The sequence below is a fragment of the Salvia hispanica genome, chromosome 6, assembly GCF_023119035.1.
Source record: "Salvia hispanica cultivar TCC Black 2014 chromosome 6, UniMelb_Shisp_WGS_1.0, whole genome shotgun sequence".
NCBI classification, from domain to species: Eukaryota; Viridiplantae; Streptophyta; class Magnoliopsida; order Lamiales; family Lamiaceae; genus Salvia; species Salvia hispanica.
Window position 1 is genome coordinate 21353807 of NC_062970.1, and position 63205 is coordinate 21417011.

The 63205-nt window shown below is 36.0% G+C and overlaps 2 protein-coding genes and 1 long non-coding RNA gene across 3 annotated transcripts; 2 read left to right on the forward strand and 1 right to left on the reverse strand.

Moving 5' to 3' along the window:
• Nucleotides 1-4035: 4035 nt before the first annotated feature.
• On the forward strand, nucleotides 4036-5734 carry LOC125193654. The gene is made up of 3 exons (XR_007171606.1): nucleotides 4036-4219; nucleotides 4630-4685; nucleotides 5503-5734. It is a non-coding gene; the product is annotated as an uncharacterized LOC125193654 (long non-coding RNA).
• Nucleotides 5735-25524: 19790 nt separating this feature from the next.
• LOC125193649 (mitogen-activated protein kinase 9-like) lies at nucleotides 25525-29930 on the forward strand. Its single transcript, XM_048091485.1, has 11 exons — nucleotides 25525-25970; nucleotides 26376-26784; nucleotides 26847-26974; nucleotides 27067-27126; nucleotides 27410-27559; nucleotides 27730-27885; nucleotides 27970-28107; nucleotides 28203-28279; nucleotides 28454-28555; nucleotides 29328-29541; nucleotides 29623-29930. Exons 1-11 carry the CDS (start codon nucleotides 25743-25745, stop codon nucleotides 29692-29694), a joined length of 1734 nt encoding a protein of 577 aa, XP_047947442.1. The 5' UTR covers nucleotides 25525-25742; the 3' UTR covers nucleotides 29695-29930.
• Nucleotides 29931-32862: 2932 nt separating this feature from the next.
• LOC125194913 (cytochrome P450 724B1-like) lies at nucleotides 32863-39974 on the reverse strand. The gene is made up of 9 exons (XM_048093127.1): nucleotides 39932-39974; nucleotides 35024-35523; nucleotides 34785-34937; nucleotides 33870-34106; nucleotides 33592-33669; nucleotides 33435-33513; nucleotides 33254-33360; nucleotides 33051-33169; nucleotides 32863-32953 (listed from the first exon to the last, which is right to left on the reverse strand). The coding sequence occupies exons 1-9, from the start codon at nucleotides 39972-39974 to the stop codon at nucleotides 32863-32865; spliced, it is 1407 nt and encodes a 468-aa protein (XP_047949084.1).
• Nucleotides 39975-63205: the final 23231 nt, after the last annotated feature.

Here is a 63205-nt window from a genome sequence, read left to right on the forward strand (position 1 = left end):
AATAATAGAAGTACCTTTTCTTGCAAAAACAAACGGTAGAAACAAGTAGAATCTTGATTCTTCAATGAATTCTTGAATTGCAGCTTCAATTCTTCTCCAAAAGATGAAGAATTAATGGAGAAAGTAGAAGAAAAATTTGAGAGAGTGGGAGAGAGAAGAGATCGAAATTTTGGGATGTGGGGGGCGTGATTTAGTGATGCTAGGGTTAGGTTTCTCACATGTATTTATAGAGTGCCAACATAATATCCAATAATTAAATAAATCAAGATTTGGAAGATTTGGAGAGATTTGATAGTTGAATCTGGCGTGATTTACAAGGATAAAAATAGGGGATTTCGAATTCTAGGCTATTAAATTAGCCTATGATTTAATTTGAATATTTCACGGAGCAAGAATAAAAATAATAAAATCCCCCAATAATAGCCAAAAGTGGCGTGTGATATCAAATTCCTACAAGGAATTTAATATAAATCCTAATTTAATTAGGATATGGTAAGATCTTCTTAGATTTGGCAAGATATGCTAGGATATTTGAATTTATTTATGGAAGAGAATAAACAAGGGATCAAATAAAATAATAAAAATAATCCCTTCTCCCATAATAAGGGAATTTCAAAAATCCCTCTAGACCAATCATAGGTTTCGAAATTTTCATCAATTAAATAGGAATAATCGGACTTTGGATTTAATTTGGATAATTATCCCAAGCAATAATTAAATCCAAGAAAAATAGGATTTCTTTCCAATAAATAGGAGGGTCGAAAATTCCACATGATTAAATAATGCTCCTATTAAATTCTCACTCATCCCTTAGGAAAATAATTCACCACAAATATTATTTCCTCCCACATCAAAATATCCACATATTCGATTTCCACCTCCACTTCACATTTTCCAACGACTTTGACCATTCCACGGCCACGTCATATTTTCCACCAAATTGACTATTCAATAGCCACGTCACATATTCAACATGTTTGACTATTCAACTCAAACTCGACTCCATATCGCAATTAGGTCACAAGAATATTGCAATTTATCACTTATCAATTAATTCCACATATCATAGCATTAAAAATGCAAAAATTTCCACGTCACAAAAATTAGGGTTCGAAAAAGCGGGGCGTTACAAGAACGCAAATAATTCATGCTCAAAGAAAGTAAATCCTAAACATGATTTCTACGGTTTAGAGTTACCGATTTGATTCTCCAAAGAATCGACGATTGCTTGCGCCTTCTCCACGATGATCTTCAATACTAGACCACGGATCTTCTCTCTGGTTCCCGAACTGTATCTCGATATCAGGGTGGGCTGATTTTATCAAAATACTAGGACTCGAATAAAGAAGACAGAAGAAATCCTTCTGAGAAAAGGAGTAGAATTCGAAATCTCCTTCAGCTGGGGAGTTTCGAAATTTTCGAAAATTTTGAGAAAAACAAAATTGTGATCATTATGTCTCCTTTATTCTCCTATTTATCTGGTCCCACGGGGGACCAGAGCCAGAATTGACCCCCCCCCCCCATAACCAAGTAATTTTAAATTTCAGTTTTTTTTTATGTCTTTTTATGTTTTAGTTCTTTTTACAAAGCATGCCCGTTTTTATGTGTCTTTGAATATTTGTGTTATCTTTTTATACATATGTGTTAGCTATCTTCTCCCACTTAGCCCGATGCTCGGTCTAAGTGTGAGAAGTTTGTTTTTTTTATATAGCATGCTTTGGTGTCTATTTAATTGTGTATCTTCTCCCACTTAGCCCGATTCTCGGTCTAAATGTGAGAAGTTTGTTTTTATATAATATGTGTTTTGTGAGTCTGTTAAGTGTCGCACTAACTTAGCCCTGTTTTCCACTTCACCAAAAAAATGCTTGGGGACAAGCATGGTGAAGTGGGAGGGGGGAGGGAGTTAGTGCAAGTTAGTGTCAAGTATATGTGTCTGTTTACTAGGTCTAGGAGTTAGTAGTAGTCGTTTAGTAGGAAATTTTGTGTTCTGTGTTTATGCATAACTGGTAAATAGAAAGCAAAAGCCCCTTAGTGAGAGTAATTGAAGAGAGAATGCATGTCAACTTTGATGCCCTTTTCCTTAATAAATCAAAATCGGTTTGGATAAAGTAAGGACGATAGAATATGCCTTGACTGATCTAGTTGTGAAGCCCTCCATAAAAGTGAGTTATAAGCCTTAAACACTTCATACTAACACAAAATGAGAGGGCTGCCACTTGATGCTTAGGGAGAGAACTTAGAAGAAGAAAATTTTTGGTGATAGAAGTAACCTCTCGGGCCTAGGGAAAGGGTACTGGAGGTATAAGCTGGACGAAGTCCAGGGTATAAAAAGGAGGAATAAACGGGACAAGGTCCAGATAAAAAAAAATGGAGGTATAAGCTGGACAAAGTCCAGGGAGGAATAAGCTGGACGAAGTCCAGAGAAGAAATGAGAAAAAAATTATAATTAGAGCTAAGACAGGGGAATTCTCTGACCCAAGGCATCAGTTGTATAGCACTATAAGAGCGAACGATCCTAACATCCCTGGTGAGGAATGAGTGATCTAGCTAATCCAACAGTTAGTGAAGTTAGAGGCTATCTTGACAAACTGATAAGCCGATTAGATAGAAGAAGGGAAGGGGAAGATTCGAAGACTCTAGATTCTTGGATTGACCTCAATCTTGTGGGGATAGCTGCTAGAAAATAAACCAGTTTATGCATTTATGTGTTTATGTGTGTTTTTATCTGTTTTCTTTGTCTAAGTCCTTTAGCGTCTTGGTCTAGTAATTTGAGTCTTTTTCTTTGTTAGTAGAGTCGGTTAAGGGGAAACCATGCATTGAAACTTGCCTTATTCCTTTTTCTTGTCTTTATACTTGAGGACAAGTATGGTTTAAGTGTGAGCAAGTCCTCATTATATTGAACCGTGAGATATTGTTGAAATAGTTGGACCATTGGCGTATAGGTTAATATTACCTCTAGAGTTGGCACAGATTCATAATATCTTCTACGTCAGTAGGATTCGGCTTTATCGATCTGATCAATCGCATGTTCTGAAAAATACTGATGTACAGAAGAAAGTTATATAGAAGAACCAGTCGATATAGTGATTCGTCAGATCAGACAACTGTGAAGAAAAAATAGTTCTGCTAGTTAAAGTTATTTGGCAGAATTAAGGAGTTGAAGAAGCGATTTGATAAACTGAGGAAAAAATTGAAAAAAGAATTATCCACATCTCATTATGGATTAGACATTTCATTGAGTACCTAAACTTAGAAAGAAATAAATTTTGTAGACAAAATTCTTAAAAAGGGGAAGAGTTGTGACATTCCTAACGCGAAACATGCATCAATTTGCATATTGATATATATTCATTTATTATTGCATATTTATAATGTTATTTAGTAATTACGTATGTGTGTGCATGGGTGTATCTAGTGCATGGAAAATATATACTCCATATATTTTGATAGTGATCCTAAAAGAGTATAAATAATAGTAGTAGCATAGTTTAAAGAAATATGTGTATTTGTTAGCAATATACGTGTCCACTATTAAAAGTGCCACTTATCTTATTAAACAAATGTCAAAGAATGGACTTTATATTATGCATGTATTTGGATAGATTAGAGTTGCATGTATTAAATAAATTGAATTATTTTAGTGTATGTATTTAACTAATTCGATAACTATATTTTGATTAACTATAAATGTATACGTATACTACATAAATATACATATATGATATGGTGGCTTAGAAATGAAAAGAAAGTTATATATATATATAGGGAAGCATTAGGGTCCTTTTGCCCCCTTTTGTGTCTATTTCCTTCATAATATCAACTATTTGATTAGAGATTTGGGCGGTCAAGATCAAGATTAAGAAACTGAACCCGTGTTGCATTATTAGTCATATTCTGTGCATTATGAGGGTATAATAGTAATCATATAATGGCTGAAAAACGTTTCAAAATGGAAGATCCGATAATTAAGCGGGATTTTCATAGACCTTCCATTTGCTCACTCTCTCTCTTACTCCATCCCATCACCCACGATCAAAACCTTTCTCCCTAATTTCAAACCGCCCCAAACCCTAGCCGCCGCTCAACAACGACAGAAACCACCGTGACCATCAATTCTCACCGTTAATAGCGCCTTCGATCGCCGATTCGGAATCTCAAACTTCAGGTTTTGGTGCGCGAGTGCCGTAGATCGACGATTCAGCTTCTATTTACAAAAACGGTATGCTTATAAAGTCCCGATTTTTACTTAGAAACACTCCTAAATGTCGATTTTTGTCAATTACCAGATCACATAGAAATCGATCCACAGTTTGTATTGTCGATTTAGTTATTATTTGAAATAATGCACAAAATATTTGTTCGATTTTTTGGAAAAAAGATGAAATTGAGAGCATTACATCTCCTATCTTTGAAGTATATAATTGGTTTATGAGTTATATTTGGTTTGTTGTTCGAATCTTGCGGCTGAAACCATACCGATTCCGTCGATTTTGCTGCAAATAACGAGTTTGAGTTCATTTTTTTTTTCGATGTTGTACGTTGTTATAGTTTTTGGTAGTTTTTGTGAGTTGAAGATTGGTTTTTTGGTCTATAATCTAATTTGTTTTTGGTTTTTGGTGTGTCTCGCAGATACGGGATGACGAAAAGAGGTCGACCATTCAAAACCCAACCAACGCAGAGCGAAGGTGATATTTCTGCTACATTATGCAATACTGATTTCACTCTTTCCCTTAGTTTAATGCATTATTTTATAGGATTTGTACATTATTGTCCATTTTATTCATTTTGTACTATGTGTCATCTCTGTTTAATTGTGGCTTGATTTATGTGTTTAGGTTCTTGCAATCTGACCCCATTGTTCTGTTTAATTGTTGCATTATTTGATTTGTTTTAAACATTATTAATGTATGAGTTAAACATTATATCTGATGCATTATTTAAGCTTGGGTGTATATTATCGTCCATTTAATTGCATTTGGAATCTGTTTCTTTTGAAAATTGTTTTTTTTGTATGTGGACAGGTTATTGCATTCATCACCCATTTTTTTGTTTAATTGTTGCATTATTGGGTTTGTCAAGGACATTATTGATGTATGTGGTAATGTTTAATTTCTTGTTTGTATGCATATCATAGATTCACATTATTAGTTTGATCTCATGCATTAATATATGCTCTATGTACATTATTTTAAGATCAACTTTGTACATTATACAGTTACCGTTATGCATTAACGCAATACATTGCTGACTTTTGTTGTACGAGTAGAGGCTGAATGTTTCTTTTCTAAATGTACATTAATGGGGTAATGTTATGCATTACTAGTACTTTCGTTGAATCATCCGCTTTGCTGAGATATAATACATGTACATCATTATGTTGATATTATGCATTGTTATCTGCAATATTAACATTATTGTGGGGAATGGTTTATATAATTATTTTATAGTTAATGTTGTGCATTAATGTGATACACTACTGATATTTTGACATCATCGAAGCAGCCAAGGCATATAGAGACGTACTTTGGCGAGAGGGAGAAAGATTGGGAGTACGGACTCAGCGCCAAAGGGACAAAGAGCTTGGAATGTTGCGAATAAAGTTTGCAACGGCTCTGCTTACTTCTCTACATAACTCCAAAGGTGCAACCAACCAAACGCAAGCCACCAGACATTGCATAGATAGGCTGTCAAAGTTCAGCTTCGAAAAATGGGTCGAGAATTATGGCTAGAGTGATCATCCGAATGGTGTTTGGAATTGCTATTTATTTTACTAAGAACTTGATGGGTTTTTTTTTTATAACTCATGTTGGAAGAGGGAATAGTCGATCAAGACTTCCTGAACTTGTTGCAAGCAGATAGATATTTTAGTACTACTGTATGATGTGAATAGCACCAAACTTAAACTGGATTTAAAGACCCGAATAATGTCACTGCACTGCTTAATAATGTATGTAAGTAACCAAATAATGTAAGTAATATGTTTAATAATGCACTTTAATGAAATACTAATGCGCGCATTCAGTTAAGTCCCTATAAACAATAATATACTAATTCCAGAATAATAATGGGTAGTAACATGTTAATAATGCATGGTTACTATATATAATGTACAGAGTGTTTCTAATTATGCCAATGTTTTTTAATAAGGTTGTAAAATAAGCTAAGTGCTTAAAATGTTTAATGTAACATTGTCGTAATAATAATGCACAATTAACAATAAAAAATGAACAATTATTACCCATAAATTGTTGACAGTGTTAAGACGATGACATCAAAAATAAGACTAAACCCAAATCGAAAACTAATAATGTTATTAGGTACAAAAATCATCAAGCTTTCCTCTTGCCCTTACGAAGCTCTTTCCTTCGCCATCTCTTTAAGCATTGGACAGTTTCTAGAGTCGTGATGGCCCAACTCATCGCACGTCTTACAACGTCTAAGAGGCCTGGTAGCCTTCTTTATAGTCTTTTCTCTCTTTGAAATCAGACGGCTCGCGGAGCTGCTAGCATGACCCTTGGTCTTGACCACATCCGGAGGATGGACCTTCACTACTTCATGCCTAGGCATTCCATAAAACTCTTCAATCATTCGCCTCCTTTCAGAGGCCGACGTTGTAGGAGTTCCAGCTTGAAGAGAATTACCAAGTTCTTCCACACCACCTACGAAAGCACGAAGCACATTACATATCAGAAATCGTCCATTATAGAGTCGATAATAACCATTACACAATGCTACATGTACATTATGGTTACAGATTTAAAAGTACTCCCTAACCCAGACGAAATTTAAACCCTAGAGGATTCAATGAAACTCGTTCACTTTGACGAGAAGATGTGGTACTTACTACTTACAACAACACCTAGCCCCCAAGGATTGCTAAACCCTTGGGGAATATATGAAACTTGTGCCGAACATACAAACACGAATAAACAAAAAACGATCATAAAACCTTATTGCAATTAACGAACACTCCAACCAAAGGGTTTTCAAGTTCTCTAATCAGTTTAATCTCAACATAAATTCTACTTAGATTACCTTCTTCCATTGTTGAAGAACACGAAAACGATAATATGGCAAGCACGATGCAGGTCTGCTTTAATAAAATAGAATTTGCACGAAAAATAAAAAACAAATGATAGTTTCGCCAGAAATTTTAGAGTAACAATTGACTTCAATGGAGAATGATGGGAGAATAATCGGTGAAAGAGAAGAAATATTTGTGTAATCATAGAATAAAACCGTTGAAATCTTTTTGGATGGAGAGAATCAAGCACTATCCATAACAGACGTGAAAGTGTATACCATAAAAGCCCTTTTCTACTTTTTAAATGAATTAAAACAATTAAATCAGGCCCTATTTTGGGCCATTAGATGTTGAAAATGGATGGCCAAGATTGAAAAGAAAAAAGAACAAAAGATGCAAAAAGGATGTGAATACATCCCTATATATATATATAGGGGTGCACTATGGTGCCCCCATAGATAGGATAACACCATACCACCAATATAGTCCGTTAGATCTCGTTTATGGACGCCTAGGATTAAGTTTCGTGAAAAAACACGGGTTTGCAGTCTACTATATTAGATATTGCAGTCTACATGTATTAGATATTCCAGTCGTGGTAAAATGCAATATTGTTGTGGTAAGACTGCAATATTCAATGAACAACACTGCAATCTGGTAACGTAAAATTAGAAATTTCCTATTTTACCCCTCCGTGTTTTTACACGTGGCAGCATGACAAGCACACGATTTTCAGATCCAATGGCCTAAAATGGTGGTATGGTGTTACAATAAAGAGGGTTGTCATCTTAATACATCCCTATATATATATATATGTGTGTGTGTGTGTGTGTGTATAGGGATGTACTAATATGCTAACTTATTTTAAAGTGCTACCGTACATCCAATCACATGCTGCCACGTAGAATGGAAAATGCAATATTGTATACAGAAAAATGCAATACACATTTGTAGAAGCTATAAATGAATTTCGGCAGATTGCATTTTTTGTTATATGCAGATTGCATTTTTTATTGTGAAGTTTTGCATTTTAGATATTGACTGTTTAATTTGCATTTTATATTATAGAATTTATATATGTGAAAATGCAAAACCTAACAATATAAAATGCAATTTATGTGAAAATGCAAAATTTAACAATATAAAATGCAATTTGACTATAACTAAAATCCAATCTACGGAATTGCATGTACACCTTGACAAATATGTATTGCATTTTTTTGTATACAATATTGCATTGTATGTGCCACGTGGCGGTATGTGATTGGATGTACGTTAGCACTCTAATTAAGGATGCGTCGTAGTGCTATATATATATATATATAATATACAACTTACATTATTAAATATTATATATATGTATTATGACAAACTTTTAATAGAATGTCAAAATACTACTTTGATTATGTGATACTATCAAGCTACACGTGTACTACCTAGACTACAGATCATCAACTCTAATCAAAGTTGGAACTATAAATATAAGAATTTGTGGGACAATTTGCAATATATTAAACTTTACTGCTAATAAACCACTCTATGCATTTATAAATGATTATATGTGAGTTATCTTCTAAAGCAGAAGTCGATGGAGCTTGAAATTATTGATCGAGATTCGAGAAGCAAGATCAAGTGCTCAAATAGATTTCTTATTCATGAATAGGTGTGTATAAATCACACTTTTAATTTTACATATTTTATGTGATTGATTGCTATGTATTAAATTGGAGTAAATATTTGAATTATATGACGTGAGACTAAAATGGTTATGTGTTATTTGATATTAATGTTGTATATGATGTGGATATATGATTTGTACAATGAATATGTTTATCTATAGTATTGGAGTTAATTGATGGAATATATGGATATGTAATTGGTGCAATAGATATGTTTGATGTATGGTGTTGGAATTATTCGAATCATGGGTTTAAAGAAGATATGTGACTGTCTTGCTCTGGATCTGATATACAATGGCAATGGACCTACGGGTCATATACAATGGCAAAAGACCTACGGATCACATACAATGATAATGGACCTACGGGTCAAAGAAAATATGCAAAGAGGGGCCTTCGTGGAAATGTCAAATCAAAGAGGGGCCTTCGTGGAAAGGTCAAATAATTAAAAGGGACCAGTAGGTCGTATACAATGGAAATCTCGGGCAGATACCAGGCTTGACCAGTCACAAAATAATAAACTAAACAGAGTGGCATATGCATATGTACATGAATTTTTTTTAAATATTTGTTGATTATTGTTATATATATTGGTTAAAGAATATGTTTGATTTTGGGATGTGGAATTAAAGGTAAGATTTAGATGCACTGAGTTGTGGCTCATATAAACCACTAATATATTCAGGAATAAGATATGAGTGAAGTATTTGGTTGAGGTGAGTCGTAGGAATTGCACATGTTATCAGAATCGGCGGCTAACGCGTTTTGGCAACCTTCTCCTCCTAATCATTTCTGCATGTAGATAAATGTATAATAATATAGAGTGGTGAGAGGGTCCTACTACTGTTTAGAATGTTTGAAATATGTACTTGATAAATAGTGGTTTTTGAAATTATATAATATGTGCGTTTTATGTACTAGAAGTGTGGTTATTTATTTTAAATTTTGAATTTATTTATAGTAATTGCATACGTCACATAGGGTTGGATGTGACACCAAGCTTTCAGCGATGAGAATCTTATCCATTTTCGTTTCCCGTCTACATAATTTAGGCATTCGAGTTTACTTTCTTTAAGGATCGCAGACAAATATTAAATGACATAATGAAGATTTGGCAAATAAACTTATTATAACATACTTATTCTCAATATATAATCACAAATAACCACAAAACAATAATGTATCTTGTAACTGATAAATCGAAAACAGGTACCCTCAAGAAGAGGTCAATACTCATTCATAGCTTTAACATTTTTACTGGTCACAACACCGACGAATAGTCTAGAGACCACAAAATGGCATGGCCGCCTAATGTTGCCTAAGCACGACCATCATATTTAGCATTATAGAATTTTATCTCTGCAACACACTCTCATGATAATGTTCATGTACTGATGACAAAATCAAGCTATCTCATAAATTCTGATTGAACCCTGAAACTCGTAGTTATTTAGGATTATTGTCCCCACAGAGTGGGTGGCGATAATATTAGGAACCACTTTCTAGTCCATTCTATTTATTGTGTGAGAAGTCCGCCCTTATGAACTTACTGTTTCGTAGGATTATTGTCCCCACAGAGTGGGTGGCGATAATATTAGAAACTAGCTTCACAACATTTGGCAGACCAACCGATGGAGACCGTATACAACGCACTTGTTGTATTCATCACTTAGATATTTTGTATGGTTTTTGCATAATTATCACATAAGCAAATAAAGCAGATAACCACTTAAAATAGATAAACACCAAATAAACAGATAAATCCATTTAATGCATGGCATTTAAACAAACATGATAATTATCGCAAATTATTTAATCTAGTCAAAGGGAGAATCAATTAAATAATTAAGTTTTATCTTGGATAATCATTATCCAATTACTATGGGATTTATCAAGATAGAGTTAAATATCTAAATCCATTTAGGATAATTCTAGATTTTATTTTGATAAAATCATATCCTACAATCCAAGATAACGTTGATCTAGGATTATCATTATTTAAATCGTACTAGGATATTACTAGATAGAAACAATTCCATCATAATCCATTAGATATAAAAAAAATCCTATTAACCAAGATTTATATCAATCTCAATTCTATTTAGAATGGACATCATGGATATATCAAACATTACTTAGGATTTCTTAGATAAATAAATTTATCTAAATCCAATTAAATAAGGATTTTCTTATATATTATCAATATCCTAATCTATCTAGGATATAAATCCAAAAGATAAGGATAACTTGGATTAATATTTACTTTTAATCCATCTAGGATTTGTCTTAATAGAATTAAATCTATTCAAATCCATAGGATAAAAATAAATTAATATTAATATTATTCCTAATCCATCTAGGATTTAATCTTGGAGTAAATCCATATAAATCCATAGAATTAGATAATATTATATTATCACTCATTCCCATCCATCTAGAACTCATATATGAATAAATTCATATAAATTCATAGGATAAGAATAAAATACTATATTATTACTCTCCATATCCATTTAATAGATAAATTCATATAAATTCATAGGATAGGAATAAAATAATATTTTTATTATCCAAATCCAACTAAGATTCATCTAGGATAAATCCACATAAATCTATAGGATATAGATAAAAACTTAGATTATGATTTTCCAAATATAACTAGGATTCATCTAGGAATAAAATCCATATAAATCCATTTAAATAAGGAAAGAATCTAATTAATCCATGATTTAATTCATAATTAAATCTCATATAATATATAAAATCCACAAGATATATTCAAATCTTAATTCTAAATTAATCTTGAATTATTTCCAAAATTAATCCCAAGAGTTAGGAAATCCTAATTTAATTTTGGAAAGTGAAGTCACGGGACGAGGCGTCGCGACGTCACGCATAGGGAAACCTTAATCTTACGTCGTCGTACTCCCACTGAAATGCAGCCGCTGCTGTCCGTCTGCTCGTGAGGACGCACCTGGCGCTGCGTCGTCTGAACATTGACAACGCTGCTGCGCCATCGCCCCCCGAGCCGGATCACCGCTGCTGCCCGTACCTCCACCGGCGTTGCGTTGTAGGATGCCGTCGCTGCTGTCGCAGCGTCGCCGCACCCACCGCTGCTGCAACGTTCGTCTCCGCGGTTGCAGATCGCCGCTGCTATCGGTCCAGCTGCGTCGCTGCTCTCGCTGCAGCCGCTGGATCACGTCAAGGGCTGCTGCAGTCAGCAGGCTCTCGAATAGCCACCAAAAGCCACCGCCGCCAAGTCAATTAAAATCTCGTTCCGTGTGTAATGCGACAACGGGATATAAATTGAATCTCATATGAATTTTGGGAATAAACAAACAATTCTCATATATGTGTAATGATTACTTATCAATGAATTGATTAATCTAAACACATATTCATGCATAAAACATCCGAAAAATCACGTAGCACATGCGTTATGTTCATACGTTATGTTCATCCATACGAAAAATAACAGCCACGGAACAAAGAAAAACATTCATTCAAGCAATTCACATAACATGAAATTAATCACATAATCAGAGCCAAAAATTGGCTTTGATACCAATTGTTGGGGTTTGGTGCCCCTTGCACAGCGGAAGACTTGTACAAAACAAATAAATCAGACACGGATCTATTTGACCGATTATGCGATTAATCAATTCACATGTTAAACAGATAATTGCATGCTAGAACGCATATAATTCATGCTTAAAGAATATTAATCCTAAAACATGATTTCTACAGTTTAGAGTTACCGATTTGATTCTTCAAAGAATCGTCGATTGCTCGCGCCTTCTTCACGATGATCTTCAATACTAGACCACGATCTTCTCTCTCGGTTCCCGAACTGTATCTCGATATTAGGGTGGGCTGATCTCACTGGGATACTAGGACTTAAATAAAGAAGACAGAAAAATTCCTCCCGGAGGAGAATAATAGAAAAAATCATTCCCTCTCTAATTTTGGGAGTGGCATGATTTTCAAGAAAATAATAATGTGTATTTTCTGTCTCCTTTATTCTCATATTTATATTAAGTTCCTTTTGGGCCCTGACAGGAATCTATGGATGGTTTTGGATATGGGCTCCCCAATTAGCTTTTTTACTAATTAAATTGAACCCCACAATTTAATACAAGCTTATATTGGAATATTACAAGCAGCCACTACAGAAGTAATATTGAACTCTCCCCATCCAAATCCGAAATTACAAGTAATCCGGGTTTCCACTTTGTTTATTATTTATTTTCCGCATTTAAGATATAAATGTCCATTAATCCTGATCTCGAGGGAAAGGGTGGTTGAAAATATAGCCTATTCTATGTGTTTAAGTTAACTATATGTTTTATGTGTTTGTGTCGTTGTTTGTTTTCTTTTCCTTTGCGTCAGAGTCTTGAGTCTAGTTAGGTAGAGTCGGTCAGGGGGAGTAACCAGGCTCGAATTCGACTTATTTCTTTTTGTTTGTCTTCACGCTTGAGGACAAGCATGTGGTAAGTGTGAGCAGTTTGATAAGTCGTATTCTAAGAGCCTTGGTTACTGGTCAGTATGTCGTGAAATGCATGTATTATCTGCAAAACAGTTGCTCAAGTGTGCAGGATTAAAGGATCCAAGTCAGTAGGAGACGATTCAGGTGACGCAAGTGAAAAGGGCGCTAGAAGGGTGCAATACTGACCAGGATGCATGCCAGAGAAAAGGCTCGAGATGGAGAAGAAGGATAGCTGGGATGATCACTAACAAGGGCATAAAAGTCAAAACTTGAAGGAAGTCTACCCTAAAAGCAAGGGCAAGCCTCCCTATAAAAGAAGCCACTTGGAGAGAGAGAAGGAGTTCGCCTTTAGAGTTGGTCCCGTAAGAGTTTGAAAAAAAACCACCACACTTAGTTAGAATTCTCTCTAGAAGATCAGTTCCTTCAGCATTGTCCAATCTCTCGTTCCTCGCCACAGCCATGGTCACTTGACGTCCAAAAGTCTGCCGGAGAAGTCATCGATCCACCGTTCCAGCCAGTTATCGTAGTAGTATAGCAGTATCATCGCCCAAAGTGGCCAAACAATCGTTACTTTGCTTTCTAGTTTAATCTTTACTTGTTTTCGTCGTTGGTTTTGTTGCAAACACTCATCGATGTTGCCTTTTGAAGTACTTTGTGAAGTTCCAACGTTTTAATTATGAAGTTTCTATTTCGTATGTCGCTTTGGTTCGAGTTTGCTTCATTCTGCATAGGAAAGTTAGATCTAGTTGTTGCTTTTAATTTTTAAGTGCTTTCTTACCTGGAGTTGTCGATTTGAAGTTGTAGTTATGTTTAGTCAAATTTTCGTGCATGAGTTTATGTTCTGCGCCGTTATCACCACCTTGCATGTCAGTCAGTAGAAGTAAAATTGCAGTTTCATCGTTTATTTTAAGTTTGAGCATTTTAATCAATGGATCTTGAGTTTGAGGTTATGAATCTGAGTTTAGTTATGGTGTTTGTGTTCATATGATTTTTGTCAATACTTGGTGAAGAAGAAAACGTCAAAATCAACTTTAGTTTGGACCACTTTTACTTTTAAGTTACTTTTGCTTTTGTTCCCTACTTTTCAGTTGTACTATCCAGACCTGTCAGAGAGCCACCAGCCACCAGATATACCTTGTTGTCTAATTTTCCTCTTTTAGTAACTGTCTACCTTCCATATGCCTCTGAGACACATTGTCCCCTATTTTCACGAACACCACCACATGCCTGTTATTTTCACGCCTATTAGTCAGTAGAGTACCACCTTTATTTCTTGCCTAGGTAAAATCTCAACCCAAGCGTGGTAGCTAACCAAAACACCCAGGAAAGTCACCGCAGTTATCAAAACGTGTCCATCCTCGTGGGATTCGACCCTTACCTTCATTATACTAGCCAGTAGAAGTGGGTTGAGGAAACTTGTTTGAAGCCAGGTCCCGGTTATCGTACCAACGACTCAGCTGGGTCGGGAATCTCTTCCTGATCAGTTGGATACACTCCAAATTACATACGAAAACCTTAGGGAAAGAACCAAAAGACCTTCAGGACATTATCAAATGAGACTCACCTCACGCACGATTCAACATAATAGCAATCCTAGCACCGCTAGATATTAATCATCACTACCCAATATATCAGGATTATTGGATTGCGAAAAACCCGCATTATTTGATAAGTCAAAGTAGTGCATAATCAATACCGTATGCCCAATGCTAACATATGTAAATTAAGAAATACTCCCTCCATCCACGAATAAGAGTCTCGTTTGTTCATTTTAGTTCGTCCACGAATAAGAGTCCCGGTTCATAATTACCGGGACGGAGGGAATAGTATTTATCAAGACCTAGTCTTTCAGTAGATAGCATAAAGACACGTCTTGCTTTTAGATCCGTTCAGTGCTATACCACACCAATGTCATCTTATTTCAGTAAGACTTAGAAATATGTGGACTGACATTGCAACATTTCACGATAGGTAGCCAAAGCCTATCTAGGTTGTGAAATTCTTCTTTCTCTTTTGCAAAGCATTGCATAGAACCGACTATAGTTACCTTAAAGTGGACGCCGCCCACAACCAGTCTACTAAGCAAAAGACTTAGGCTTTGTTTGCTTCTTATACATTTAAATGTTTATAAAACATCTTATAAATGCACAAGCAAACACAATATAATAATATACTGATTCTATTCGTGCGAAACTGCTCGAATAATACTGAATCGGGTTAAAAGTGGATTGTAGAGTTTTTCGTATACAAGCAAGATTCTATTCGCGCGAAACTGCTCGAAAACATGCTTTTCAGTATACCAAACCTAACACTTACTACCTAATTCTAGATTGTTGTTTAATAATTGCATCATTACATGTTACAAAAAATGTGGATAGACTCACTAAACGAATTTGACGTCAAGCAAATGTCAAAGCATTCCACACCTAGGACTACCTTTATAACTAATTTTAATGTCTTATTTAATAATTGCATATTACAAAAAATGTGACTACCTTACTAGCTAATACTCCCTCTGTCCCACGTTACTTGAATCATTTCTTTTTTGCACTCGTTTTAGAAAAATAATAATAAATAGTTAAAATGGAGAAAAAAAAAATAAGAGAGAGAATAATGTAGAGAAGAGTCTTAACTATATTATTTTTTTTTACTTTATTTTCTCTTCACTTTAATTATTTATTATTATTTTTTCAAAACGAGTGCAGAAAAGAAGTGACTCAAGTAACGTGGGACGGAGGGAGTATTACTTTGTTGTTTAATAAATGCATATTACAAAAAATGTGTATAGACTCACCAAAAGAATTTGTCATCAATCAAATGTCAAAGGATTCCACAAGTAAGACCACCTTAATACCTATTTTATTTTGTTGTTTAATAATTGTATATTACAAAAAATGTGTTTTAACTCGCCAAAGGAATTTGTCATCGAGCAAAAGAATTACCAAATACCATCAATAGGATCGTCAACATGATATAAATTTTATTTTCCTATTTGCTATTGAACCGCGTTAAATATACCATTCCAAATTTTAAAATTTGCATACCACAAAAAACTACGAACACGCAAAAATAGTATGTAGCTTTTCCTAAAATTATTACCGTGAGATTGTTTACAATTTCTAAATTTAGTTCATTAGATTACCATAGACAAATTAAGCAATAAACAAAAATTATTACTGTTGTAATGAGTACAATTTCTAAAAACGATAGTAATGAAAAAATTCGAATACACTATGCAGTGATCTATTGAGTTAATACAATTTTATGGCCATCTTCTAATAGATGAATTTCATCTATTGCTAAATATTTCTTTAGCAACTAAATAAATATTAGATAAGTCTCCTTTTTCGTAGCTTTTTCCTAAATTTTTTAATTAATAACGTTTTTCTTAATGAACCTATAAGATAAAATAACATGGTAAGTAGTTATTATTATGATTTAATTTGAATAAAAAAAATCTAGCAAATTTTTAAAATGTTAAAACACTAGTAGTAGTTTGTACATTTCTCGGGCGGCCCAACGGCTTGCTAGCAGGATTCCTCTGTTGCGCGGCCTTCATGTATTTTGCTTTCTTGGCCTCATTTTGGCCTTGGGTAGCCGCCTCCGACGCATCCTCGTCACCACTGGCGCATCCACAATTGGAGCAGAGGTAACAGGCTAAGCCGCAGCTCCACCACTTACCGGAGGAGTTAAACCTATTGGGATTACCGCAGCGGAAGACACGGAAAACAAACAGTTCCTTACAGATCTAAATTTTAGGTGATTATGTATTTGATTCCAATTTGATGCAATTAATCTAAATCTATAGAAAATCACATCAAAAACACACATTAACATGCTATTTGATGTAGATCTGATTGTTACCTTTATCACCATTGAAGGATTGACGTTGCTTGTTGAATCTCTCGACAATCTATGATTTCTCGACGATGAATCTTCCATTCTATTCCCACGTCCTTGATTATTCATCCGGGTGGGCGGATCTTGGAGAATCGATACTAGTGATATGAGATCTTGGGAGACCAATACAAAACTCGAAATTGTCTTGATCTAATCCTATGAATTAGGATAGAACAAGATCAAAAGCCAAAAACCCTAATCTCCCTATAGCAAGGCACGAAGATCTATGCAAGAGGGAGAGAGAGGCGCCATGTGAATGACCGCTAGGGTTAGAGAAAAATGTTTTGTATAGTGTGTGTGCTAGGGTTTCCACATCTCTTCACTATTTATAAGATGGACTTGTTGGGCTAGAATGGAGATACATGGAGTGATTACATGTTGGACTAGCCCATTAGACAATAAACTTATTAAATCAATTAACCCATGATTTAATATATTATCCAAATCACCAAATTACGAAGAACTTAGGTTCCATTTTATTTTATAATATTTCTCGCGTTTAAGATTATCTTAATACATTAATTTAATTATTTGTCTATTATGTGACATGAATTAAATTAATTCTACAAAGAGTTTTGGTAGTTTGAAACTGCTAGGGTTTTGGTGCCCCTTGCACAGCGGAAGACTTGTACAAAACAAATAAATCAGATATGGATCTATTTGACCAATTATGCGATTAATCAATTCACATGTTAAACAGATAATTGCATGCTAGAACGCAGATAATTCATGCTTAGAAAATATAAATCCTAAACATGATTTCTACGGTTTAGGGTTACCGATTTTGATTCTCCAAAGAATCGTTGATTGCTCGCGCCTTCTTCATGTGATGATCTTCAATACTAGACCACAGATCTTCTCTCTGGTTCCCGAACTGTATCTCGATATCAGGGTGGGCTGATCTTACCAAAATACTAGGACTCGAATAAAGAAGACAGAAGAAATCCTTCTCCAATTAGGAGAGAAATTCGAACTCCTCTAGGTAGAGGGAGACAAAAAATGTGAGTAATAATATTAAATGATTTATGTCTCGTTTATTCTCCTATTTATATTAAATTCCTTTTTGGGCCCAGATAAGGATCTATGGAAGGTTTTGGATATGGGCTCCCCCAATTAGCTTTTTACTAATTAAATTGAACCTACAATTTAATACAAGCTTATATTGGAATATTACGAGCAGCCACTACAAAAGTAATATTGAACTCTCCCCATCCAAATCCGAAATTACAAGTAATCTGGGTTTCCACTTTGTTTATTATTTATTTCTCGCGCTTAAGATATAAATGTCCATTAATTAATTAATGTCTGCTATAAACTTAATTAATTAACATCTTATTAATTCCAAGAGTGGACTTAGCAAGGAACATTTATTTATTATTCATAGAGTAATAAAACTCCAACTGACTAGTTTTCGAATAATAAAACCTTGTTTGAGCTCCTCTTGAGGACATTATCAAACGAGACTCACCTCGCGCACGTTTCAACATAATAGCAATCCTAGCACCGCTAGATATTAATCACCACTACCCAATATATCAGGATTATTGGGTTGCGAAAAACCCGCACCATTTGATAAGTCAAAGTAGTGCATAATCAATACCGTATGCTCAATGCTAACATATGTAGATTAAGAAACATTATTTTATCAAGACCTAGTCTCAGTAGATAGCATAAAGACACGTCTTGCTTTTAGATCCGTTCGGTGCTATACCACACCAATGTCATCTTATTTCAATAAGGCTTAGAAATATACGGACCGACATTGCAACCTTTCACGATAGGTAGCCAAAGCCTATCTAGGTTGTGAAATTCTTCTTTCTCTTTTGCAAAGCATTGCATAGAACCGACTATAGTTACCTTAAAGTGGACGCCGCCCACAACCAGTCTACTAAGCAAAAGACTTAGGCTTTGTTTGCTTCTTATACATTTAAATGTTTATAAAACATCTTATAAATGCACAAACAAACACAATGTAATAATAATAGTGATTCTATTCGTGCGAGACTGCTCGAATAATACTGAATTAGGTTAAAAGTGGATTGTAGAGTTTTTCGTATACAAGCAAGATTCTATTCGCGCGAAACTTGCTCGAAACATGCTTTTCAGTATACCAAACCTAACAGAAACTTCATTTGTTATTCATGGAATGAAAATCTTTTAGCAATTTTCTGAATAAAAAATTCATTCTTCAAACACCTCTTGGGGATTAATCATACCACACTGGACACGCGAATTCTATGAAATAATATTCTAATAATTTTCATGTTATTCAATTACTATCACCCAAGATATCATGATTGAGTTACGAAAAACTCTCACATATTGATAAGTCAAAGTGGTGTCTGATTAAATAAACAATACCACCCTATATCCGGTCAAGTCCCCTACTGGAGAACCCATGAGAAATCATCTGATTCTCCTACTTTAACCTTCTTAATAAGAAGCCATAGATTTGTTTATTTATATTTCTATAAATAAATCAATATATTATATTATTTATTCTCATAATTAAGTAAACAAGTGGACGCGGCGTTTCTTGTATACATGCACAAGCTAACCGTACAAAGGCATATACGCTTGAAGCATCTTTTAGTATACAAACCCCATCAAAACCTTCAACGACATCAATCGGCTTAGACGGCCTACCCTGCGGCCCCTTCCCCGGCCACTTCCCTTATCCACCACGTCAGCATTCTTTGCCTTAGGTGGATGGCCAGTACTGCTCTTAGGGTGGCGGCCATGACATGTTGATGGGAGGAAAGATGGGCGCGGAGGGGTGGACGGGGTCCGGCTTGGGCTTGGGGAAGGGGGGGGTGGCGCTTGGCGGAGGGGAGTGAGTAGGAGTGGTTGAGCATGAGGAGGTGACCGGGGGAGATGAGGCGGTGGAGGTGGTGAGTGAGCAAGGTGGGAGGTGGTCAGAGTAGTGAGTCTCGATGTACTTTGCTATGGCTTCCTTGCTGGACCCGTCTCTCTCCTTCAGCGCCGTGATCGCCGCCAAAATGATGGTATTATTAAAATTGTACAACCTCCATCCTTGAACTTGTCACATTTCATTTTCTACACTCATTTTGGAAAAATGATAATAAATAATTAAAGTGGAGTGAGGAGAAAATAAGATTAACAACAATTGAAATCCCAAATTGAACCTTTAATTGGATTAATGATAAATTTAAATGTACAATCATTCAAATGTATAAAATGAATTAAAAATTAGATAAAATTTAGTTAAACATCAAATTTCTTCGTCTAACAAACAACCACAATGATCAATCAATTTTAGCAAACTGGCATATTTATTCAACAAATCCATTTGCTGTTTTATAAACTCATTAAACTATAAACAATAAATACCAAGATGCCACATGCCCTTCAATCTTTATGTACTTTTCGAAAATATAACTAATTGTGTTCAATTTTCCGAATTATTCTTGAAAAATTGAAATAAGTTGAAACAAAATTTATCTCGGTAAGAGAATATTAGCTAGAAAAACACACGATATTGCACTAGAAAAACAGAGAGCATTGCACTCAATTTGCACCCAAAATAAATAGCATGTAAATTGAACAAAATTGCACTCAAATTGAACGATTCCACCACTAAGAATTTGTCGTCAAGCAAATGTCAAACGATTCCACAGCTAAGACCACCTTACTAGCTAATTTTATTTTGTTGTTTAATAATTGCATATTACAAAAAATGTGTATAGACTCACTAAACTAATTTTTCTTCAATCAAATGACAAAGGATTCCACAACTAAGACCACTTTTCTAGCTAATTTTAATTTGATGATTAATAATTGCATATTACAAAAAATGAGTATAGACTCACTAAACAATGTCGTCAAGCGAATGTCAAACGATTCCACAACTAAGACCACCTTACTGGCTAATTTTAATTTGTTGTTTAATAATTGCATATTACAAAAAGTGCGTATAGACTAACCAAACTAATTTGTCGCCAAACAAATGTTAAAGGATTCCACAATTAGGCCACCTTATTATGTATTTTAATTTGTTGTTTAATAATTGTATATTACAAAAAATGTGCTTAGACTCACCAAACGAATTTGTCGTCGAGCAAAAGAATTACCAAATACCATCAATAGGATTGTCAACATGATATGAATTTTATTTTCCTATTTGCTATTGAACCACGTTAAATGTACCATTCCACAACCTAGACCCCATTACTAATACCAAATTTTAATATTTGCATATTACAAAAACTACAAACACGCAAAATTAGTATGAACGTCTACCTAAAATTATTACCGTTGTAATGTTTACAATATCTAAATTTAGTTGATTAGATTACCATCGACAAATTAAGCAATGAACTAAAATTATTAACGTTGCAATGTTTACAATTTCTAAAAACGATAGTTATGATAAAATTCGAATACACCATACTGACCTACTGAGTTAATAAAATTCTACCATCTTCTAATAGATGAATTTCATCTATTGCTAAATATTTCCTTGGCAACCAAATAAATATTAATAAGTCTCATTTTTTAGCTTTTATCTAAACTAGTATAACACCCATGCGATGCACGACCTATTTTATTTTCTTCGTACTTATTTCATATTATAAAATAATTTTATGAAGTAATAAAAAAAATACAACTTGCTCTGGAAATTAGTTTTCATTGCACTAACCACATAACATTTTATCAATAATTTACATAAATCAAATAATATAATTAAATTCTTATAAATATTTGTATGAAGTAAATGTATATTTATTCAATAAAATTACACAATTTGTAAATTAAGATACAGAAACGTACATTTATCTTGTAATTTTTATTTTTAAAACTTACGTATCATGTATATTTTAATTATTAATATTATTCCAGTTAATCTTTTGTTAAAGTTTATAATATTTTATGCAATTTATTTGAGTTAGACCAATTAAATCAATTATTTCATAAATTAATACTAAAATAATTTAACATAATAACACAATTTTGTAATTTAAACAAATACATTCGTCTAGTCATATTTCTTTGTAATTTTGTATTCAAATTAATAAGTAATCATATAAACTCCTTAATTAAATAACTGGGCAACTAATTATAATTAAATAAAAAAAATCATTACTAATTAAGATTTATTAGAATTTATTCAGTTCGATGGTAGTGGATTTAATATGGGTAAATCAGGTTGGACTTTTTCTATGACTAAATAAGTACTAAGTAAATGCTTGGTTAATATGATTAAAATAACAATTTCAATTAATTTTATTTACTATAATAATTTTTAAATTAATTTTTATTTTTTAATTAATCATTCAATAAAATAAAATAAAATATTAAACCTAAGGTTTTTTAATTATTTAGAATCGGAAAATGATAAAAATAAAAAAAATGAAAAGAATAACGCAATTAATCTCATTAAACAATAATATCATTATTAACATTAATCACAAATCAATTTTATTAATTACGAAACAATCCTTATTAATTCTTTTAGCTTTCCATCACTGATCGTTTACTGACTATTTTTAGTATTATTGGAAATTAAAATTATTTATGTTACAAAACGGCTCATCAGTCTCCTTAATGAAAAATTAATACCAGTCAATAATTTTATTAATCAAGAATAATCAACAATCGACTATAAATCAACTCCGTTAGTCAAGAAATAATCAATCATAAAGCAAGAAATAAATAATTCAATAAATTCATTTAGATTCAAAAATATATCTGCATTTCTTTTTCTTAAATGCACAATCATTTAAATGTATAAAATGAATTAAAAGTTAGATAAAGTTTAGTTAAACATCAAATGGCTACATCTAACAAACAACCACAATCAACCACAATGTACAATCAATTTTAGCAAACTGACATATTTATTCAAACAAATTCATTTACCGTTTCATAGAATCAATAAACTATAAACAATAAATACCTAGCTGCCTTGTGCCCTTCAATCTTCATGTACTTTTCGAAAATATGACTAACTAATTATGTTCTATTTTCCCTATTATACTTGGAAAAATTCAAAGAAGTTATTAGAGAATTTTGGCTAGAAAAACACAAATTGCACTAAAATTGAACACTCATATTGCACTGATATTGCACTAAAAAAACAGAGAGCATTGCACTCAATTTGCACCCACAAATAAATAGAATGTAAATTGAACACAAATTGCAATCAAATTGAACACTCATATTACAAAAATTGCGTATAGACTCACTAAACGAATTTCTCGTCAAGCAAATGTCAAAAGATTCCACATCTAAGACCACCTTACTACTACCTAATGTTAATTTATTTGCATATTATAAAAAATGTGTATAGACTCACTAAAATAATTTATTGTCAATCAAATGTCAAACGATTCCACGACTAAGACCAGCTTACTAGCTAATGTTAATTTGATGTTTAATAATTGCATATTACAAAAACTGCCTATAGACTCACTAAACGAATTTTTCTACAATCAAATGTCAAAGGATTCCACAACTAAGACAATTTTCTAGCTAATTTTATTTGATAATTAATAATTGCATATTACAAAAAATGAGTATAAACTCACTAAACAAATTTGTCGTCAAGCGAATGTCAAACGATTCCACAGCTAAGACCACCTTACTTGCTAAATTTAATTTTTTGTTTAATAATTGCATATTACAAAAAGCGCGTAAAGACTCACCAAACTAATTTGTCGTCTAGCAAATGTTAGAGGATTCGACAACTAAAACCACCTTATTACATATTTTAACTTGTTGTGTGATAATTGTATATTACAAAAAATGTGCTTAGACTCGTCAAAAGAATTTTTCGTCGAGCATAAGAATTACCAAATACCATTAATAGGATCGTGAACATGATATGAATTTTATTTTCCTATTTGCTATTGAACCACGTTAAATGTACCATTCCACAACTAAGACCCGTTTACTAATACCGAATGTTAATACTATTTGCATATTACAAAAACTACAAACTCGCAATATTATTATGAACCTCTACCTAAAATCATTACCGTTGTAAGATTTACAATTTCTTAATTTAGTTGATTAGATTACCATAGACAAATTAAGCAATGAACTAAAATTATTACCGTTGTAATGTTTACAATTTCTAAGAACGATAGTTATGATGAAATTCGAATAAACCATACAATGACCTATTGAGTTAATGCAATTCTATGACCATCTTCTAATAGATGAATTTCATCTAGTATTTCCTTAGCAACTAAATAAATATTAATAAGTCTCCTTTTTTAGCTTTAATCTAAGCCTAACTTTAAGACAATTTTATATTTATTGATATTTTAGTAAGAATTTTAATTTAGTTTCAACTGAAATTTTTAACATCATATGAATATATAGGGTTTATTAATAATAGTATCTGAAATTATGACAATGTAAATTTATAAATTAATACTGCAAAATTGGATATATTCATAATAAATAAAATCGATCGATAAATCAAGGTAAAAAACAAATAAAAATTAGAGGTAATAGAAAACATTAAAAAAATATCAGAAAATGAGTCTTATAAAGAAGAAAGGGTCTCATTTTACAATTTTCATATTAATTAATGCGATTAATGATAAATATGTATATTATAAAAAAATTAGAAAGTGTATATAATGATAAATTTTAATTACGTATGAAGTACCAGAACTTATTAAAAAATTACATAAGAAGATTCTGACAAAAATGTCCCAGAAATCACATGTCAACAATATAATGGAATTACAAAAATGTCCTTTTAGGGCTTAAGGGCATTTTAGTCAGAAAAAAACAAGATATGTGATTATGTTTAAGGTTAGGGTTGTGTGGATGTATTTTTTTTCCTAGGGGCCTGCAGTGACATAAACGGAAACATTAGGGACTTTTTATGTAGTTCACTCTTTTTATTAAAACGGGAAAAGTAATCAGAATCATGAAAAGAAAGAAAGTAGTACTGTACAACTTTCCAGAATTATAAATTCTAACTTTTCTTAGGTATTCTTTTTCTCAATTTTATGATTCTTTATTGTATTTCATCTATTCAATCTTAATTGTCTCATTTTTTTATTTCAGGAAGTTTCAAGATAATTGAGTCATTTCTAATTTTGGAAAAAAATAACTTCTTTCTTTTACTTTATTTTCTCTCTATTTTTTTTACTTTATTCACCATTCATTTAACACACTATTCGTAAACGGAGGGGGAGTGCTATATACAAACACAATATTTATAGTTTGAAATTGAATTGTATAGGTTACTCGTTAATTTGATTCAATCATTTTCATTATTGGAGTATGTTTTAAAACATTAAAATCAAGATTTCCCGTGTGTAATCTTGAAAAAAAAATCTTGGCCGTCTTTTAAAAAAATAAATTAGAATCACTTCATTTAATGAATTATTAGCCATAATCATAGTAATATCCACCTGCCGGTTGCTTTCCTCATTAAACAATCTCGAAAAAGAAAAAACCATTATTCAGATTCCAATTTAAAGAAAAATTCCAGAGTTGTAATGGGATCTTCACTCCCCAAAATTGCCCCTTTCTCACTGCTTCAACTCCAGTAGTCCAAATTCCCACATTCCCTCTCATCCACGGAGTGAACATAAGTGGGAGAGAATAAAGAATCGAAGCGTGAGAATCGGCCGAAAAAGAGGTGTGATTAATTGAGCTACTTATATTTATGGGGGGAGGCACATTTGTGGATGGTGTTCGTCGCTGGTTCCAAAAACGCCCTAATCCCAATTCCAATTCCATTATTAGTAATCACGAGCAACAGCCGCATTCCGATTTGACGGAAAACTCCCTTTCCATTGTTGAAGACTTTGATTTTTCGGGGCTCAAGTTGATTAAAGTCCCCAAGCGCCTCGATTTCCCATTTTCAAACCCCGCCATGGATTCCCACAAAAAGGTTGCATTTTTATCCCCTTTTGCCTTCTCTCCGGATCGGCTTTTATTTTCTGTTTTGACTTTTTTTGTGTGATCTGATCTGGGGTGCTGTTTGTTTGGTTGATTGATTCAAGAAAAAATGGAGCTTTGCATTTTTTTCCTCAATGGTTTTGTCTGGTTTTGGGCGATTGGAAGTGCTTTTCTTTTGTCAATGTTAGCTGATTAATTGATCTTTGGTGATGTTTGTTTATGTGCTTTCTAATGTTTATGACTGTTGCATTCAACAAGTTATCATCAAATAAGACAAATTGTGTTTGATTCCACCACGATGCTCTCTTTTGCATCGGACTACGACGTTCAAGAACGAGCTTTAGGCATCATCTAGTGGCAAGTTCATGTTATTCTTATTGAGCATCTGTTTTGGCAGAGTAACCTGGAAACCGAATTCTTCACCGAGTATGGGGAGGCGAGTAGGTATCAGGTGCAAGAAGTTATAGGCAAAGGTAGCTATGGCGTTGTAGGTTCTGCGATCGATACTCACACCGATGAAAGAGTTGCAATTAAAAAGATCAATGACGTGTTTGAGCATGTTTCTGATGCCACGCGGATCCTTAGAGAAATCAAGCTTCTTCGCCTGCTTCGCCACCCTGACATTGTTGAGATCAAGCACATAATGCTGCCTCCTTCGCGGAGAGAATTCCGAGATATCTATGTTGTTTTTGAATTGATGGAATCTGATCTTCACCAAGTGATTAAAGCAAATGATGACCTAACACCCGAGCATTATCAATTCTTCCTCTACCAGCTCCTGCGTGGCTTGAAATACACTCACTCAGGTAAACCGTTAGATATATATAACTATAAGATTAAGTTCACATTTTTGTTTCTGCATTTTCAGCAAATGTGTTCCACCGGGATTTAAAGCCAAAGAATATTCTTGCTAATGCCGACTGTAAGTTGAAGATTTGTGATTTTGGTCTGGCACGTGTGTCATTTAATGATGCCCCATCGGCAATATTTTGGACTGTAAGTGTTATTTCCGTGCACATATAGTTTTCTCTCACCCTTGAAATGCATGTGTCAGCTTCCTGACCCTTCTGATTTTGGTACATGTAAAGGATTATGTTGCAACTCGGTGGTATCGTGCTCCTGAGCTATGCGGTTCCTTTTTCTCTAAAGTAAGCTCATCTTTCTTTGAATGTCTCGATGCATTATTTATCTCCAAAAACAGTGATGCTACTAGAATTTTACTCACCCTAAAATTAGTTGATGGTATTAGTTCATTTATGTTCTTGCGGCCTAACCTCTGTTTTCATTTATCTTGAGCGTTGAGCATTGCTGATATTCACGTTAATAAAATTCTGTACCTTTACTTAAAATATTGTTATAATCATTACCAATTATAATGCTGTGCTTATAATTAGTAAACTTGGTGTTGTATTTTTTGTTGGATCTGTGCAGTATACTCCTGCTATTGATATCTGGAGTATCGGATGCATATTTGCTGAGATGCTCAGTGGAAGACCGTTATTCCCCGGGAAAAATGTGGTGCATCAGCTAGACTTAATGACCGATTTGCTTGGCACTCCACCTCCTGAATCTATTGCAAGGGTTAGTTCATTAGCTGGGCTTATTTTATTTTTTAATTAGATTCCTAGTCATATTCGAAGAAAATCCGTTAACAAGGTAAAAAAGAATGCTGTAATTTTCTTGAAGGAATATTTGAATGTTCTTCATGAATCATCGTTTGTAACATAAGTATGTTGCACTTACAATGACAGATCAGGAATGAAAAGGCTAGGAGATATCTCAGCAGTATGCGGAAGAAACAACCTGTTCCGTTTTCTCAGAAATTCCCTAATACCGATCCTTTGGCTCTTCGCTTGCTAGAAAGGCTTCTGGCGTTTGATCCTAAAGATAGACCGACCGCTCAAGAAGTAATTTATGTGGCCTCTTGGTTATTTTGGCGTTCAGTGAATATCACGTCAAGTAAGAAATTCATGGATGGTTTTCTTGTGCAGGCACTGAATGATCCCTACTTTCAGGGGTTGTCAAACGACGACCGTGAACCTACAACTGCACCAATATCGAAGCTCGAGTTTGAATTTGAGAGGAGGAAACTGACAAAAGATGATGTTAGGGAGTTGATATATAGAGAGGTCAGCCTTTGAACATTAGTTTCATTTCCTAATTAATGGTTTCTTGAAGTTATTAACCTTTTCATATTCTGGCAATATCTTTTCTGATTCGGTAGATTCTGGAGTATCATCCTCATATGCTTGAGGAGTATCTCCGAGGCGGAGAGCAGACTAGTGGCTTCATGTACCCAAGGTTAAGCCCGTTTTATTTGTTCGATTACCTAATTTATTGCCTTTTGCCCCTTCTCTACTTTGTCTAAGTTCAAGAGATTGATTAGTGGCCATGTTTTCTGAATAGCGAGTGCATTACTATATTTTTGTTTGGTAATTCGTTTTTCTGACACTGCATCTTTTTATTCAAATCAAGTGGTGTTGATCGGTTCAAGAGACAGTTTGCCCATCTCGAAGAGCACTATGGTAAAGGCGAAAAAAGCACTCCCCTACAGAGACAGCACGCTTCACTACCTAGGTATGATTCCATCTTTGTATACTTTGAAGTAATTAGATAGTGACGATTATATGACTGTCCTTGTTATGCAAATATCAACATGATATAGGAAAAATAAAATTGAGTGTGTTATGAAACCATAAATTTGTAAATTTTCATTTATATTGTTTCTTGGATTATATATGCTTTTGAGTTATGAAAATTGTCTAGATGCTCTAAAGTTCAAAATACTGAACTTGATTTCTTATGGAATGGTATTAGTCGATCGATATTTGTTCGTTAGCCTTTCCTTGATAAGGTTACTTCTTAGCCTCGGAACTGAGCGATCAAACTTATATTGTATAATCGAATTAGTTTCTTTAACCTCTTTGAATTTGTTTCAAGATCCAAGTATCTTGTGTGTCCACGTGCAGAGCGATCAGTCAAATTATATACTGTTGCAGTTTAATCTCACTAATTGCATTCATGTTAGTGATAATCTGCAAACTGCATCGTTCCAGCAAACTCCAAACTATGATCTGAACTGTTAGATTTCAAGGTTTGATGTCAACATATGACAAATAACGTCAACATAAAATGTCAACTCACCGTCATTCGGTTGACAGTGTTGACAATGTGTTGACATTTTTTGGTTGACGTTATTAGTCATCTGCTGACATCAAATCTTGAAATCTAATGGTCTAGATCATAATTTGGAGTTTAGAGATTGTACAATATATACAGTTGCATTTGATTACATCCTCATAGATCATAATGTATTTATTTGTGATACACTGATATATTGTGCATGTAGAGAGCGTGTCCCTGCACCGAAAGAGGAACCTGAAGAGAATGATTTTGAAAAACGAAGTGCAGCTTCCGTTGCTACAACTCTTGATAGCCCCCCAGGGAATGATGGAATGAACAGTAGTTCCCAAAACGGTAACAAGAGCGCTCGTAGCTTGTTGAAGAGTGCAAGCATCAGCGCTTCAAAATGCATTGGTGTCAAAGAAAAGAAAAATGCCGAGGTAAATTGTGTCAAAGACCTTTACAATCAATCTTATCCATGCTCGTTGGTTCATCGTTAACTTGTTGTCTTTGCTCTGCAGGAGGAACCAATCGAAGAGAATAACGAAGAGATCGACATGGTATCGGAGAAAATTGCAGCCCTCCATGCTTGAGCTCGCTTTTCATTGTGAGATTTATGTTGTTTCAGTGCTGCAATTTAGAAAGGGAAATTGGTTTATTTATTTTGGATTAGCACCTCTAATTAAATTTTGGGTTGTACAGAATGTTTTTATGATGTTCATTGACTTATTAATTTATACTAGGGTGCTGTTGTTACTCCTTATGGATCCCAAAAACATTTCTTGCAATATTTATTATAGCCGGTGAAAGGTGTTTGTCTTGCCTAGTAGAAGAAGGAAGTTGTGATATTGATGCATCATTCGGCAATGGTAAAGAATATTGCGCATATTCTTTGTAATAATAATTTTTTTATCTTTTATAAATATTCTTTTACTGGTATATATTATTTCTTTATTTTATATAATGTAATATAAAATTTCAAAATAAAAATATTATTATTAAGAAACTATAATCATTGGATGATATTATATGTATAGCTCGCACAAATTGATAGATCATGAAAAGTTGAAATCATATATTCCCTTCGTCTCATTAAATTTGAAACATTTTATTTCCGACACAGGATTTTATGTAGTGTTATTTTGTCAGTAATTGAAGAGAGAGTAAAGTAAGAGAGATGATATTATTTTCAGTTTTAATGAGACAACCCAAAAAGGAAAAGATTTTATTTCCAATGGGACAGAGGGTGACACGACCATGGAAGCCGTGCTTCAAAGCTTGTACCTGTAGCTGTCGTAAATCAGTATTCGTCCTATTGAGATGATGTCCGAAAACTCTTAAACTGCAACCATTGTCTTCTTCTTTGAAAGAGTTTCGTGTGGGTACCTTGCACACCCCAATCGGAGTCTGGATAAGGGAGATATGGTCGTTTTACGGAAGCTGCGCGTGGCAAAAAAGTCCGGGCGGGTGGCTTTCGGCGGATAAATTCCACCCGCCCGGGTGGTCTCCCGAAGGCATAATGGAGGCAGCAGAGTCCACCTGGGCGGGTGGCTACCCGAAGGCACAGTTGAGGCAGCGACGTCCACACGGGCGGGTGGTTTTTGGACGGCTAAGCCACCCGGGCGGGTGGCCCATGCAGGGACTAGATTTTGTGGGCCTTTTTTTAGGATTTGGCCTTCAACTATAAATAGGACTTTACCTCATTTTCTTTATAGATTGTGATTGAATTAAAGTTATCTCCCTAGTGAGTTTTTCCTCTTTTGAGGAATGTATCCAATTCCTTCCTTGAAGGTTGTTTGTTTCAATTCCATAGATTGATTCAAGTAGAGGTATGCATCATTGGGGTGTATCTATCGAGTAGTGAAGCCAAGGGGTGATAGAGCTATTGAAAGTTGCCTAGGGTTGTTTCCATTGCTTTGCTCAAGGTCCTATGGTTGTAGTTCTTTTATCTCATTATTATACGCATGCTTTCCATTTCTAATCTATCATCCTTTCTAGTTTAGATTCAATTTTTGTAGTTGAGTCTATCTTATGCTTTGTTTTATTGATAAATTGAAATTCAATCTCACAAAAATTATCTAGATCAAACATCATAAATGAATAATTCCTTGGGAAATGGATCATAAATTACATGGATCTACATCAGAGGGAGTATTAAATTACTATAATTTCAATATTTCACTAAAATATTTTAATTAAATTCATAATTATTTTCGTAGTGCTTTAAATAATACCCCATCCGTCCGCAAATAAGAGTCGTGTTTTTTCATTTTAATCCGTCCGCGAATATGAGTGTCGGTTCATAATTACAACTTATGGTAAAGAGGCTTCACATTTCACTAACTTATTTCACTTACATATAATTTAAAACTAATTTCACTAACTTCCTTCCACCCACTTTTCTTAACATTTCTTAAAATCCGTATCGTAACATAATAGGGATGGTCTGATAATAATAGCAGCCCGGGATGTGACATATTCTTTAATTGTATGACTATCAAATAAATTGATAGTGAAATTAATCCCTAGAATTTTTAAACTCGTATTATAAAATTAATTTTGTAATTAATATTTTGTTATAATCTTTAGTGCATCAAATCAAAACATAATAGAGGTAATTTTATTATGGATGGTCGTTACATTCAACGCCCACCTATGCTCGTGACACATTTTTCAACTGTATTATTAATTACGTATTCAAAATATATGCTTACTAGATAATTAATTCTTCATTCATATAATTTTGACAATAGTCCAAACGACCATATAGTGACCTTTCTTTACATATTTCTCTGTGTGCTATATACTATACAGTAAATAATTAAAATCACAAGCTTAAAATTATATTCCAAATCATAAATATTAAAATAGTAGAAGAAAATGATATAAAATACAATGTAGATACGAGATCCAAATTAAAAATATTCTCCATCCGTCTCACTATAAGTGAGAAGTTTCATTTGAACACGATATTTAAGAAAATGATATTTATTGAATTAAGTAGAGATGATAGAGTATATAAGAAAAAAAAGTATGAGAGATGCAAACTGAATAAAGTAAGAAAGAGAATAAAATAAGATATGGAAATGGTGTTTATTGCTAACAAAGAAATCAATCACTTATAATGTGACAATCTAAAATGGAAAGTTGATCACTTATGGTGGGACGGATAAAGTATAAATTAGTTTTTGAATAAAAGAATAATTTAAATAAATTTATCAAAAATAAGTTTAAAAAAAATTGTTTAATAAATAAAAAATGTTAAGTATTGAAGGAAAGTTGAAAAATACAATATATTCTTTTTCACATTGAATTTTATTAATTTAATTTTAAATATTTTCAAATTTTTTATAATTTGTTCTTTTATCTTTTAACTCGTTTTCATTCATATTTGTTTTGTTAAAAATAAAAATAGCACGATATAAAATATTATTTTAAATTTCTCAATATAATATTTTTATTATAAAAAATATAATTTTTTTTAATATTTAGTTGAAAGCATTATAATCCCTTCCTTAATTAAGAGGGGGGGGGGGGGGGGGGTTTATAATGTAAAGATAAAGTACAATTAAATTAGGTAAATTTCTTATTCCAAATGACAGAAAATGACAAATATATCATAACTTTATCACTACTCACTTCTTAAAACTCGTATGGGTTAAGGTGGGACCGGAGGTTGAACTATTGCTTCTTGTTCGATACGTATACAAAAGAAATAAAAATGTAGATTGGCATAAGCTAAATTAAAATAGTGCCTATAATTACTTGATTTGCTCCAATTCTAGAAGCAAGCCTCCTTTGAAATCCAAGTAAGGGCATGACATAGGTGCATCTTCTTCATTGATTTTCCACCTTGCAAAAATTAAACAGTTTGAATAGCTGAATATTGATATGGGATGTGTATTGAGTTAAGAAAAAGAATAATAGAGCATGTAATAAAGATATATACCTGAAATTAAGAATAAAATGGTGAAGGAAAAATGCAGTCTCCAATTTACCAAGTTCTGCCCCAGGGCAGATCCTGACTCCACCACCAAAAGGGGTCACTTTTCTGTTGGTTGTAGGGTCCTATGTATGCATTTTTTTTTTATATTAAGAGAGCAAAACATAATAATCCTTTCATTAATATTGATTTGAAAAACATATACATACTGTCCATCTCCAAGGGTTAAACTCCAATGGGCTTTGATGGAGTTTGGGATCAAGATGTGTAGCTAACATAATTGGGAGGACTTGCCACCCTGCTGGAATTGTATATTCTGCATAAAATTTCATGATTTTAGAAGCCAATATCTCTATTTCTTATTATTAATCATGCAAGAATTAATTGAACCTTTGAATTTGACATCCTTGAGAGCTTTCCTATGCACAAACTTCACTAGATTTCCACAACGCAGAGCCTCATTTATCACCTGCATATTTCTCTCCATTTTTATATTTTAATAGATAGGCCATATAATCAAATGAAAAAAAATTGTAAGTATGCCCACATGAGAAGTAAACTCCATCTTTTTGTAGTCTTCCCAATTCAAAGACTCTCCATCCTTCCTCAAGGATTGATGTTCTTCCTGAATGAAGCCAAATGAATAAGTATGAAGATTAAATAATTCATTCTCCCTCCGTCCTACAAGAATATTCATTTTATAATTTTAAAAACTTTTTTTTTCTATCTCTCTTTTCTTTACTAATTGTGCATTAAAACACGTGTCTAACAAAAAATGTGTACTTTTGTGTGAGTATGGAACTAAAACTAACGAAAATTGCTAACCCGGAGCTTTTGAAGGGCAGATGGGGCCTTAGCTAGAAAGTAGACAACGAGGGCCATAAGGCCTGAGGTTGTTTCATAGCCAGCAAACAGAAGGTCCATCAAAACGCTCACTGTTTCTTCATCATTTAAATTATCCCTTTGCACTACTTCATCTAGGAAATCCCCTCTCGCATTTTTCATCATTTTTTCCCTCTTTTTTGTTGCATCTTTCAAAATTGATGTGATCCTCCTCCTTGCCTGCACACCTCCAAAACATTAATTAAATTGGAATTACATTGGTATTAGTATTATAAAGAATTGATTTTGAAGGAATTGAACATATCTCTAACCATTTACACCAAACTCAAATTCATTTTTAGTACATGTCACACGAAAAAATAGTTTTACTCCAACCATTTACAACAAATTCAAAGCTTACACCATTTTTGATATGCCTCACAAAATTTTTGAGGTAACACCAAATTTGGTGTTGTAAAAAAAAAAAACCAAAAAATGGTTTGGATTTGGTATATGTTGGAGAATTTTTATACACCAAAACTCATTTTTAGTGTATGATTGGAGAATAATTTAATTCGAAATCCTTTGTTCGGTAAAAATGATACCCATTTAGCGTGTGTATGTGTGTGCAGTGTGTGCAGTGTGAGTGTGCATGCAATGTGTGTTTTGTGTTTAGTATGTGTGCAGTGTGTAGTGTGTGAATGTGCCCAATTTTATGAATATTAAGAATTCCAATTATCTACCGTTGATATCGAATTCAAATTGTGGAATTGAGACTAATGTTGATATAGTATTCAAATTGTGGAATTGAGAGGAATATGAATTCTAAAATCAATTCCAAATCCAAATATTTTGGGTACCAAATATTAGATTTTGAATTGAACCCACAAATTCTATAGTAGCTAGTATGAGATTTACCTTGAGAGCCTTTGAATAAGCAGTCCCGGGAAAATAAACAGGCAGAGAAACAAAGCCTTTCATGAAAGTCAAGAATTCTTCAAGTATATTTTCAGCTATAGGGTCATCAGGCTCAATACTCAATAGATTTTTTAACATAAGATAAAAAGTCAGCTGCACAAACCAAGCAGAGTTGTTAATAATCAATATAGTATCACACACATTAAACAATTTATACATGAATATATGTAGTTATGTACCTTCTTGGCTTCTTTGAAGAAGTGGAGTGGGGTGGAAAGGGATGTCCAAGAATGTATTAAGGAGAGGGAGAATGAATCGACATAGGATAAAAACTCGGGGCTCGACTTAGAGGCGTTGATGAAGCTAAGCGAGACGTTCCTCAGCTTCTTGTGGAGGCTGCCCGAGACAAGCATCATCGACAACTTGCCAAGGATGTCGTGGACCGGCTTGGGGTAGCTGCTTCCGAATAGCGTTTCTTCGTTTTGGAGAATAAACGCGTATAGCTCGAGGTCACACGACACCACCGTGGGGCTTCCGAATAGGTGGGACCGGAAGACATTGCCATAGCTAGAGCAATGATCTTGCAAGAAGAAGCCAAGAGAGTTTGATTTATGAGATTTTAGAAAGCCAAGAGTTTCACCAATTAAAGGGAAATGCCACATGCTTCCATCAGGCAACCCTGACTTTGGCTTCTCTTTAAAAATCCACATCCCAAAAACCTTGCACATTAAAATCAAAACTATACCTAAAAACATACTCAAAATCACACCACCCATTTTTATGTTTATGCCACTCTTAATTACACCATCACATTGCTCTGCCTTTTTATACTTAAACATCCACCACGCTTAAATGCTTTTGATCCTTTAATTAAGTCCTATTTTTTGAAAAAATTCATTGATTTAAATTATGAGTTAATTATTGTAGTATTCCATCCGTCCCATAAAAGTATGTGCACTTTCCATTTTCGTCCGTCCCACAAAAATATGTGCATTCCATTTTTGAAAAGTTATACTCCCTCCGTTCCACAAAAAATGTCACACTTTCCTTTTTAGATTGTCCCACAAAAGATGTCACATTTTCTTTTTTGGAAAAAAGTTCTCTCTCACATGAATATAAAAATTATATTTTCTTTCTCCTTTTAACACACAAAACAAACCTCCTAAAATCCCGTGCCGTCCCACAAGTGTGACATCTTTTGTGGGATGGAGGGAGTATCATTTTAATAATATAGGTCCCACTATCCGCTAACACTTTTTTTACTACCATTCTCCTCCTCTCTCTTATTTTATCATATCATTCTTCTCATCTCTCTTATTTTACCAATTTTTTCTTAATTTTCGTGCCGTACCAACTGTACATTTTTTTTTGAAACGGAGGGAGTATTAAATATCATACATATATAATTATGTTACTATATTTAAGTTGTAGGGTGGAGTACGTACTACATTATTTTTCAAATAGATTTTTATTTCATCATATAATAGTTTAATATCATGAAAAATTGTTTGAAAGAAGAGAAGATAGGAGAAGATATTCATTAGAATCTTTACGTTGGTACTATATTGATACTCCAAAAATAGATTGATATTCCTAGAATATATTACTCTCTTCGTTCCGGCCAAGATGACACATTTCTTAGCCGGCATGAGATTTTAAGAATTATTGGTTAAACTATTTAATTAGAGAGATAAAAGGTAGGTGTAAGTATTAATATACAGAGAGGATGAAAGATAAATATTTTAATAGGAGTGAGAAAAAGTGGTTGAATGTATTAATTGGAGAGAGAAAGTTTCCAAAAAAAGAAATGTATCATCATAGTTGAGACAAACTAAAAAGAAAAACGTGTCATCTTAAGCGGGACGGATGGAGTAATACTTTTTTTTTACATGTATTCTGTAATATCCATTATAACTTTGGTGGAAGAATAATATAATGCGAAATTTGATAATCATTTTCTATTTTACTAGTATACTGTAAGTCAATGAAAGAGTGCAAATCTTATTTATATACGCAGCACTCGGTTCATGTGGCGCTCTAGATATGTTTGTTTATCATTCTTTTATATGAACTAATTTATTTAATCTGTATCTGTTTAGAATCTTAAACTTTGTTTGAGATATGAGAAAAATAATAATTTAATTTGTAGGTCAGCAATAAAGATTTTTCAATCTGAGGCTAGCAAAAACATATAATTGGACTCGTGTAGCGTGTAGGTTTCAACAACTTTCAACTATCCCTCCGTCCACGAATAAGAGTCCTATTTTTTCATTTTGGTCCGTCAACAAATAAGAGTTCCAGTTCATAATTACTATAGATGGTAAAGAGACTCCACATTCCACTAACTCATTCCACTCACATATTATTTAAAACTAATATATACAAGTGAGATCTCTATTCCACTAACTTTCTTCCACCCATTTTTCTTAGCATTTCTTAAAACCCGCTGCATTTTTCTTAGCATTTCTTAATCGTGAACGAAGGGAGTATAATTCCACTAACTAAAAACTAAAATCTAAAACAAGAATTGAAGTAAACGATTGTTGAGCCTTATGCAATTAATGTTTGAGAAAAGATAAATTGTATGCGCATAATACTTTTTAAATTTAATGACTAACTATTTGTAGTATATAAACTTTAATATTTTTAGCATTACCATTTTTAGGAATAAAAAACACAAACATTATACTCTGTTGGTTATTTTCTGCGGAAGATCAACCACCAAATCTGACTAATGTACGTACTATTTTTATTCTACTTGGCATAACCAAATCAACATGGCTTTCTAAGTGGTTTTTATTCTACTAATCACGAACATGAAAGTGATCTAAAATATCATAAACGTTTCATGAGTGTTCACATTGAATACGTTTTTGCCGAGAATATCTTATTTGGGTCGGTTTGGAAATTACAAATGGAATGTAAAGTTTAAGAAAATTTAGATAAATTTGAAGTTTACGGGAAAACTAAATTAGACCAAATTTTATGATTTTAGACACAAATATTCATTTTTATTTTAATTTACTTTTAAAGATAAATAGTTTTATACTAAGAAAATATTAGCCATTATCTCTTCCTTAATTAATATAGAGGATGATTATAGAATTGTTTAATCATAAAATAGTTTGATGCGAATATTTTCAACAATTTATAATTAAAAGTATACTACTCCCTCCGTCCCGCTTTAGCAGTCCCATTGACTTTTCTGCACTCATTTTGTAAAAATGATAATAAATAGTTAAAGTGGAGAAATAATAAAGTAAAAAAGAGAATAATGTAGATAAGACTCTTCTCTATATTATTCTCTTTTTTACTTTATTATTTCTCCACTTTAACTATTTATTATCATTTTTACAAAACGAGTGCAGAAAAGTCAATGAGACTGCTAAAGCGGGACAGAGGGAGTAATAAAATCATTTTTTCAGTTTTGATTTAGCTATTAAGTAGTACTATCAATGTAACGTTCTAATAGAATGATTTATTTTTCCTGATTCTTAGATATTTATATTAAAGGACATTATCATTTCCACATTAATTATAGAAAAGTAAATGTTTAATACTAAATTATTTAATAATTACAAATTTACATTAAATGCGAATTACCTAAAATGACAAATTGTATATTCATAGCCTAATTTCTTAATATTAAATCCATTCAATCCCATACCGAATAATGTTTTCTTTTGTATCCCAATTACTGATATGTACGTAACTAACCAAAACAAACACAACCATGTCTATTTTATGGATGTCAATTAATGAAGCATCGATGTAATATACGTTGATAACAGAAAATTCTTTTTGTATAGCGAAGCATTATCATGAAGTTGTGTATATAGAAACACTATTTTCGTGAAAATCAATCTTCAACGTCCGTTTAGTGAACAATTTTGACGTGGAATATACGTGACCCATCCCATTATAGTATTATATAGTCAAAATTAAGACGTGAAAACAAAATATAGGTTGCAACTTAAATAAATCTCGGCACCAATCACATATCTGCAAATTCCACATCGAAAAGATCTTCCCCTTTCTTCCAAACTTGAGATACCATGCCAAAAAGTTTCCCTTTAAATATTTAAATCTCTCACAAAAAAGGGCCGATTCTGTTTTTTATGCCAACGATTTTGTAATTTGGTCAAATGATGTAATTAGTGATAATTAATCGTATGTCTAATACTAATTGGAACTATTCAATGTTGGGCCAACTTTGATTCGGAATATCCCTCTATTTCAGGATAAAAGCCCTAACCTTGTTTTATTTATTTCCTAATTTAGATAAGTAAGACATTCTTTCACTATTATAAACATTTTAATGGTACCGTCTTATTGGTCTTGATATCTTTAACTAATACTCCATATTTGTATATGGATGAATAATTAAGGTTTGTCGTTAAACATGAATAATTAAGGTACCGTCTTATAAACATTTTAATGGTACCGGCCCCTAAAGGGAAGCAAATTTGCAGAAATTTGAGTCTAAATTAATCCATAACCTTTTAAAGCATATGATCATGCAAGAGTTTAAAAGTTTTTCCTCTATGATGTTGATGATTATTGTAATAAACCGACCGCCAAGGTTGGCTTCAATTCTTTGCAAGTATTTTGGCTTTTCGCCTCTAAAATAATTTTGTTTTTGCATGAACTAATCGAGTGTTAAGAGTTTTATGCATTTTGAAATATCTTTTCAAGTTCTTATACACTCTGGTATTTTTAGTCAATGAAAAGGAATAGTCCCTTCTTATGTTATTAGGAGTACCGATTTTCCATTTTAATCTATTTACGATTAAAAGTCTCGGTTCATATTTATTATAAATGGTATGTAGATCTCACATTTCACTGTTTTTTTACCCACTTTCTTTTATATTTCTTAATGTTGGACGAATGGATTATTCAATGTGTTATGTTTATAGATTTATAAGATATTATTATTGTATATAAATACATAAGAAACAAACATGTGTAACTCTTTTGCGTAGTAGACTAGTTGTTAGTGTCGTTCATACTAGGTAACACAATTAGTTTTTTGTAGAAGATAAATAGTACTCCCTCCGTCCGGCATTATGAGTCCAGGTTAGACATTTGCATAAAAAGTGAAATTAAAATATTATAAAATAAACACTAAAAAGCACAAGTAAAAACACATCCAAACAATAAAGCAAATAATAATGCAAATGGATCCCACATTCCATTATCACACACTCCAATTATTACACACTCAAACATTTTTTAAAATCCGCACCCAACTCAACCGGGACTCTTAATGCCGGACGGAGGGAGTAGTACTACATTTGTTCCCTCATAGCTGAGTAACGTTTATTTTGCACCCGTTTTGGAAAAATCATAATAAATAGTTAACGTGGAGAAATAGTAAAGGAAGAGAGAGAATAATGTAGAGAACTCTCTTAATTTACTCTTTCTCCACTTTAACTATGTATTATGATTTTTCTAAAACGAGTGTAAAAAAGAAGCGACTCAGCTATGAAGAATGGTGGGAGTATTTCACAACCTACATAATATTTAGCTACTTTTCGTGAAAAGTTGTAGTGTCATCGCGTATGTTTCCTTACCTTAAAAAACAAATGACACTAGCTAAGTCTGACTTGATAATATCCCGAAAAGGTGTTTTGAATGGAGTTTAGTTATTAAAAAACTAGTCAATTAAAATTTATTCCATGAATAACAAATAAAGATTTAGAATTAGACAACTCTTGGAAAAAAAATATTAATTAATTAAATCAATAACAAATTTTAATTAATTAATGGATATTTATATCTTAAGCACGAGAAATAATTAAATTAAAGAGGTAACTCAGAATTATTATAATTTCAAATTTGAATGGACAATTAACATTATTTTACTATAGTGATTTATAATAATATTCTATTTAGACTTAAATTAAAGCTTAATTTAATTAATTAAAAGCGTACAAACCTCCGTAACTTCATGATTTAACCTAACATGACTTCAAAAAATAGATGAATAAATTAGAGATAGAGTGTATAAGTGATAGGGTTTAACCTATCAAATTGATAGGAATTCATATGAAATTATATGAAAAAGAGATTAGAGAGGGTGGAACTAGCGTGACTTTGAGAGATTTTGAGAGAACTGGCGGTTTCTCCAAGAGGAATAACCGAAAGAGAGAACGAGATTAATAATTTAATTTTTCATTCTGCTTGATAATAATAAAAGACTCCACACATAAAATATGTGTGGTACAAAAAGATCTCCTGACTAGGAAAGCAAATCAAAAGCATATCAAATCCTAACCACTATGGAAAGTAAATAAAATCATAATAACTAAATAATACTAAAACATAAATAAACTAAATAAATATACGGAGAGAATATCAGCTCCCTTTCGGAATGGAATATCAGGTCCCTATCAACTCCCCCATTGTTGAAAACCACCTTGCCCTTAAGGTGAAAGTCAGAAAAATAACCTTCCATCTCGTTGGCGTCATCTTTGTTTGGATCTTCGCCTGCAAACAAAATTGTATCGTTTGGGTTCGCAACGAGTGATGGACAAACCTCCTGTGGACATGAGATCTCTTCCGCGACTTCAGTGACATACCCAATGATGACAATAGTGATTTTTGGGCTAGGAGATTTTGGAGGAAATTTGGTTTCCACCAAATCCATTGGCTCATCTAGCTTTTCAGACTATTCATCATCATTTTTTACCGTCTCTTCGATGAAGGGATCAGACTTGACATTTATTGTTGGCTCATCATCGTTTTTTGTGACAGGCTCAAAAGAATCAGATGTGGCCTCCTTTTTAGCCATGGCCTCTTTTTTAGCTAAATATGCAACTGCTTCCGTAATTTTGTTGAGAAGTTTATTCGTATCGGCTAAGTAAATGACATCCTCATCAAAATTATGATAAACAACATCCATAAATTCTTGCCATGAGCACATAGGGTTCGAGCATCGATACTCGTGGAGCCATACGGATGTTGGATGGTCAAAAAATAACCTCACAAAAAATAGACGATCAGCATCAGAAAACAAGTGATAGTCAAAATATTCTTGAATATCCAAAATCCATCTCACAGGGTTAACACCAGAAAACCGAGGAGGGGAGTCTGGAGGAGAGTTTGACAGCAAGACGGACATGATGGTATCATTAGGAGGATGAGAACCTAATGAAAGCACCAATTTGATAGGGTTTAACCTATCAAATTGATAAGAATTAATATGGGATTAATTCCTATCTGGAGAAATTATATGAAAAGAGATTAGAGTGGGTGGAAACTAGCGTGACTTTGACAGATTTTGAGAGAACTGGTGGTTTCTCCAAGAGGAAGAACCGAAGGAGAGAACGAGATTAATAATTTAATTCTTCATTCTGCTTAATAATAATAAAGACTCCACACATATTTATAAAATATGTGTAGTACAAAAAGATCTCCTGACTAGGAAAGCAAATCAAAAGCAAATCAAATCCTAACCACCATGGAAAGTAAATAAAATCATAATAACTAAATAATACTAAAACATAAATAAACTAAATAAATATACAGAGAGAATATCAACTCCCGTCCGAAATAAAATAGAATATCAGGTCCCTATCAATAAGTCTCATTCTTAGAAATTCATCTCATTCTTTGAAATTTACATCGCCTCTCATAGAGTGAGATCGAATTTATTGTCCTACTCTAGTACTCCCTTCGTCCCGGCTAAGGTGAGTGTAAGTATTAAAAAGAGAGAAAAAGAGAGTGAAATATTTAATTGGGGAGAGAAAAAAAGTGGTTGTTTGTATTAATTGAAGAGAGAGTTAATAAAAATAGAAATTTGTCATCCTGGTTGAGATAACTAAAAAGAAAAGTATGTCATCTTAAGTGGGATGGAATGAGTACTAGAAATTATGTCATTTGTCTATTTGAGACCTAGATAATTTTATAAGCTTAGTTCTCTCTAAGATCAAAATAAAAGTTTGAAAAGGAGTCAGAAGATATGCGGTTGAGTTCTGAAGATCATCACATGGAGAAATAGCAAGCAACTTTGACTCTTTGGAGAATCTTGAAAGTATAACTTTCCCACCGTAGAGTTCGTGTTTTATTTTTTACAACGCCAGTTATGTGAATTATTTGACGTTCCTAGTATGTAATATGTGTTAGCACAAATAATTTCGGTCAAAATAATCACCTATACAAATCATATGTGATGCTCCGCTTTTTTTCATCTTTTTATTTAAAATTTGACCGTGAGTGAATGCTGAACGATTCATATATGTTGTTCTTGTTTTGTTTAGGAAATCAATATATACATTTTTTTTTATGATTGACAAATGTTATGAAATGTTTTATAAGTAATCGAGGAATGAAATGTGTTTTATAAATGTGAGAATGGAATTTATAAATTATAGTATTTGGAATAACACAAAGATACTAAGTACAAATGGTTAAGTAAAATTAGTACTCCCTCCGTTCCCCAAAATCTGTCCCAATTTGATCTGGCACGGGTTTTAAAAAATTGTTTGACTTTGTATTAAATGAAGGTGTGTAATGGAATAAGGGTCACATATTGAGGAGATATAGGGTGTATTCAATGTCTATTTTTGGTAAGATTCTAAATAGGACAAAGTTTGTGGGATAGACGAAAATGGTAAAATGGAACAAACTTTGGGGGACGGAGGGAGTATTTCTTTTTATAGAGTTAAGGAGTTTAAAGTCTAAGGACATGCTTGGTATGATGGAATTAAATGAGGGCAGAATGGAATGGAGGTTGGAATGGAATGAAGATAAGAATGAAATGTCAATTTCCTTGGATTTCCTTTGCATTTTCATCCATCCATTCATTCATTTCATCACACCAAGCAAATGAATAGAATAGAAGTAGAAATCACATTCCATTCCACCATTCCATTCCATCATACCAATAAACCCCTAAGAATTTAAACACAATTTTCGGTCCTAGTAACAATAGAAGAAAGGACAAGCCCTTCTCTTCCAGCCCACTTCATATTCGAAGCCTACTTTGGTTGAGCTCATTTCAGCTATTTCCAGCAAAAGTCAGATAACTATTCAATATTGATTTCTCAAAATCTGTCATATACTCATGTTTGATAAGATAGATAATTCATTTAGGGACGTTGGTTCTATAAATAAAAATGTCTTCATAGAATTTCATCTACGTATCTATCCTATTAAAATACTCAATAAATTTAAATCCCCAAGATGTACATATACTCTACCATTGGAGCAGGAGAACTTCACAAGTTTCACCACGACTTCCGCCCAAAAGTGAAACTTGTGTACAAACTTGACTGTTTCACCACCATTCAATTATTTGTTGTGGGCCACTTCTAATTACTTTTTATGGGCAACGATTTTAACAAAAAGGAGTGGGCTAGGAAATTCTTTTACTAGTTCTTTGGCTCATTAATGTAATCAAAGGAATATTGTGATTTGCTTAAGTTTTGATTATTTCTTTTGGGCCGCAATGTGTTTAAATGTTGGGCTGTTATGCCCATTTTAAAAAAAGAAATGGACTAATTCCAAGTGCATGGGTATTAATGAGAAGTGGACCTGATTTAAAGTATGATGAACTAGAATTAATTAGTTTATCGATTAATGAACTAAATTAATTAAATTCCCAGATAAAGCTACGGACAACGCACAACGATCGCTGGCCAAGGTGCAGCAGCCCACTGCGAAAACACAGCGCACGATTTGGTCTCCTTTCTCTCCAAAATTTACCAAATTTAGCCACCTTTTACCTTATTCTCATCGGACTCGTACAAATTCATGATCTAGCCCAACATGACTTCAAAAAATAGATGAATAAGTTAGAGACAGAGTATATAAGTCTTATTCTTTGAAATTTCCATCCTCTCTCATCAGGGGGCGGACCTAGCACTGGCAAGCCGCCGCTCCAGCGGGGGCTTGGCCAGTGTCGGACCCAGTACGAGCAGTATCTCCTCTCTGACCGCCATAGGCGCTCTGCAACTGTGCTATGTGAGAAAATCTGATATGGGGAAGAAGATGGTCTTACTGGGCTACTAGTTATATATTACTCCGTATGTTGGGCTTGGGTCATTAGGGTTGTTATTGGAACGGAAGCCCAAATTTCTAAATACTCCCTCCATTCGCGAATAGGAGTCTCGTTTTTCCATTTTAGTCCGTCCGTGAATAGGAGTCCTGATTCACTTTTACCATAAATGGTAATAGGGTCCCACCTTCCACTAACTCATTCCACTCACATTTCATTTAAAACTAATATATACAAGTGTGACCTCTATTTCACTAACTTTTTTCCACCCACTTTTCTTAACATTTTTTAAAACTTGTATCGTCCATGAATGTTACTCCTAATGGCGGACGGAGGGAGTATCTAATAAATTACTATGTACTCCTTTAAATATAACCGCTTCAAATTATTAAGAGGGTGCAATAATAAATTTATCGCATTCCAAGTTTCCACGCACCATTTTTGGTGTTAATATTTTTGTGATCTTCTTAATATTATCGTGTAAATTTTTAGGATAATCTCTTTTTTGGCATCTTCATCTAATTTTGAATATTATGAATATTTATATGCTTCTTTTTATATCAGTATATAATTATATGTCAAATATGTAATTTTTGAGACAATTACCGAATTACTTCCTTTTCACTATGAAAAATATTGGTGGTGAAGTTCCTCTCTCATGTATATTAGAAGAACATATAGAAAATTGCCACCGTCCAAGTGTCCCAAATATTAGTGAAATAATTTATAAAAAAAAATTGATAACGAGATTATTCTTTAGATCATGGTGATTTGTCTGATACAATTACATTTAGCATCTCCTAAAAATTATAAAAAATTATATATAAAAAAAAAGTTAAATATTTTAATATTATTTTATTTAAAATTCAGCACCGACTTTCTTTAACTTCTAGTTCCATCCCTACCTGTCATACCATGATATCGAATTTTATTGTCCTACTCTAGTACTAGAAATTATGTTATTTGTCTATTTTGATACCTAGACAATTTTATAAGCTTAGTTCTCTATAGGATCAAAATCAAAGTTTGAAAAAGAGTCGGAAGATATGCGGTTGAATTCTGAAGATTATCATATTGAGAAATAGCAAGCAATTTTGATTCTTTCGAGAGTCTTGAAGGTATAACTTTCCTACCGTAGAATTCGCTTTTTATTTTTTACAACGTCAGTTACGTGGATTACTTGACGTTCCTAGTATGCAATGTGTCATAGCATAAATAATTTTCGTCAAAATAATCACCTATACAAATCATATGTGATGCTCCGCTATTTTTCATCTTTTTATTTAAAACTTGACTATGAGTGAAATGCCGAACGATTAAATCTTATGTTGTCCTAGTTTTGTTTAGGAAATCAGTATATATAAATTTTTTTTATGATCAACAAATGTTATGAAATCGTATTTCATAAGTAATCGAGGATTATAAATATGAGAATGGAATTTATGAATTATAGTATTTGGAATTGTTGAATATTGGACTCCTTGCTTTGGGCTTCTAATATTAATTGGTTGGGTTGCTCTTTTGCTGAGCCCATATAATTAATTGTTGGCCTAAATTAAGTCTGGCCCGTTTTCTTGCCAGAGCTGCTGGATGCGCGCCACCTGGCAACTCCACGCAGATCCTGCATCACTACCGTTGGATGGGTGTTGTGTTTGTTAAGTGAGAGTGAGTCTCTGGACTCCACTCATTCGATTAACAAACTCTCTCTCTCTCTCTCTCTCTCTCTCTCTCTCTCTCTCTTCAGAAACTACCGCCTTTCTCTCTTCATTCTCTCTAACCGGAGTTATAGGCAACTTCTTCGGTTTCCTTCTCAGATCTAGGGTTTGGTCTTTTGTCTGTGACCCCAATCCCGAAGTGCTTGGAGTCTTTTTAGGGTTCTTGTGTTCTTGGTGTTGGGGCTACCGCAGCGGAAGACACGGAAAAGAAACAGGTCCTTAACGGATCTATTTAGGTGATTATGCATTCGATTCCAATTTCATGCAATAAACATAGATCTATAGATCACACATCAAATATTCACATAAACATGCATATTCGACGTGAATTAAATGTTACCTCATAATTCGACATCGGATTGACGTTGCTTGCTGCACCTCCGGGCGATCCCTGGTTTACCGACCATGTATCTTCCGATCTATTCCCTTGTCCTTGATAATTCATCCGTGTGGGCAGATCTTGAATAATCAACAATAGCTTTGGTGAGATTTAGGAAGAACACCACACAAAACAATCTATCTTGATTCAATTCTATGGATTAGAATGAACAAGACAAGGCTAAACCAAAACCCTAGATCTCCTTGTTCTATGGCTCGAAAATCGAGGCAAGAAGGGGAGCGAGAGAGGCTGAGTGATCGGCGGCTAGGGTTAGGGTTTTTGGTTGTGAATTGTGTCAATTGTGTATTTTTGGATTTCCACATCTCACGACTATTTATAAAAGACTTATTGGGCTAGAATGGGGATCCATGGAATGAAATAGATGTTGGGCTCACCCATTAGATAAATATCTAATTAAATCAAATGACCCATGATTTAATATATTATCAATGGAATATTATTTTGTTCCACTATAGAATAATATTGCACTCCCATCTAAATCACCAAATTACAAATAACTTGGGTCCATTTTATTTTATAATATTTCCCGCGTTTAAGATTATCTTGATCCGTCAATTTAATTCTTTTGTCTGCTATGTGACTAGATTTAAATTAATTCTCCAAAGAGTTTTATTAGTTTGAAACTTTATTTATTATTCGTGGAATAAATTCCAACTGCGCAGTTTTCTGAATAATAAATTCCTTTTCAAACACCTCTTGGGGATCACCCCTTAGGGATTTAATCATACCACACTGGACACGCGAATTCTATGAAATAATATTCCAATACCTTCATCTTATTCAATTACTACTACCCAAGATATCATGAACTTGAGTTACATACAAACTCTCACATATTGATAAGTCAAAGTGGAAACAATATTGATATTAATTCCATAGACTAGAAAATACTAAAATTTCTGAAATATATTCTTACAGTAGATAGCAATAAAGAATACATTTCATATTAGATCCTTTCAGTGCTTTATCACACCGGTGTTACTATTCCCGTCTTAGGTAAGAGAGAATTATCACAAACACCGCAACCGTACCAATAGGTAGCCAAAGCCTGTTTAGGTTGTGAATACATTTTTCTTCTTACTAGATCTGACCATGTCCCCTACTGGAAAACTTTATGAGGAGATTCATCGAATTTCCCTACTTGACCTTCTTAGTAAAAAGCCTTAGAATTGTTTATCATATTTCAATAATAAACCATCATATTATATTATTTATTCTCATAATTAGGTAAACAAGTGGACGTGGCGTTTCTTGTATAAATGCACAAGCTGACTGTACAAAGGCATGTACGCTCGAAGCATCTTTTAGTATACAAACCCCATCCTAAGCATCTATTAGGATTTACTTGGATAGAATTAATCCATCCTTATCCTAAAATTAATGTCTAGGTGTATATCATAAAAGATTAGCTAAGTCTCAATTTAAAATTGCCAGTTTAATATATAAATCTGCATTTATCCAATCAAGACAAAATCCATTTAAAACACACCAATTAAATTCGAGAATTAAAATTCTCATAGCTTTCATAAAATCACATGACAAGAAATATCTTATTACATCTTTAATTCATATTGATGTTTTTCTAGATGATATAAAATTCACCTTCATAAAGATTAAAGAAAAAATTCAACTTAAATAAATAATTAAGGATTTTAATAGCAAAATTAATGCTATATGAATTTCTCACATCTTTAAAATAATTCGATGTTATCTAGATGAAACAAAATCATCTTCATCAAAATTAAAGATAGAATTCAAATTTTAAAATCCAATTGAATTCCAATTAAAATCCAATTAATCATTTAAAACTTTAATAATTTAAGATTTTGGTAGTATGTTAATGCCAAATGAATTTTTCACTTCTTTAATTAAACTGACGTTATCTAGATGAAACAAAGTTCACCTTACATCAAATTAAAGACAAAATTCAAATTAGGAATTAGATTCCAATTAAAATCCATCCAATTATTATACATGTAATTTTTGAAAAGTTTGAAGGTTTAAAACAATTGAAAAACTTATGTCTTTTCCTTAGGTATATTTCTATGAAATAATTCCATAATACACCAATTAAAATTAAGACAATTTCAATTAAACCTTAAAATAAAACATGAAAGCATACAGCGAGAATACTCTTTAAAATTCCATCCCATTATGGAAAAGCCAAAAAATTAGATCAAACAAATATGGAATTTCCTTATGCTAATTATCATGATATTATCTAGATGGAAAGAATCCATCAAAATCAACTAATTAACAAATTAAATTAATTATTGAGCTAATTATTCCAATTGGCAATTTTTAAAGGAGACAACAAAATCTCTTTAAATTAGAATCTTGATTAAACAAATAGTTCATTTTAATTTACCACAAGTTATCGAATTTAATCTAGGTTTAGGATTTTAACCACAAGTTATCTTCAATTTTTAGGCATTTGTCCCCACAAGATTAAGATCAATTCAATAGGTTGTACTCCTCCAAATAGGCACTTTCCCTTCCTTTACCTAGCCAATCTGTCAGCTTGTCAAGATAGCTTTCTACTTACCCGATTGTTGGATTCTCTCGATTACTCATTCTTCACCAGGGATGTTAGGATCGATTCTCTCTTAAGTTAATGCTACACCACTGAAGCGTCGGGTTATGAGAGTTCCTCCATCCTGGGTCAGGCTATTGTCATTCCTGCTTTCTAGACCATTTCCCCCTGGACTTCGTCCAGCTTATTCCTCCTCTTTTATATATATTTTTTTATATATATTTTTCTCTCTTTTCTCTTTTTTTCTCCTTTTTTTTTTTGTTTCTTCTTCTTTTGGACTTCGTCCAGCTTATTCCTCCATTTCTCCTTCCTTCTGGACTTCGTTCAGCTTATAACGCCTTACCCTGGACTTCGTCCAGCTTATACCTTCATAACCCAATTCCCAATTTTTTTCTCCTTCACAGCTCTTCTCCCTAAGCATTCAGTGGTGGCCCTTAAACATGTGTTAGCTCGAAATTATTTAAGGCTTATAACTCACTATATAGTAGGGCTTCACAACTAAGTAAGTAGAGGCATCCTCCATCGTTCTTGCTTCATTCAAATTAACTAGGCTTATTTAAGGAAAAAACTTCTAAGTTGAAATGCCTCCTATCTTCAATTACTTTTACTAAGGGAATCATGCCGTATTATATCTACTGGCTCATGCGACAACACTTAAGACTTACAGACTCTTAACATGCAAACAAAGGTAATGCATTGACTCCTCTCCCCCTCCCACTTCACTCAAGCTTGTCCCCAAGCCATCGTCGTGAAGGGGGGAACAGAGAGATCAATGCGAAATAACAAAACAGATTATATAAACACACACTTCTCACACTTAGACCAAGCAATGGGCTAAGTGGAAGAAAAACACAATAAACAGAAAACACAAGAACAAACACAACAAACAGAAAATACAAACTTCTCACACTTAGACCACGCAGTGGGCTAAGTGGGAGAAGATACAACAAATATTAAACACGTATATAACAGGAATAAAAAAAAAAAACTAAAAGAACGAAAAATAAAAGTTACTTGGTCAAGAGATGATGGGTCACTTCTGGGGCTGGCTCCCTCGAGAGCCAGACTGGGGTGGGATTCCGGGTCGGGTCACTTTGATTTTCTTCTTTGCTGGCTGCTCCAGCTCTTCTTCCTCCTGTGTTGCTTGTTCAGGTACTGGCTTTCTCACGATAGACTTTGGTTTTGGTGGGGCTGGAACTTGCATGGGAACGGTCGGGGAGATCAAGCTGCTTGAGCGATTTACTGCGACTACTGACGGAGGGACCCGCTCTGAGTGGGCTGCCTGACTTCACTTCTGGACCCAGGAGTTGTCCTCGGCTGGGTCAAGGGGAGCGTCTGCTGCAACCACTTTAACATCTTCAATGAAAGCTCCACCGCTTCCGTCATTCGCTCATTCTGTTTGGCGCACTTCACCGCCAAATCAGCAATGTTGCCCCTCAGGGTCTGTACTTCCTCCCGATTCCCTATCAATTCCTTCCTTATCCCACCGAGCTCCTTGATCATTTCTTTCTTCATCAACTGCATTTCTTTCTTCACGTCCTGGACTTCCTTGCGTAGCTCTTCAAACTCCTCACTTGGCATGGCTTCCTCGGCTTCCTCCGGCTCTGCCTTCACCTTGTCTCCCAACGAATAGAAGAGAGTCTTGGTGCCTTGAGTCTGCAGCAACCCCTTGTTGAAGAAATAATCAACACTAAACACCTCTGGGGGTTCGCACATGACTACCAGCGGAGCGGCCTTGGCAATTCTCATTTCTATGTTTCTCTGAAGGTAAGCGCCGATGAGGTGGCAGGTGTACATATGACGCCCCGGGTTACTCGTCATTTGGTGGCACGCCTGCGCCAGCCAATATCCGAGGTGCACCTTAACACCTTTCGCCATGCACCATGTGAAGTAGAGGTCGGTAGTGGTGAGAGCTGAATTTGCGCTGCCCATCAAATTATAGCTGACAAATGTTTGAGCAAAGCGGAGAACCCGGTCTTCAATGTGGGAGGCCTTGGAGTAGCTGGACTTAAACGCCCCCGACTTAGGGTGCGTGACCAGTTCCCTTGCCGTCTGGACTTTGAAACCAGGCGTGTTCTTTGGCATTCAAACCATCCTGTCATTCCATGCCCCCTCTTCATCTTCGGCCTGGGTAAACAACCCCATCCTCAGAGACCACTCCCTAATGCTCAACTCATATTCCTGATTGAAAAGCCTGAACGTAATAGAATCCGCATCGAGGTCAGTGGTATTCTTTAAACGAAAAGTGGAGAAAAACTCCCTTGCTAAATCCACTGGTACCCTCTCCTGGCTGTGCTGCAACAGCCACTCAAACCCTATCGCTCGGATACATGCGCGGAATTCTTTGTCACATGCAATCATTTTGAGCTCCCTCGAGCTGTACTGCTTTCCTGACTTGGCCATCTTCCCGGCGCTACACCTCTCCTTGTACACCGCGATCCTCTTTTGGTCATCGAACTGCCTCATCTCCTCTAGCAATTCTTTAGTCAGCCAGATTACCGGTCGTCCTGGAATCAGCTCCTCTTCAGCTTCATCAGAGTTATAGCTGGGTTCAGGGATGGGCTCGTCTTGTTCCTCGACAGAGGGTTCCTCGGTTGCAGGGGAAAGGGTCTCCTTGACCTCCTGGACGGAGGGAGCTTTCCTACACCGGGTGGATGAGGTCGCCGCCGCTTTTCCTTTGCTTGCCTTTTCCTTGGCCAAGCGGTGCTCCTCTGCCTCTGTTGCGTTAGGCACTAAGTCATCGACTTCATCGAGGAGGCTCCTCCTGGTGCGCCTCCTTTCTGCCCTCTCATCCACCTTGGGCACATCTTCTTCCTGGTCATCAACCAGGTCCACGATCAGTTTCAGCCCTTCCGCGGGCTCCGGTACTTCGGTTGTAGGTAGTTCTGATTCCTCTAAAAGCTTTTCTGGGGTTTCCCCCTCACCAACCAACATTGGGGTTGCCCCCTCGATATAAATGGGGTTCTCTCCCCTGACATCTCCTGGGGTTGCCCCCTCTTCCACGAACTCAGGGGTCGCACCCCTGAAATCAACCGGGGTCTCATTGGGGATAATTGGAGAGCGAAATTAGAGAGAAGGGAGAGCGAATCAATTTTTTTGTCGAATTGGGGATAATTGGAGAGAGAAGGACGACGGTTGCCTTTCTGGTGAAAAGGTGGTGCGGTTGCAGGCATGATGTAAGCAACCGTACAACTTCCATAATTATCGGCCAGAATTTGAATTTCAAAATATCTTTTCCCTCCTCGACTCCTTCCTCCAATCTTCCCTTGACTTCATCCCTCAGGTTCTTCTTTAGCTAATTCCCTCGACCATGTCCTACAAAAACAAAGAAATGAAGGTTCCAGACTCCTAGGTCAAGGTTAGAGCATAAAATATCGGTTCCCCTTGGAGTCTGGTGCTTCGAAAATATATATTTTTTTTGGATTTTCTAAGTAAAAAAGCAATTAAATTATTTACATCCTTATTGTATTTCCGAGATTCCCTGGTTCAATTTGAATTTTCAAAATTGTTAACTTACTCCTTGACCCAGGAATTCATCGGAAATTTCCCCCGTCCGTTTAGGCGATAGTAGGGAGTGCATGTAGTGGAACTTCGTCCACAACACACAACTCGGAATTATCCCTATAAACTTTCACTCTATGACCGTTCACAAGGAAAGGAACAGAGTTTGGAGCACTTCCCTGGATCTCCACTGCTCCATTTGCTCGGATGCCAACGATGGTGTATGGGCCGATCCATTTAGACTTCAGTTTCCCTGGCATTAGCTTGAGCCGAGACTGAAAAAGGAGCACCTTCTGTCCCACATGAAGTTCCTTGACCCGGAGATTTTTATCATGCCATAACTTCGTTCTTTCTTTGTACCACATGGCAGACTCAAACGACTCCAGCCGAAGTTCCTCCAACTCTTGTAATTGTAACTTCCTCTCTTCTTCGCAAGCTATCGGCTTCATGTTCATTTCTTTCACTGCCCAATACGCCTTGTGCTCAATACCAACAGGTAAGTGACACATCTTGCCAAACACAAGTCTGTAAGGCGACATTCCAATAGGCGTTTTAAAAGCAGTTCTGTAAGCCCACAATGCGTCCCCGAGTCTCTTGCTCCAGTCCTTCCTTGACGGATTAACTGTTTTCTCCAATATCGCCTTGATCTCGCGATTAGAAATCTCTGCCTGGCCATTAGACTGAGGATGGTAAGGAGTCGACACTCTATGGTGAACCCCATATTTCTTCATCAAGGCCTCGATGGTGCGATTACAGAAATGAGTTCCTTGATCCGAGACAATGGCCCGAGGAACTCCATATCGGTTGAAAATATTGGCCTTCAAAAATTTTGCCACCTCTTTCGATTCACATGTTATGGTGGCCTTAGCTTCTATCCACTTAGACACATAGTCTACTACAACCAATATATATGTATTCCCACAAGACGACGGGAACGGTCCCATAAAGTCCATTCCCCACACATTAAAAATTTCGCACACTATCACTGGGACCTGAGGCATCTCGTCTCTTCTCGAAATCCCCCCCGTCTGCTGGCACCTCTCGCAACCTTGGCAAAATTCAAAAGCATCCCTATTTAGCGTCGGCCAATAAAAACCGCTGTCTAAGACTTTCCTCGCTGTCTTCCTTGGCCCAAAGTGGCCTCCACATGCTAACGTGTGGCAATGAATTAACACATCTCTTTGTTCCCATTCGGGAATGCAGCGCCTAATCACTTGATCTGAGCACATTTTCCATAGGTAAGGATCGTCCCAAAAGTAATATTTAACTTCACTTCTAATCTTCATCCTCTGGGCCCGGGAAATCTCGTCTAAACTTGGCATCTCTCCCGTGACCAAGTAGTTGGCTAAATCAGCAAACCATGGTTCTGCATTCAGTGTGCGCTTTCCCTTATCCGATTCCCCTAGACCGGTCAAAGCCAAAACTGCTTCCCAGTTAGGTGGTCTAAGAAATTTCTCCAGAAGGTATAAATGCTCCTCGGGGAACGTGTGTGGCCTCTTCTGTTTCCCCCTGATGTATTCTGCTCAAGTGATCAGCCACTCTATTTTCCGTTCCTTTCTTGTCTCTTACTTCCCAATCAAACTCCTGCAAGAGTAACACCCAACGGATTAATCTCGGCTTAGACTCTTTCTTAGCCAGCAAGTACTTAATCGCCGCGTGATCCGTGAAGACTATAACCCTCGACCCAAGGAGATAGGGTCGGAATTTTTCAAACGCGTATACGACAACCAACATTTCCTTCTCCGTGGTGTCATAATTTTTCTGAGCCTGAATCAACGTCTTGGAAGCATAGAAGATCACATAACTTTTTCCATCAATTTTCTGTCCTAGGACAGCTCCCACAGCGAAATCGCTCGCATCACACATTATCTCAAAAGGATGGCTCCAGTCTGGTGCCCTGATAATTGGTGCTGATATTAACCTATCTTTAAGCAACTGGAACGCCCTTTCGCACCCTTCGTCAAAGACGAACTCCACATCATTATGTAACAACCGAGTGAGTGGTTGCGCGATTTTTGCAAAATCCTTGATGAACCTCCTATAGAACCCTGCATGGCCTAGAAAACCTCTCACCTCTTTTTGATTCGTAGGGTATGGTAATTTTGATATCACATCCACCTTTGCCTTGTCTACCTGAATACCCCTCTCAGAAACCACGTGACCCAGGACAATGCCTTCAGTCACCATGAAATGGCACTTCTCGAAGTTCAACACTAAATGCTTCTCCTGGCATCTCTGCAACACTAGGTCAAGGCTGGCTAAACAAGTATCAAATGAGTTCCCATATACGGTGAAATCGTCCATGAATATCTCAATGCATACTTCCAACAGATCCGAGAAGATGCTCATCATACACCGTTGGAAAGTTCCCGGTGCATTACACAATCCAAACGGCATTCTTCGGTATGCATATGTACCAAAGGGGCACGTGAAGGTAGGGGAACAAAAATACTGTTTGCCTGCCAATCTCTCCAGCATCTGATCAATGAAAGGTAGGGGAAAATGATCCTTCTTTGTGGCTTCGTTCAACTTCCTGTAGTCGATGCACATCCTCCATCCTGTCACTAATCTGGTGGGTACCAACTCATTCTTCTCATTCTTAACAACCTGTATCCCAGAGTTTTTCGGCACCATATGGACAGGACTGACCCACTCACTGTCAGGAATGGAGTAGATGATCCCTAGAGCAAGCAACTTCAATACCTCCTTTAGGACCTCCTCTCGCATGTTCGGGTTCAGCTTCCGTTGTGCATCTCGATGAGCCTTTGCACTTTCTTCTAAACGAATGTGGTGCATACAAAGATCCGGACTTATTCCCACCAAATCTGAGAGAGTCCATCCTATTGCCTTTTTGTTTCTTTTGATGACTTCCAATAACTCCTTCTCTTGCTCCTTGGTCAAGTTGCTGTTGACTATTACTGGAAATGTCTCATCCTCCTCCAAGTAAGCGTACTTGAGGCCTGGTGGAAGTGTCTTCAGCTCTTTTTTCGTTCCATTCGTCTTCTGGGGCAAGGGATTTTTGTCTGCAATTTCTGGTAAGGTCTCTTTCCCAGACTAGCCACATAAGCCGATCCCTTAGATCTAGCTGATTCGTGGGCTTCTGCAGAATTCCATAATGGCCTCTGTGAGCTCTTCATCTGTCAATTCTGCTGTGTTCATTGCTGCACACCATCCCACAACTTCTTTGTCAATCGAATGGCTCAACTCCGAGTTGTCGATTTGTTCCTGTATCAATTCTGTCTCAAGATATTCCTGGAATAAAGGGTTAATAGCATCAATAGCATAGAGATTCTCAACATCTAAAGGCCTTTTCATCCCCTCATCTATGCTAAAGGTATATTTTTCCCCATTATAGTTGATAAGTCGTATTCTAAGCCTTGGTTACTGGTCAGTATGTCGTGAAATGCATGTATTATCTGCAAAACAGTTGCTTAAGTGTGCAGGATTAAAGGATCCAAGTCAGTAGGAGACGATTCAGGTGACGCAAGTGAAAAGGCGCCAGAAGGGTGCGATACTGACCAGGATGCATGCCGGAGAAAAGGCTCGAGATGGAGAAGGAGGATAGCTGGGATGATCATTGACAAGGGCAAAAAGGTCAAAACGCGGGAGAAGTCTACCCTAAAAGCAAGGGCAAGCCTCCCTATAAAAGAAGCCACTTGGAGAGAGAGTTTGAGTTTTTTAGGCAGTTCGACAATCACACTTAGTAGAATTCTCTCTAGAAGATCAATCCTTCAGCATTATCCTACCTCTCGTTCCTCGCCACAGCCATGGTCACTTGACGTCAAAGAGTCTGCCGGAGAAGTCATCAGTCCGCCGTTCCAGCCAGTTATCGTAGCAGTGTAGTAGTATCATCGTCCGGAGTGGCACAAACAATCTTAATCGCTTTCTTAGTTTAAAGTTTACTTGTTTCCATCGTTGGTTATTTGCAAACACTCATCGCTGTTGCACTTTTGAAGTACTTTGTTATTTTCCAACATTTGCATTATGAAGTTTCTATTTCGCATGTCACTTTGGTTCGAGTTTGCTTCATTCTGCCTAGGAAAGTTAGATTTAGTCATTGCTTTCAATTTCTAAGTGTTTTCTTATCAAGAGTTGTTGATTCGAAGTTGTAGCTATGTTTAGACAAGTTTTCGTGCATGAGTTTCTTTTCTGCGCCGTGATTACCACCTTGCATGTCAGTCAGTAGAAGTAAAGTTGCAGTTTTACCGTTTAATTTAAGTTTAAGCATTTTAATCGATGGATCTTGAGTTTGAATTTATGAATCTGAAGTTTTAGTTATGGTGTCTGTGTTCATATGATTTTTTGTCAATACTTGGTGAGGAAGAAAACGTCAAAATCAACTTTATTGGACCACTTTTACTTTTAAGTTACTTTTGCTTTTGTTCCCTACTTTTCAGATGTACTATCCAGACCTGTCAGAAAGCCCCCAGCCATCAGATATACCTTGTTGTCTAAATTTCCTCTTTTAGTAACTGTCTACTTTCCATATGTCTCTGAGACACCTTGTCCCCTATTTTCACGAACACTCCCACATGTCTGTTATTTTCATGCCTACTAGTCAGTAGAGTACCACATTTATTTCCTGTCTAGGTAAAATCTCAACCCAAGCGTGGTAGCTAACCAAAACACCCAGGAAAGTCACCGCAGTTATCAAAACGTGTCCATCCTCGTGGGATTCGACCCTTACCTCCATTATACTAATCAGTAGAAGTGGGTTGAGGAAACTTGTTTGAGGCCAGGTCCCGGTTATCGTACCAACGACTCAGCTGGGTCGGGAATCTCTTCCTGATCAGTTGGAAACACTCCAATTACATACGAAAACCCGAAAAGGAACAAGCTCTGGGCCGTCAAAATGGCGCCGTTGCCGGGGATGGATGGCGTTCATACCTGTTATTGTGTGTGATCTTTTTGGTGTACATACTGTTTATAATTTTTCTTTTCTTTTTGTTTTCAGTTTATGAGAAGTGGCTCGGCTCCTGGCCAGTGGAGACCAAGGATACTTCCCCGAGGAACAATACTCGTTACCACTCGTTCTGGCCTGTCGACAGCACTGTCCGACCTAGGCACGAGTAGCGACGAAGAAAAAGAGGAGCTAGAGTACCAACTCCCGGAGCTTCCACCCCAGCCAGTAAGAACACTAGTGAGGATGGCTGACCATGGTGAGGACGATCCCGAGCTCGCGACACTTACCGCACACGCCGACGGAGATCCCCCACAAGCCATAGTGGTCACCCCAGGCCAGACCGCCTGTGATGTGAAACCCCACGTTATCGCAATCTTACCGACTTACTGTGGGAAGAGCTACGAGGGACCATACGAATTCTTAAATGAGTTCTGCAAAATCTGTAAGGCACAGAGGCGGCCAGCAGGAGCGAGCGAGGACGATTACAGACTGAAAGCCCTACCTTTTGTCCTGAAGGGAGAGGCCAACACTTGGTTCATGCGCCTGCCAGCCGACTCTATCAATACATGGGCTGATTTCAAGTCAGTTTTCCTAGCCGAGTTTTTCCCGTCTTCGAAGACGAGTGCATTGAAGAGGAAAATATCGTGCATAAGGCAAGAGTATGATGAAACCCTGAGCGAGTATTGGGAGAAGTACATGAGCCTTCTGGAGTCATGCCCCAACCATCGCATGAAGGAGATAGAGGTGCACCACACCTTCTATGAAGGGATGAACAAGGAAACCAAGGATCTGGCGAATTCATCATCTGGAGGCGATTTCACCCAGTTGAGAGTAAGTGAAGCCAAGAAGGTGTTACGTAAGCTGTTGAATGCAAAGAAGACATACGACAACGCTAGAGATGGGTACAGCAGAGAAAGGGTAGCGAGTGCTTCGGCTACTGACCAGGAGGAACGGATGGACTTGAAGATGGAGGAATTAAAGAAGGAATTGCTGACTGCAATCAAGCAGAACACTCCACCACCTTCTCCAACTGGAGGCCAAGAAGCCCCAGCACTACCATATGATCAGCCGGACAACTCGCTGGATGTGGAGCAAGCAAATGCCGCAGGATACTACAATTCCAATGGCAATTGGATTCCGGGGAAACAAAGAGATGCACCGTGGAGGGACCACCAAAATTTCCGATGGGGAGATGGAAATCAGAATCAGAACCAAAATCAGGCTCCAAATCAACCCAACCCCCAACCGAACCAATATCCCAACCGTGGACCAACAAACCCTGACTACCAGTCTAACTGGGTAGGAAGAAACCAGCATCCTCAGAACCAAAACTCTCAAAACCAGAACCCAAACCCTACCTATGTACCACCCCATCAGCGAAACTCTCAAAACCAAAACCAGAACCAAAACCAGAACCAATTTAACCCAGGGCCTCAACATAACACCCACCACCAAAACCAAAGTCAGTACCAGCACAACCACGACCAGTATAACCCTCCTGCCCAGTATAACCAGTACCCACCGAACCAAAACCAACAAAATTTCTCAGGCTACCAATCAAACCCACCACCTCAGTATAATCAGCACCAGAGCTCAAACCAATTCCATCAGCCAAACAGGTCGAGGAGGTCTATGGAGGACATGATGGGGGAGATGCTTGCCTCGCAGCAAAGCATTAAAAATGACTTGCAGTCCAGTAATGAAACAATGCAAGGAATGCAAAGTGCCCAGAAGGAGCATAGGGCAAACATGGATATGATGAACAGGCAGTTGGCCCAGCTCGCTAACTCGGTGGGTGAAATGAAAGGGAACTCAGGGAAAACTCCCATCTACAGTCCATGTACCGGAAAAGGCAAATGTGAGCAAGATTACACTGCGGTCCGGAACAGCCTATGATGGACCTCAGCTCAAGAACCCTGTTGGGGAATCTAATAGAGAAAGGGTGCTGAGCGACACCATCTCAGCGGAAGAGCTCAAGAGGCCTCTGCCTCAGATGGAGGATCCGTTTTTTCTAAACAAGGAGCCTACCGTGGAAGGAAAGGAGGGAGAAACACAACCTGGAAATGAGCAGCCGGGAGGAGTGATGCCTACATCGGAACCTCCAACCCAGGAGAAGCCAAAGGGAATTCCACAAGGACTGACTGGAGAGGCTAAGGGAGAAAAACCGTTTCCATATCGGTTTGTGACGAAGAGGAAGAAAGAAAACCCTGTAGATTTCATGTCGATCTTTGGGAAGCTGGATGTCACCATACCATTCCTCCAAGCCGTGAGACTGCCCCCTCTGGGGAAGTTTATAAAGGAGTTCATAGCCGGGAAGGCCCAGGAGGATGGAAAGATCATGGTGGAGGGAATAGCGTCAGCCATTGTACAGGAGAAGCTACCACCCAAGAGAGCCGACCCAGGTATGTTTACCCTACCCATAACAATTGGAGATGTGAAAATCGAGCATGCAATGTGTGATCTAGGAGCATCTATCAATGTTATGCCGTTATCCATTTATAATCGGTTAAAGGGGGTAAAATTGTCGAATACTAGGGTGTTGATCCAACTGGCTGATAGGTCATGTATCAATCCTGAGGGTGTGTTAGAAAATGTATTGGTCAGGATACAGAACTTTACTTATCCCGCTGATTTTTATGTCATTAAAATGAGTGAACCAGAAGCTAGGGAGTCTAGCGGGATATTGTTAGGAAGACCATTTTTAAGAACGGCTAAAACAATTGTGGATATGGCCGAGGGGACAATATGCATTGACTTTAATGGTGAGAAATTTGTCTTTGACATCAATGAAGCCATGAAAAAACCAATAGATTCTGAAAATCTATGTTATGTTGATGTAATTGACCCCTTAGTCCAAGAATTTCTTGAGACCGAATTATTGCAGGAAAAGCTCCAAGCCTTGGATGTGTATGCCCAGGTTGATGTGGAAGCAGCTGCATGGTGTGATCTGATCAGTAGCCGGGGGTTAACTGACGAAGAGATCGAAGAAGCAATTACGGAATTCTGTCAGAAGTCAGAACTAGCAGGATCCGTAGGGGCCGTGGTACCGGCCAGTATGGAGGAAAAATCAGATGCTGAACAAGAACAAGAGGAGGATTCAAAGAAGAACCCTCTACCTACAGACACACTACCCCCGCAAGTGGAGTTGAAAAAGTTGCCAGCGAACCTTAAGTATGCCTACCTAGGGGAGGAAGACTCATTCCCTGTAATCATCAACAACGGGCTGACTGAAGAGCAAGAGTCAAGACTACTCACTGTGCTGGGCAAAAACAAGAAGGCTATTGGATGGAGCCTTACGGACCTGGTAGGTATAAGCCCGGACGTCTGCATGCACCACATTAGGCTAGAGGATGGAGCCAAGGCGCATAGAGATTCTCAAAGAAAGGTGAACCCAAACATGCGAGAAGAGATACTGAAGGAAATCTTGAAGTTGCTCTCACTGGGCATTATATACTCGGTGCCAGACAGTGAATGGGTTAGCCCAATCCATATGGTCCCCAAGAAGTCAGGGATCCAGGTGATTAAGAATGAGAGAAATGAGCTAGTGCCCACCAGACTAGTTACCGGGTGGCGAATGTGCATAGATTACCGGAAGCTGAACAATGCAACCAGGAAGGACCATTTTCCCCTGCCATTCATCGATCAAATGCTGGAGCGACTGGCTGGGAGGAAGTACTTCTGCTTTTTGGATGGGTACAGTGGTTACTTTCAAATCTATGTGGACCCGGAGGACCAGGATAAGACCACGTTCACTTGCCCGTTTGGAACCTATGCGTATAGGCGTATGCCATTTGGTCTATGCAACGCCCCCGGTACTTTCCAACGGTGCATGATGAGCATATTCTCGGATTTGATTGAAGATTGTATAGAGATCTTTATGGATGATTTCACTGTCTATGGAGACTCTTTCGACTCGTGCTTGCAACATTTGGATGTGGTGCTAGAAAGGTGTCAAGCAAAGAGTCTGGTTTTAAATTTTGAGAAATGCCACTTCATGGTTACAGAAGGAATTGTTTTAGGACACGTGGTGTCAGAAAAGGGGATCCAGGTGGATCAAGCTAAAGTGGATGTCATATCCAAACTACCCTTCCCTACTGATCAGAAAGGAATAAGAGGTTTCCTTGGCCATGCTGGATTTTATCGAAGATTTATCAAGGATTTCGCCAAGATTGCCCAACCTCTTACCAGGCTTCTCCAGAACGAGGTGGAGTTCGTCTTCGATGAGCATTGCAAGGCTGCTTTCAACCTCCTTAAGGAAAAATTGATTTCTGCACCGATCATTCAGGCTCCTGACTGGGATCACCCCTTCGAGGTGATGTGCGATGCTAGTGACTATGCAGTGGGGGCCGTACTGGGTCAGAAGATCGATGGGAAAAGGTACGTGATATTCTATGCATCAAAAACCTTGAATCAAGCCCAACGGAATTATGACACCACCGAGAAGGAGATGTTGGCGGTTGTCTATTCATTCGAGAAGTTCAGGCAGTACCTACTGGGATCCAGAGTCATCGTCTATACTGATCATGCGGCGATCAAGTATCTCATTGCGAAGAAGGAGTCAAAGCCCCGACTGATCAGATGGGTGCTGCTTTTACAAGAATTCGACTGGGAGGTAGAAGACAAAAAGGGAGTTGAGAACAAGGTAGCGGACCACTTGAGCAGAATAATACAAGAAGGGAACAGTGAAGATGTAAGGGATCGATTCCCGGAAGAGCATTTATGTGAAGTGATTTTCTCCGCAAGGAAGATCGATTGGGAAGAAGTGATGAGACTCACTGGTCAGGACGCAACAACCAAGGGCAAGGAGAAAGTGGGACAGGAACCCTGGTATGCGGACTTGGCAAACTACCTAGTAACAGGAGAGCTGCCAATGGTGCCAAACGTGACAAAGGCTCAGAGGATGAAGATCAAGAGCGAAGCAAAGTATTATTTCTGGGACGACCCATACTTGTGGAAGGCAGGAACAGACCAGGTCATTAGAAGATGTGTTCCTGACTGGGAGCAACGGGATGTACTGACGCACTGCCACTCCTTGGCATGTGGAGGACATTTCGGGCCAAGAAAGACTGCCAGGAAAGTGCTAGATAGCGGATTCTACTGGCCGACCCTGAATAGAGATGCATACGAGTTCTGCAAGGGCTGTGACCGTTGCCAACTGACCGGTGGGATCTCCGCGAGGGATGAAATGCCGCAAGTTCCAGTAATAGTTTGTGAGGTGTTCGACATCTGGGGTATGGACTTCATGGGTCCTTTTCCCTCATCCTATGGGAACTCCTACATCCTGGTGGCAGTTGACTACGTATCAAAATGGATAGAAGCCAAGGCTACAAGCACTTGTGAATCTAAGGAAGTCACCAAATTCCTCAAGA

What these genes read in the sequence shown, in the direction of transcription:
- LOC125193649 (XM_048091485.1), top strand. Translation starts at nt 25,743, where the DNA reads ATGGGGGGAGGCACATTTGTGGATGGTGTTCGTCGCTGGTTCCAAAAA. An exon ending in AGTGGCTTCATGTACCCAAG is followed by an intron (nt 28,280 to 28,453) that starts GTTAAGCCCGTT and finishes ATTCAAATCAAG; the next exon opens with TGGTGTTGATCGGTTCAAGA. An exon ending in CAGCACGCTTCACTACCTAG is followed by an intron (nt 28,556 to 29,327) that starts GTATGATTCCAT and finishes TTGTGCATGTAG; the next exon opens with AGAGCGTGTCCCTGCACCGA.
- LOC125194913 (XM_048093127.1), bottom strand. Translation starts at nt 39,974, where the DNA reads ATGTGGGATCCATTTGCATTATTATTTGCTTTATTGTTTGGAT. An exon ending in CTTATTCAAAGGCTCTCAAG is followed by an intron (nt 34,107 to 34,784) that starts GTAAATCTCATA and finishes GGAGGTGTGCAG; the next exon opens with GCAAGGAGGAGGATCACATC. An exon ending in AGATGGAGTTTACTTCTCAT is followed by an intron (nt 33,514 to 33,591) that starts GTGGGCATACTT and finishes AGAAATATGCAG; the next exon opens with GTGATAAATGAGGCTCTGCG.